Source organism: Eretmochelys imbricata, chromosome 5 (assembly GCF_965152235.1).
Source record: "Eretmochelys imbricata isolate rEreImb1 chromosome 5, rEreImb1.hap1, whole genome shotgun sequence".
Taxonomy (NCBI): domain Eukaryota; kingdom Metazoa; phylum Chordata; order Testudines; family Cheloniidae; genus Eretmochelys; species Eretmochelys imbricata.
The window spans coordinates 62474635-62546723 of NC_135576.1; positions in this window are offsets into that span (position 1 = coordinate 62474635).

Here is a 72089-nt window from a genome sequence, read left to right on the forward strand (position 1 = left end):
GCTATCTTCTGCAGGATGCAGTCTAGTGCTTAGAGGCCTTAGTGTGTCTCTTCTTGTATCTTTAAAATAAGTGTAGACAAACTTAGGGACATAAGTTTTATGTGTTGGAAATGTTTCTACACTTGAACAAAATTCAGTGTTCTTTTCTTTTTTAAGCACTCGAGAGAATATAATACTATATCAAATTAACTGATTTACATAAAGTAAATGCCCTTATGTTACTGATGTGAAGTAACAGGTGGTGTTCAGGATAAATATCAGATAATGTCATTAATAGGTAATTGTTAGTGGCAAGGTAAATGTTTTATTTCCTATTTGTCGCCTTCTCCATAGGCCGTGCTAGTTTTAGTTGGTCCCACACGGGACTCAGCCTAGGGTCGGGGCATGCCCCGGCCCCCATGCTTTAAGCCCTGCGATGATTGTAAGTGGCCTATGCCCATCAGCAACCTGCACAGTAGCTGCTTGAGGTGTCTCAGCGAAGGACACATAAGTGACAAGTGCAGAATCTGTAAATCCTTCAAACCCTGAACAAAAAGGAGAGAGACCTCCATCTCAGGGTGCTCCTAATGAAATTGGCGCTGGGACTGAAGAAGAGGTCTGACCTGGCCCCGAGCACCGTAGCATCGGTGCGGAGCGCCCTGCCGGTGCCATCTTCAAGCCAGCACTGATTCCCCTTCCCCAGCTCTGGACAAGAAGCCTAAGAGGACTGCAAGTGGAAGATCTCCCACTTCCCATAAGGGAAAGGAGAGGACCAGAGGAGAGCAAAGACCAGTGCTGGGCGGCTTATCACCTCAGTCATGGAGTAGGGCCCCAGCTCAAGTCGAGCGGTCTAGCCCATCCCGTAATATGCCTGCTACGCTGGACAGTGAAGAGGGCCTAGGTCAACTGGAGGTCCCTTCGACACCTGAGGCCCTGCAGGTAGTGCAGGAGATCCTGACGCTATCAGTGCCACCCACACCAGCTATGGTGGTACCAGGGCCCGGGGTAAACCTGCCTGGGGGACTGTTCCACGTGTCCCCGCCTCAGCGGCACTGCTCCCCATTGCAGGGGACGTCCCACCAGCACTCGCCCGCACAGAACCGTCATGCCTCTGAAGTTGGGAGGCAGGCTCAGTGAAGCCCTCTTTGGTTTCTGGACCCTGGGCACTGACAGCAGGGCTCGAGGCGCAGCTCACCAGTAACATGGCATAGACCTGCAGAAGCACACACCCTGCGTCAAGAGCATCGAAACCGACCCTTCATGTCTCCAAGGCCTTGGCACCAATCACATGACTCATTGTTGGGGTGGAGACACTGGTCATCGACCCGCTGTTACCTGTTGCCAAGACACGGATCCTAGTGGTCGGGGAGATCCTCCTGGTGTCCGGCCCGCTCCAGCTCCCGGTCATGCTCTGGATCCCAGTACCAGTTGAGCAATGTGAGGCATAGATCGCTGGATTACCAATGGCAATCCGTTGAACGCCGACAGTCCCCGAGGTCCTGTGCAAGAGATTTGTCTTGATCGGACAGGCCTATTTCGAGACATAGCGATCAGCACTGCACAGAGAGGAGCCACTGGTCCACCTGATCAAGGTTTCCTAACAGCGGCCACTCCGCTTCCGGGTCAGGCACTGAGCAAGAGTCCTTGACAGCGGGTCAAGCCCTGGCACCAGTGGTACCATCTACATCATCGGCATCGCAAACACCCCCCTCCCACCCCCATGGCCCCAAGGCCAGTGGCCGGTGGCGTGGTCCCCTTGGAACCCTTGGTGGTTTACCTATCCTTCACAGGCTGCCTGGTCGGTAGTGGGGGCCTCGGATAGGCCATTGACTTCAGCATCCTGACAGCCTGCAGAGGTGGAGTCTCCAGTTGGGAAGACCCGCCTCCCCCACAGGCCCATGAGGAGACGGGAGAAGCCTGCTGGACCACTAGGGGATGTGGTAGCTCCAATGGCACCGGCTTCATCCTCATCATCGCCAGACAAAGCCATCACGGGTCCCCCTCACCCAGTTCCACAAGATGATGCTAAGGCTCATCAGGAACTATTGAAGAGGGTGACCTCCAACCTGGGGCTCCAGGCAGAGGAGCTAGAGGAGGCATCGGACTCCATTTGATGATCTCTGCTCCATGGCACCTGCTAGGGTGGCTTTACCCCTACACGAAGGTGTATCAAAAATTATTAATGCCCTGTGGCAAACCCCCTCCTCCCTGCCCCCCATTTCAAAAAGGGCTGAATGTAAATACTTTGTGCCAGCTAAAGGCCACGAGTATCTTTACACCCACCTGGCCCCAAACTCTCTCGTAGTTGAGGCTGTTAATCAAAGGGAGAGGCAGGGGCAACCCGGGCCTACGCCCAAAAATAAAGACGCAAAGAGACTGGATCTGTTTGGATGGAAAATTTATTTGTCTTCCAGCCTTCAGTTGAGAGTGGCCAACCACCAAGCCCTTCTTAGCCACTACGATTACAACATGTGACGGGCCATGGCCAAGCTCGAGGTTTCGCTTCCCAAAGGGTCCAGGAAGGAATTCCGGGCGATCCTTCAGGCAGCTTCAGACGCAGCTCTGCGGCTCGCACCATGGCCTTGGCCATCTCCATGCAGTGGGCATCCTGGCTGCTCCTCTCTGGCCTGTCGACTGAGGCTCAGCAGTCGATGCAGGACCTACCCTTCGACAGCCAGGCCCTGTCTGTGGAGCAGATGGACAGTAAGCTGCATGGGCTAAAAGACTCCTGCACTACCCTAAAAGCTCTAGGATTGTATGTCCCCAGTCCAGTCTGTAAACAGTGCAAACCGCAGCCATTTCAGGGCCAAGGGAGCCAACCCTAGCAGGAGCCACCCCACAAAAAGAGCAGGGGCTATAAGCGCTGCCCGAACCACCTGCCTCCACCCTCTGCCTAATCGGGCTCGACCCTTACTAAGCAGGGGGAGCAAGTGGGCATTTTGAGGGTGCACCCAAAGGCACTCTACCAGACTATACCGTGGATCCATGTTTCCCGCCTTTCTCCAACTGCCTTTCTTTTTTCCTCCCGGCATGGACCACCATAATTTCAGACCGTTGGGTCCTCAATACAGTGGCACTGGGTTATACCCTCCAGTTTCTTTCTCCCACCCCCCACCGCTTCCCTTCTCCATCCCTCTTCAGGGACCCCTTTCATGAGAGTCTCCTCACACAGGAGGTAGAAGAGTTGCTACAGCTGGGTGCAGTGGAAGAGGTTCCTCATGAGTACAGGAACAAGGAAGTTCTGCAGGGTCTCCCTGGCCTCCATTATCCCCTCCCTGGACTCGGGAGACTGGTATGCCACCCTCAACTTGAAGGACGCATACTTTCATATAGCTATCTTCCAAAGACACAGGCGCTTCCTATGCTTCATGGTGGGATGGGACCACTACCAGTTTGTGGTCTTCCCTTTTGGCCTGGTGACAGCATTAAGGATCTTTATCAAGTGTATGTCAGTAGTAGCAGCTTACTTCAGGTGTTGGGGGTATCCAGATCTACCAGTACCTCAATGTCTGGCTGGTCAAAGGTTGATCCAGGTCCCAGGTCCAAAGGGATGTTGCTGTGCTGCAGGCCACATGCCAATCCCTGGGCTTGCTGGTAAATGACAAAAAGTTGATGTTAGTTCCGGTGCAGAGAATAGAGTTCATCGGAGCGGTGCTTGACCCCATTGGTGGAACTCATCGCTAGAGTGTCCACATTCTCCCGACCACGGCCAGGGTTTGTCTGTGCCTGCTGGGCCACACGGCAGCATGTTTGTATGTTGTCCACCATGCCAGGCTCTGAATCAGCCCTTAGAGCAGTGGTTGCTGACAGTCTATTCCCAGTTTGGAGATCACCTGGAAAAGGTCGTTACTTTCCCGCCAATAGTGGAAGGAGTTCCATTCAACAGCCCTTGTCACTCAATCAATCATATTGCACTGCTTACAACTCAAGTTGTTATCGGATGCTTCGGACCTAGGCTGGGGTGCGCATCTCGGCGACCTCCAGACACAGGACATGTGGTCTCTGGAGGAGATGACATTGCACATAAACGTCAAAGAGCTCAGAGAGGTATGTTTGGCCTGCAGGGTCTTTCTACCGCACCTGGTGGGCAAGGTGGTGAGAGAGTTGACAGACAATGTGGCCTCGATGTTCTACATCAACAGGCAAGGGGGAGCATGTTCGTCAGCTCTCTGTGAAGAGGCTCTCCGATTGTGGGATTTCTGCATCGAGCACACAATCCACCTGGAGGCAGATCACCTCAATAGATCCTTTTTCTCTTGCTTCATCTGGAGGTAGCCCAGACACTCTTCCAGAGGTGAGGAACTCCCCAAGGGGACCTGTTCGCCACCAGGCAGAACAGGAAATGCCATCACTTCTGTTCCCTACAGGGTCTGGGCAAGGACTCCCTCTCTGATGCCTTCCTTCTGTCATGGTCGGGGGGCCTGATGTATGTGTCCCTGCCAATCCCGCTCATCAGCAGAGTCCTGTCAAAGATCAAGAGAGACAAGTCCCAAGTCATCATGATCATCCCAGCATGGCTGCACCAACATTGGTTCGGCACACTGATGGACCTGATGGTGACCACTCCCTGGCCCTTTCTTGACCAACCGGATATGCTCTCGCAGGATCACAGGCGTCTCTTACACCCCAACTTCACCTCCCTCCACCTCACAGCGTTGATGCTGCTTGGCTGAACTCAGAAGAGCGGGCCTGCTCTAACAAAGTCCTGCAAATCCTACTGGAAAGAAGGAAACCTTCCACTAGAGTAACCTACCTGGCCAAGTGGAGGAGGTTCTCCCACTGGGAGTCTGAGCATAGCATCTCTCCAACACGCTCCTCCTTGTAATCTATTTTAGATTACCTGTTCCATTTTAAGAACCAGGGGCTGGCCCACTCTTCTATCAGAGTATACCTTGCTGCTATCTCTGCTTTCCACCCGCCGATCCAAGATCAGATGGTGTTCTTGCACGACATGTCGGTCCACTTCCTAAGAGGCCTCGAGAGACACTTCCCATCGGCCTAAGCCCCTGTCCCACAGTGGGACCTTAACTTGGTTCTTTCTAGGCTTACAGGCCTGCCCTTTGAACCTGCTTTCTCTCCCACCTGTCATGGAAGGTCACTTTCCTTGTGGCCATAACATCTGCGAGACGAGTGTCGGAGCTTAAAGCTCTGACATTGGAACAGGTGTTCTTATATGGTGTTCTACAAGGACAAAGTTCAACTGTGACCACATCTGGCCTTTCTGCTGAAGGTGGTGTCTTCCTTCCATGTTAATCTGGACATCTTCCTCCCGGTGTTTCGTCCTAAGCCGCACACCACTAGTGAGGAAAGGAAGCTGCACGCTCTGGATGTCAGACATGCCCTGGAGTTTTACCTGGAGCGTACCAAGCCCTACCACAAGTTGAACCAGCTCTTAATCATGACAGCGGACAGGATGAAGGGCCTTCTGGGGTCCTCACAGAGGATCATCTCCTGCATCTGGACCTGTTACAAGCTGGCACAAGTCCCACCACCGCCGATTGTGAGGGCCCACTCAACCAGAGATCAGGTGTCCTCGATGGCCTTCCTGGTGCACATCCCCATTCAGGACATTTGCAGAGCCGCGACGTGGTCTTCAGTTCACACGTTCACAGCGCACTACGCCAGCACTCAGCAGGCCAGAGACGACGCTGGGTTCGGCAGAGCTGTGTTGCAATCTACACATCTGTGAACTCCTACCCACCTCTGTTGGCACTATTTGGGAGTCACCTATAATGGAATGGACATCAGCAAGCACTTGAAGAAGAAAAGACAGTTACCTTTTTCCATAACTGGTGTTCTTCAAGATGTGTTGCTCATGTCCATTCCATGACCTGCCCTCCTTCCCCACAGTCTGAGTTTCCAGCAAGAAGGAACTGAGGGTGGGGGGAGCCGGCAGTGCCCCTTATACTGTGGCATGTGCGCGCAGCTCCAGGGGGTGCCAGAGATGGTTCCTTACGAATACCACTGAGGGAAAAGCTTCCAGCACCGGTGCATGTGGTGAGCACACACACACACCTAATATGGAATGGACGTGAGCAACACATCTCAAAGAACACCAGTTACGGAAAAAGGTAATGGTCTTTTCCCAGGCTTGTCTTTTGAAGGTCTTGTGCAGGTTTCTTTTGAGGATGAGGACTGAGGGATCTGATATAGAGTGATATTCAGATAATGTCTGACAACATAACAGCAATGTTCTACATGAACAAGCAAGGGGTGCAAGATATACCCTCCTTCAGACAGAGGTGGTTCATCTATGGACCTGGTACAGTAATCTGGTGATGAATGCATCAGCAGTAGCTCTCCCGGTGTACACAATACTCTAAGTCAACTGCCTCAGCAGACACTTCTCAGTAGAACATGAGTGGGAGATTCATGACTCAGGAGTAACAGACATATTTGGACAATGGGGAATTGCCATCTTTGGACCTCTTTGCATTACTAGACAATAGACAGTGTAAAATGTACTGCTCCTTAGGGGCACATAGTCAGGACTCCCAGAGAGATGCCCTTCTAATCCTGTAGGTGGGGAGCTTGAATATGCCTATCTCCCCCCTCCCCAATCCTGCTTTTACCTCAAGTTCACATGAAAATCCAGCAGAAAGAAGCAGTGATCATCCTCATTGCTCTCAAGTGGCCAAGACAGTTTTGGTGCCCCATCCTTTTCCAACTGTCAGCCTGTCCACCTATCAGCATCCAGTCTTTCCCAGACTTCCTGATGCAAGACAAGAGCAGAATCAGGTGTCCTAATCCAGAGTTACCCTATCTCACAACTTGCTGTTTGGATGGGTATCAAACCTAGAATGAAAACGTTCAGTAGATGTTCAAGCTAATCTTAATAACTGCAGGAAAGAATCCACCAGAAGCTAAGTGGCAGAGGTACTCTATTTGAGCTCAATGTCATTAGATGTCGCCAGATGAATTTGGCATCCCTGCTATCTTAGATTACGTCCTAGCCTTGAAAACCTCTGGTCTGTCCCTTAGCTCTCTGCAGGTACATTTTTAGCAGCAATTCATATCTGCCACCCTCCAATTGACGATTAGTTCCTCTTCACTCATCTAGTGACTATATGATTTCTGGAAAGTCTCATCAGAACCTTCTCTCCAGTGATTAAACCTGCTCTGACATGGGATCACAACCTGGTCCTTTCAGTGTTAACTAACCCACCATTTGAACCATTAGCTACATGTTTGCTGTCCCATTTATTGATGAAGGTCATCTGTCTATTGGCCATTACATCAGCCAGAAGGATAGGTGAACTGGGAGCCCTTATGGTCAGTCCATCTTATCTCATATTGATAAGGGTTGTTTGAGACTACACCCTAAATTCATTCTCAGAGTAATGTGGACTGTCACCAAAATCAGACAGTACACATACTTCTATTTTTCCAAAGCCTCATACCATTGATGAGGATAAAAGACTTCATTTCCTGGACGATTGCTGGATGTTAGCATTTACCTTCAGAGAACGAAACTGTTTAGGAAGTCACTGTGGCTATTCAATTCTCTGGCTGACTGGATGAAAGGGCAAGTGATCTATTCTCAGACACCGTCAAAGTGGATTTCAGGCTGTGTCTTGCTATGTTATCAGTTATCTGATACACCTATGCCACAAAGGGCAAGGGCCACTCCACCAGAGCACAGGCAGCCTCGGTAGCCTTGCTTCAGGAGGTACCACTTGTTGACATATGTAAAGCAGCCACATGGAGCTCTATTCATACCTTTTCGAGATGCTGCGCCCTGGTGCAAGCCTCTACAATTAATGCATCATTGGAGTCAGCAGTCCTGCAGCCATCAATACTACAGAGATCCTCGAATCCCCTCCTGCTTATCAGTCAACCACAGTGGAATACACCTAGGTATGACTACTCTGCAGCTGAGAGTGAGCCTCCTAGCCCTAGTTAGACAGACTTGTGCAAGCAGGCTTCAGTTTGTGCTCCGCAAATAGCGGTCTGGATGTTCTGGCACCGGTGGAGGCTCAGTCTATGATCTGAACTTGGGTAGTTAGTTTGAGCCTCCACCAGCGCTGTGGTGTGCACACTGCTATTGCTAGTAAGCTAGTTTGTAATCTGCTAGTGCAAGTCTGTCTAACCCAGGCTTATAGGTTCACTCCCAGCTGGAGTGTAGGCAAACCCAGAGGCCAACACTTAAAGAAGAAAGAAATGTTACTTACCTGTACAGTGACTGGAGTTCTTTGAGATGTGTGGTTTCTATCTGTATTCCACTACTCACCCTCCTTCCCCTCTGCTTTGGATTGTAACATCCAATTTGCAGTAGAGAAGGAACTGGAGAGGTGACCAGTCCATCCCACCCCTTACAGCCTTCGTTCAGAGTCTGAGGCGAAGAAGAGTGCAGGCATGGGCCAATGGACGCTGCTAGAAAGAATCATCCAGTCTCAGGTGTGTGGAATATATGAGCACTCACTGTGGAATACAGATAGGGACCACACATCTCAGAGAACTCCAGTCACTATACAGGTAAATAACATTTCTTTACACAGTTTTTATCTGTTTAATATATGCCATATGAATTTTGTATTGTTCTAGATTTTTAATCAACATGTCATGCAGTACCTAATCAAATGCCTTTTAGAAGTCCACGTATATTACATCAACACAATTACTTGTATCAACCAAATTTATAATCTCCTTTTAAAAAATCAAGTTAGTTTAATAGGATCTCTTTTGCATAAACCGTTGTTGATTAGCATTAATTTATCGAGTCCTGTGTCAGCTGCTTCATTACCTTGCCTGGGATCAGTGTCAGATTGACAGCCCTATAATTATGTTAGTCATCCTGTTTATCCTTTTTAAATATTGGCACAACATTAGTTTTCTTTCAGTCTTCTTGACAAAGCCCTGGCTGGGATGATTTAATTGGGGATGGGTCCTGCTTTTGAGCAGGGGGTTGGACTAGATGACCTCCTGAGGTCCCTTCCAACCCTGATATTCTATGATTCTATGATTCTGGAACTTCCCCAGTGTTCCAGGGTTTATTGAAAATCAACAAGGTCCTTAGCCTGCTCCTTTAAAACTTCTGGATGCCAATTATATAGCCCTGCTGATTTTAAAAATGTCCTAGTTTAGTAGCTGCTGTTTAGCTGAGTTGATATTGGAATGGAAAGAGTAGTGCTGTCATCATCGTCATATGATATGACTACATTATCTGTTTCCCCCCCAAATACAGAACAGAAATATTAATTCAACACTTCTGCATTTTGTACATTATTGCTGATAATTCTACCATTTCAAGCTAGTAATGAACCAATACCATTGTTGGATTCTTTTTGTTCCTAGTATACTTAAAAACAGTCCTTATTGTCCTTAACTTTGCTAGCCATAGACTTTTTCTTGTGTTCCTAGCATTAGCGTATAGGCAATTAAAGAATTTTCCTTCGTTCGTGAACCGTGGCCACTGGGAGCTGCGGGAGGCCATGCCTGAGGACAGTCAATGTCAGCAAAATGTCTCATGGCCTGCAGTCAAATTACCCTGATGGGCCTCATGTGGCCCGCAGACTGTAGGTTGCCCACCATTGATATAGTACTTTTGTTACAATGCAGTAAAATAGCTAAATGTATAGTCAATTGCTTGATTACACTTACAGTTCATTATTGAGAATATTTAAGAGACCAACTATCAAGGCTGATTTCCCCACTCTGGCACTTTGAGTGCAGAAGGTAGGAGCCCGCAAGGATTACAAAAAATAATACTTGCCACTCCAGGCTTGTATTAAACTCCCAGCTTCTCTCTGACCTTGGATGGGTAGATGCTGCCACCACCCAAATGCAAACCCCTTGGGACCCACGAAGGTGCACTTGGGAATCCCTCCAGTGGGGTACCCTCAAGCCCTTTCACCCCCTGCCCTTCCCCAGGGGAAGAGCTGAGAAAGAAAACAAAGGAAATTAGTTTTTGCCCTGAGCTAATTAAACAACATATGCCCAAACCCTCTTAGGACACCAAAAATCCAATCTTGTTCTTAAAAAAGGTAAATTTTATTAAAAACAAAAAGAAAGAAAATACAACTGGAACTTAGGTTTTTGCTAGATTTTAAAAGAACAATTCCAAAAATTAAGTACCCAAAATAGCTTTCTTAGGGGTTTAGCTTAAAGGTTACGAGCAAGCAAACAAAAGCATCTGGGGTTAGCACAAAGGAATCCACAAGCCAATAAGAAATAACCTAATTGTGTCTTTCTAAACATTCCTAATCTATTTACACATCTGGGAGTTCCAAATAAGTAGTTCTAGGTATGATGTGATGATCTATGATCATACCTGGTTAAAGCTTCTCACAGCATAACTGCTCCCTGTTCCCCTCTTTCCCAGAGAAAAACACCAGAGAGAAAGGGGAAGTTTTTTTCCCCATTTTAAAAAGTTCTAGCCTTCCCATTGGCTCTTTTGGTCAGGTGTCCACTCCCTTTCCTTTACCGGGGAGATTTTTTAACCCTTTACAGGTAAAGCAAGAAGAGAACAGCCACCAAGAGGGACTTTATTGCTAACTGGCTAGCTGGCTGTCTATAAAAAGGAGTTAGCCCCCATCCCTTCATTTATTGCACCAACTAACCAAGCTTAGCCAAATTTAGTGTCTGAAAACAAAGCAGTACAATACAGAAGAGAAAGAGTTAATATGTTACAATTCCGCAATGCAGTTCTTACAGCATTCGGTTCACTTTACACAGAAGGTGTGCTCCTGAGATATGCATCTGAGACTACATATATGAGAATATATACATATAGACTTATTTTCAGGTTAGAGAGCACTGTCTAATCACTCAAGACTAAAATTTACCAAATAGCTTTTTATTTTATTTTTCTGGTCTAATGGCGTACCTTTCTTTATCTCTGTTTTGGATATTACATTCCAAACCAGTTGCCCATTCCAAACCAATTACCCAACTTGTATCAGGACAGAGAATGAACATATCTTGCTTTTGACAGGTTTCCTATTTTCCAGTTCTGTATCTGACTTCAACTTTGCAGTGTTGTGGAATACTTGGCATGAGTGAATAGTTATGGGAAGCACATGATACCAGCCAGTTAATATAACTACCTAGCATTCACATTTAATATAATGTATACAATATCATTTCCATGCACATAATACCAATTAATATGGTGTGTATGTTTATATAACATATACATGTTGGCTAAGAGTAGTAATTTTGAAATTTCACTGGGACAGAAAAATGCAAGAAAAAGATTAGGAAGTTTATATTACAAATTCAAACTCATATACATGTTTTCTGCTATAACATAATTTTAAAATAAAATCTAAGCTTAGTTTGAATGCCTATGGGTTTTGTTTTGTTTTTTAAAGTTTTCACATCTTTATTATTGATATGTAGGTTACTTTTTTAATATTTAGCAAAGTTAAAAGGACACTGCTAAGTAATATTTTATTCTTTTAAATTTTTTCCTGTTATGTTTGTATATTCTTCCTAGGTACTGGAAAATAATTATTTCCTTTTCATATTTTGTATGATTTTTATTATTATATTGAACATATATGTTTTCCCTAAATCCTGCATTGTTATCTTAGGCAAATCTCCCATGGAAGGCCATAGGAATATAGAATTAGGCCAGTAACACTTTGGTTTGGGCATAAACCAACTTAATGTTTGGCTTCTGTTCTTCCTTGTTGTCAGCATAGCTCTGTGAATAGGGGTTATTAGTTTTTTATCTCAGAACAGAAACAATGGCGGTACCCCGGTAGCAACTCCATAGTTGGGGGTTGTCTTCCAAATTGGGGTTAAAATGGTGTGTAGAAAGGCTTTCAGTATGAAATTTCAGATTTCGTATTTTTTATATAAATTATATATCAATGTTAAGGTAAAGCCACGCAACAATACATACCCTTTTCTCCCTCACACTCAGGCCTTACTGTTACAATAGCTATCATGTACAGCAGAACACACATTATAACCTTAACCCTTCCTCCCTGGGGTTGCCAGTCTTCCAGCACCCCCTGGGCCAAACTGTCTCCTCTCAGTATACACATTACTTCACCAAAAATTCATAACTAATTGTATTAGGAGAGGTAGTTTGTTAAAGGGATGTAAAGAGGGGAAGGCTGGGGGAGGCAAAGTTAATGTTGCTGTATGATGTCTGTGGTGTATGGTAGTTATTGTAATGGGACAGTGTCGGCCTGTGGGTGGCTTAACTTTTCCTTTTTTGTGTGTGTGTGAATTTGAATCCATTATGTTTGTGTGTGTGGGGGTGTGTGCGCGCGTGCAGTAATAGAGGCAGCGGGGTGATGGGTCATTTGTGGTGCCACCTTCAGTTATATCTCTTGGCTTGAAAAGATGCCACATGTACACCTAGACGCTCGCACCCCTAGCCAGAGCCCTCTCACAACCCAACTCCCAATTTCATGAGCATTCATGGCCCGTCATACAATTTCCATACCCCTATGTGGCCCTCAGGCCAAAAAGTTTGCCCACCCCTGCTCTAGAAGTTCAAAGTATTATCTATTATATTTCAAATCCAGAGGATATTTCTCACTAGATTTTACTGTCTTTAAGGTGAGCCAAAAATAGGCTCAAATTAATAGAAATTGTTTTTTAAAGGGTTATACTGCAGTACAATAACAAGTAGTTGCTTCTGCTCCTCAGTGACTGAATGTAAAGACTAAGGTTTCACATTAATATCAACTAATTATTCAATAGAAAATAATATAATTCCATCAGATGAACAGGTTCTAATATTCTTTTAGGTACACAGAGATAGGATTATCTGACAAGACTCAAAATTGCGATACTATTTCAAATTAATAATTTACAACTGTAAACAACCAGCACCTATTTGACATTAAATCTTCACTGATGGGCAGGGGTGAAAGTAAGTCGAGTGACTTACCGGTACGCTGGGGCCAGCTCTGGCCCCTGAAAGGGCGGGGGGGGGGGCTAAGGCGGAAGGGGTGGGCTTGAGGGGGTCAGAGCCAGCCCCCACCCACCCTGTAAGGTAAGTGCTTTGCCCCTCCTTCTCCTCCTCCTTCCCCTCTCCCCCACTGGAGTAGCAGCAGCAATCGGGGCTCTGGGGTCTATTTAAAGGGCCCGGGACTCCCCTGCTTCTACTGCCCCAGTCCTTTAATTAGCCGCCGGAGCCCTGGGGAAGCGGCGGGGTTCCAGCGGCTATTTAAAGGACTGGGGTGGTAGAAGCAGGGGAGCTGCAGGCCCTTTAAGTAGCTCCCAGGGCCCTGGGGTAGCGGGGGCTCCAGGTGCCTTGCTGCCCTGGGCCTTTAAATAGCTTCCGGAGCCCTGCAATAGCGGTGGTGGGGCCCCGGCAGCTATTTAAAGGGCTGGGGTGGTACAAGCAGGGGAGCCCTGGGCCCTTTAAATAGCTGCTGGAGCCCCGCTGCCGCTACCCCAGGGCTCCAGCAGCGGAGGCTCTGGAGCCACTGCTGGGAGCCCCAGACCCTTTAAATTGCCCCCTGGGGAAGCCAGGCTGCCCCAATACGGTGCACTGGCTCTTGCAGGTATGCCGTACCGGGGCGTACCGGCTTACTTTCACCGCTGGTGATGGGAAACCAATTTTCCATCTTGTCTAGATTATTTGGATATATTTCTTCTAAAACATCTCACGAGACTTGCCATCACTGTCTTTCTATGAAAATGTACTTTTGTTTCTGCAGAAACATTATATTAATATAAAATAACATGCTGGAAATTTGAAAGTATGATTTTTGTAAAATAACCATTCTTTAATATAACCTAATATAATTTGACTTAATTCTTTCCTCTAAAATAAAACACATTGAGGTAAATTTTTGTGGTTGTAGCTGGAACTCTTGTTCAGCTTTTGTTTATTGCTAATGTAAGCTGTTCACTTCAAGACTGATTCATGCAATGTGCTCATGTCCCTCAGCGGTTTTAAATCCCACTGAATTCAATGCGAGTTGAGAACCCTACACATAACAGGGAGTGGGTTTTTAATTAAACTCATGATCGAGTCTGAATATTTAACTTTTAATGACAGGTTTCAGAGTAACAGCCGTGTTAGTCTGTATTCGCAAAAAGAAAAGGAGTCCTTGTGGCACCTTAGAGACTAACCAATTTATTTGAGCATGAGCTTTCGTGAGCTACAGCTCACTTCATCAGATACATACCGTGGAAACTGCAGCAGACTTTATATATACACAGAGAATATGAAACAATACCTCCTCCCACCCCACTGTCCTGCTGGTAATAGCTTATCTAAAGTAATCGTCAGGTTAGGCCATTTCCAGCACAAATCCAGGTTTTCTCACCCTCCACCCCCCCACACAAATTCACCCTCCTGCTGGTGATAGCCCATCCAAAGTGACAACTCTTTACACAATGTGCATGATAATGAAGTTAGGCCATTTCCTGCACAAATCCAGGTTCTCTCACTCCCTCACCCCCCTCCAAAAACCCACCCCCATACATAAAGTCTGCTGCAGTTTCCACGGTATGTATCTGATGAAGTGAGCTGTAGCTCACGAAAGCTCATGCTCAAATAAATTGGTTAGTCTCTAAGGTGCCACAAGGACTCCTTTTCTTTTAACTTTTAATTTAATCAACAACAGTCCTAAATAGCAAACACATCCTTAAAGGGAAACAAATAAAAAATCTCCCAAATGGACTGAGTTTTAGTCTCACTGTGTTTGTCTGTTGTATCCACATGTTGTGTCTTGTCTTTATATTTTAAGCTCTTTGAGCAGGGAGTGTCTCTCTGTTACATGTTTGTACAGTGAGTAGCACAATGGGGCCCTTGGCTTCTATGCACTACTGCAATACAAATAATAATAATAATAATAACAGAGTATTGAAAGAATTTCAAACAACCTGATAAGCAAGATTATTATTTTATTCTAAACTGTATGTTATTAATAAATAACAATCCCTATTCAATGCTAGAGGCTCGTGACTTAAAACAGTACAGCAACAAGTTGCTAACCATCCTTTGAGTTTGCAGTAATTAACATCAGATCCCAGACCTATTAAAACTTGAATGCTATCTAAGTGTATATTCTAGTAGACCAAAACTCTAAAGGGCTTTCCTGTTTTGTGCATGCCACCTGCACCACTTAGGTAGATGGTTACTAATTCCCCCTTGAGTTAAATGAGTTCTATTTCCATGCACAAAAAGAGACCCTTTAAAAAAAATTGGTCTCTTATGTGTCTGCGGCAATACAATTCTGTCAGATTGGTAGGAGGTTTTTTTGCTGTTATTATACCTTCCTGAATTCTGCCCATGCTACTCATAGAATTCAGTTCCTTACATTACTGTATAAGATTTATAAGTTAACTGTATGGTTCTTGGTTTAGTACTTGGTTTGCCTAAAGCAATCTTTTTTGGAAAATCAAATAAATATAAACAATCTGAAAAAATTCCTGGCAAAGAACTGGAGGTATCTCAACTAGTAAAAATAAAGATTACATGTCAAAATCTGATCTTAATTTAACTGGTGTAAATCCCCAAAACTTCATGGAAGAAAAGTAATAGGAGAAGTTGAGACGGAAATCGAATGGAATATTGTAAATTTTTGTAGAGGATTTATAGCACAACTTTTTTTACTGATCAATTAAAGCATTGAAAGAACTGTAAGCATTCCTTTTTGCTTATGCTGCTGACAAATCATAATGTTTAGAACAGCAAGAAAAATTTCTTAGACTTTATAAAACAAATTAAGTTTCTGGAGTAAACGTGTAATTTCCACTGAAGTCAAAGAGAATATGTAGAGGGCTGTAGCATTTATATTATTGATGGATTGATATTACCAATGGTATCTTAAACCATAGTAACCTGTGCCAAAGGTTTGCACTCCCTAAGGACTATAGTATTAGAATTAGCAGGGCAAGAACCACCATTAGAAATGTCATTAGGTCTGGAGACTCTAGGAACACACAAGAAATGATAGCAGTGACCTCAACGGCATTCACAAGTTATCAGTCTTCTCTTTATTAAAAACCTTACTACATAGATATTCAATGCCAGAGTTATAGATACATAGACAAGGTGGAGCAACGCCATAAGATGTCCAGCGTCAGTGTTTTCATACTGACATCCACAAAGGTACCATAAAGATGGGTGGCTTTCTCAATAGGTGGTCATCTGTGGAATATTTCCTGATGTATTCTTTTTCCCTATTCATGCTGGGGAACCCCTTTTATGCTGTGTTACACTCATGCCTGTAACCTGTATGCATATGTATGACGGTTCCAACCCCTTTTCCCTTATTGGGACTTCTACACCCCATGAAATCTGGAGTGACCCACTTCTTATACACTATCCTCTTAGTTCCTCTTATTTTCATTAGCATTTACATCATCAAGTCGCCATGCTGATCTGTGGTTGTTGCAGAATTTTACAATCAGGTATCTTGTGATATTGACAGGTGCATTATGGCATATTTTCCCAAACATCATCTATTAGCATGTTTTACACTAATCTTGTATGTCTAGTGGTACAGGGTTACTCCTGGGTAAGCTCCTCATGTCAAGCCTTCTTAAGGCCTAAGACCTAATGTGGCTAAGCTAAACTCTTACAAGTCTCAGTCTGCAGGTCTTGCATTACATCGTTACTTTGCTTATATACCTAATATACATTCATCACTCATAAATACTTAGGCAACCTTATACCCCTACAATACTATCCTACTTATACCTATACCTACAACTTAAATCTATTAATCACATATTAATTACATATGAATTAACCACAACAATAGATAACACAATTACATGATTTTTATAAGGTGATTAGCTATTGGGCTAAGTTTAGCTCAGTATATGCTGATGGCTGAAATGTGGATGTATGCAGAATAGAATATGGCATATTCTTTTTCAAGAGGCCTGTAAAGAAAATCAGTTAAATATGATGGATGTGGCTTTAACATGCACTGGCATTATAGATGGATATTTTCCAGACTTCTTCTGTAGCTGTAAATATGTAACTGACTGTAACTCTCCTAGAAAATGTAAACGAATGCTATCAGATTAGATGTGAAAGTTTATTATTTCTTGATGTCCACTGTTGGAATAGGCACACTCTCCCTTATATTTTTAATATGTTCTGCTCAGCTAATTAAAGTTAAAATGTGGAGTTGGATACATTCATATCAAGTTATCTGCACTATTAGTTACATGTTGGTTGGTTGATTTAACCACATTAAATAGTCATCATTTTTTAGTTTTGTCAGCTTAGCTGCTGCCAACAAAGATTTGTCAGAAGTTGGCAGGTTTTTCTTCTGTCTGTGTTTAAAATTCTTGTTTTTACAGTTGTGGCTGTGTTTTTGTTTTAAAGGTTGGAAGGCACTTACCCAAGCACCCTGCAGTCAGCCACCTCTCCATGAGTCCGGAATGTCAAGATAATTCACTGCTAAAAAGGGATGAACAAAACCATGAACTTCATACTCCTCCTCTGAATAGTAACTTCTCGGGATATAACCAAAAGGTAGACAAGAATGGCTGCAATTTCTTAAAATTTTAAGTTCTAAAAATGTGTGCTCTCACTTATTAGACAAGTATGGTGATGATCTTTCTGAAATAATCTCTTTGGCATACTGTCTAGACACAGGAGTTTATTAAAAAAATGTCTAGTATGAGTGTTTTTTAAATAGTTTACTTTCACATCAAGGCATCAGATACGGAGGTCATTAATTAATCTATTTATCTCTGTGATGAAGAATCACATACTATTATTAGGTTTCAGAGTAACAGCCGTGTTAGTCTGTATTTGCAAAAAGAAAAGGAATACTTGTGGCACCTTAGAGACTAACCAATTTATTTGAGCATGAGCTTTCGTGAGCCACAGCTCACTTCATTATTAATGCATCAAAATTTGGACTTAAATTTTATACTTTTTAGAAGTAATTTCTTCAGTCTCTGGTCTCAGTTTTGCCCCTCCAGTTCACAGAAACCTGTTTTTTGGGTGGCGAGGCTGAAATTCTCCTTGGCCTGAGCATATGACTGGAAGAATTGCAATTTTTCTCCAGCTGACCATCTAACAAAAGAGGAACAGAGACTATTTTAAAAGGGGTTCATTCCCACTGCCAGAACGAGAAGGCTTAATGAGAGGAGAGGAGGAAGGAGGGATTCTGCCTTCCCTGAGAACTTAGACCAAACCTGGAGACTCACAAAAGGAAGTGAGACCAGAGTAAGGGAGATTGCATTCGGGAGTATGTTTTCCATAGATTTGTAACACTCCTGTGCTTTTTAAGAGTAAAGTAAGTGTGTGTGTGTGTGTGTGTGTATGTATGAGAGAGAGAGAGAATATGTGAAATTCTTTTGCAAAGCCTTTTTCCCTTACTTTATCTGCCACGTGTCCCCAAACAGTTAAATTATTAACCAACGCGCCCATGAAGTTGCAGTTCTGTGGGTGTGTGCATAAGCAGCTGGGAAATCTTGAGAGGTTCAGCAATGGTTTCAGGGCCAAGGGTGACCACCTGCAAGAGGGACTTAGCAGGGTCTGTAATAATGATCATCTGATCTGACCCCCTGCATAACACAGGCCACAGAACTTCACCTAGTAATTTCCTTATCAGTCCCATAGCTGCTATAGAGTATCTTTTAGAAAGATGTCTAGTCTCAACTTAAAGACTTACTGTGATGGAGAATCCCGATAGGATTACCATATTTCAAGTTCTCAAATAGAAGACACTGCTAGGGCAAATGGGAGCTAGAGGAAAAGGAAGGTTAGACTTTCTATTGCGATACAATACTATGCCACCCTTACTTCTGTGCTACTGCTGGCAGCAGCCACCACTGTCCAGCCGCCCAGCTCTGAAGGCAGCGCCACTGCCAGCAACAGCGCAGAAGTAAGGGTGGCAACACCATACCGTGCCACCCTTAGGTGCTGCCTTCAGAGCTGGGTGGCTGGAGCCAACTCTGAAGGCAGTGCTGCCGCCAGCAAAGAGGACCAAAAAAGAGTCATGTCCAGGAAAACTTGGACGTATGGTAACCCTAATCCTCCATATCCCTAGGTAAGTGATGCCAATGTTTAGTTGCCCTCGCTGTTAAGGATTTGTGCTTTATTTCTAGTCTGAATTTGTCTAGCTTCAGCTCTCAAATCTTATTCTGCCTTTATCTGCTAAATTAGAGAGTCCTACTATCAGGTATTTCTTCCCCATGTAGGTACATGCAGACTATGATCAAGTCACCTTGTAATGTTTTCTTGGATAAACTAAATAGCTTGAACTGCTTAAGTATCTGACCATTAGACATATTTTCCAGACCACAGATCGTTCTTGTAGCACTTTTCTGAACCCTTTGCAGTTTTTCAACATCCTAATTGCAGTATGTACACCAGAACTGGACACAGTATTCCAGTAATGGTCTTGCTAAGGCCATAGATAGAGGTAATACAACATCCCTTTTTCTGCTTGATATTCACCTGCTTATACATTCAAGAATTACATTAGCTCTCTTAGCTACTGGGAACTCATGATCAAGTGGTTTCCTTCGATGACGTTTAAGTCTTTCTCATTGTCACTGCATTGCAGGGCACATCTTGTGTGACCCACATTCTTTGTTTTTAGATATATGACTTTCCATTTGGCTGTGTTAAAATGAATGTTTTTTTAAAAAGAGCCCACTTTCTTAAGTGATGCAGGTCATTCTATATAATTGACCTGTACCCATCATTCTTTACCATTCCACCAATTTTTCTTAGCTTAGTTGCTTCTCCCTTCTTCTCATCACAAATAATCCCCACACCCTTCCTCCTCAGAGCTATTGCCCTTTGTCTTGCCTTATGTTTGCGTTAATTAGAGTATAATTTCTTTGGGGTATGAATGTTTGCTCTGTTTTGTAAAAACTATGTACATTAATGATATACATGGTTTTTTAAATTAGAATAGTAATAAACAAGCTTTCTCAGTTAGCCCCTCTGACCTTTGCAGTTCTCTCTCCTTGGAAAGCCTAGGTCTAGCAATCTTCAGGGCATAATGCAATATGCATTTATCTTGTTTCTCTTGTGTTTTTATTTTTGTTTTAATCTCTACACTGGAAACGTCTAGTTACCCTGGCAACAAGTGCTGTAGAAATGAGCACAATTTCTAGTTTATTATATGTATCAATATTAATATTATCATTTTAAGCATAAAAGCTAAGATATTTAGGATTTTATTTCACATGTCCTACCTGGCACCTAAGTTTTCAAAAAAATGTTTGTCTCTCATTGGGTCAAGATTTAAAGGAAGCATACAAAGTACCTGCAAAATCCCATGCTTGTATATGCAGACTAGTTAACTGTTTGAATAGTCATGCACTTTACTATCCTTCTGCCTGTTTGCATGCATATATGCAGGTTTTTGTGAGTAATGCATATTATGAAAATTTAGCCCCATTTGTCTTCAAATAATTTTTTGAAATGATTGGTTCTTAGGGGAAATGCAGATTTGAAAACAACAAATAAATAATATGTTTGGATGAAAATAATTTTAAATGCAAATATTATTTTTATAATCCTCCCCCACCCTGGTTTTAAAGCAAAGAGTGTAGGATTTCAAATAATCTAAAATGGTCTTTTGTTAGTTACAATTATTTAATCTAAAATACTGCATCAATTGAATGTTTATATTTCTTATATGGTGGATATTACTTGTAAAACTTATAGTTAGTTATTAAATAATATTGAAATGTTTCTGTATATTTTAAAGACCAAATTTTATATCTGATGTATTATTTGTATTTATAAACTCTTTTTGTTTTGGTTCCAGAAACTTCAGGAGGAAAATACTAAATTAAAGCATGAACTAGAAGATTTAAGGTATTAATATTCAGTAGTTTATGGCTGGTAGTAAACGGCTACAAGAAGGAGCTCACATTGCTATGGGGCGGGGGAAGAGAGAGCAAGAAAGAAATTTACAACTGAAACTCCCCTCCCCCTGCTTTTCTGTCTCTAAAGAAAGCAGCAGTACCATTTACATGTTAACTGATAACTTCTATAAGGTAAAGTTTTTATATATATGTATTTCAGAGTCAGTTATGTTATTGATTCTGATTTAATCTCTCTTCCAAGTGATTTAAGATTCTAGCAGGGGACATTAACACTGATCTAAATGCAGAATTAAAGACTAGCGTATAGTCACTGTGCATGCTCATTTCAGAGGAAAACAGAGTTGTAACTTGAAAATCACATGTGCTATTGCAGATAAAATGAGGGTATGTGTCTGAAGAACTACTTGTGCTTGCTTCCCAGTTAAAGGGACAGGAGGAAGCCTCGTAAGAGCTGTTTCTTAATTAGAACTGGTTGGAAAATTTTCTCAAGTGTTTTACTAGAAAATTCCATTTCAATTAAACTGATTTTTTTTTGCAAAATCTTATTGATTTTGATGAAATTTCCCATGAAAACAAATATTTCCACAATGAAAAATTTTTCATTTTAGAAAATTTTGTTTAAAAAAAATTCAAATTTGTTTCAAAACGAAATGTTTCTTTAGAAATGTGTTTTTTCACTTTTATATTTTTATGTATTTACATTTTTATATTATTTCATAACATGTCAATACATAAAAGGGCCTTGTATGTCCAGCTAGATTTCATTCAGGTCTCTATCTTGGTCTATTTGATCCTTTTTGCAGAGGTTGGGATGGGCAAGGGCTCCATCTCAAAGAAAGAAACATGGTCAGCCCTCAACAGAAGGGGGGCCACACAATCTCTCTCTCACCTAAACAATGGGACAAATAATGAAAAAAAACAATAACAGGAGGGGATCACAGGTTCAAAAAAGGGATGCAGAAGGGAAAACACTGAGTAGATAACTCTTAACAGTGCCCACTGCTACAAAAAAGAATCAAGAGAATCAGGAAACACTGCCCAGGGAATTCAGTCCAGACCTCTGTCTCAGTTTGATTCATGGATAGGTGCATAATATGGGCCATACAGTTTCATGTCAGGGGCACAGCAGTCCAAACAATGAACATTCACCCTTTACCTTACATTTCCTGACTGTATGTGCAGTTTTGCAAATTGAGGCTGCAAGTGTGATCTGTGCTTCAGAATAATTTCTAGCATTGCATCAAAATGTTTTAGGTAAATGTCATCTTGTGGGATTTTTTATTATACTTGGCTTCATAATATGTAGTGTAATATTTTGTTTCCTAGAAGTCAGTATGCCCAGCTTATAGAAGAAAGGAAGAGTGAATGTTTTGATGAAAGACGTGTCCGTCTTTTGAAGGCACAAGTAATGCAGCTGGAGAGGCAGGTAATAATGTGACACTAGGAAATAAGAACTAGTTTGTATTTCAGATAATCTTTTTTTCTTCTGAAACTGCTTGCTCTAATGTGGAAATAGAATTTTTGTTCACAGGTAGGTGTACAATAGTAGATCCCCAGCATTGTGGTCCATGCTTCTAGCACAAGGCTGGAAAGAACTCCATGAGTATAGACTTACGGTATGCAGTGTAGTTGTAGCCGTGTTGGTCCCAGGATATTAGAGACAAAGTGAGTGAGGCAATATCTTCTATTGGACCAACTTCTGTTAGTTAGAGAGACAAGCTTTCATATAAAAGGAGTACTTGTGGCACCTTAGAAACTAACAAATTTATTTGAGCATAAGCTTTCGTGAGCTGCAGCTCACTTCATCGGATGCTTATGCTCAAATAAATTTGTTAGTCTCTAAGGTGCCACAAGTACTCCTTTTCTTTTTGCGGATACAGACTAACACGGCTGCTACTCTAAAAGCTTTCAAATGTGGCTTGAAATCTTGTCTCTCACCAATAGAAGTTGGTTCTCACCCACCTTGACTCTCTCTAGATTTATAGGACAGGACAGTTCTTCCTTCACACCCAGCAGCAATCCATTAACACTAAGGAGATATAGTGTTGCCTGTCTATTATCTGGCTGTTCTTTTTTCATTTGTAATAGCAGAGCTCACACTGCTGCTCTATCATTCAGAAAAAGCTGTCTGAAGCTGATACATTTGGAATTTTCCTGAGATTTTCCTTAGGATTTCAATTAATCTGCAAACCCCACAAGAAAATGTAGTTCTGTAGACCTCCAAAATATTGAACAAATGAACAAATTTTTATAATTAAAGTAGTCCCAATTTCTAATTAGATATACATATATCGTTTGCAGTGTTGTAGCCATGTTGGTTTCAGGATATTAGTAAGACAAGTTGTGAGAGGTCAGCTCTTTTATCAGACCAACTTCTGTTGGCGAACGAGACAAGCTCTCGAGCTACACAGAGCTGAAGAATAAAAACTTTAATTTTGTCACTAAAAAAAGCCTGATATACTAAACATGTCCTTTTTGAACAAGAAGATGCCATTTTTACGTAATACTTTAGAGTGGAACACGCTTTAAGAGGTTGAAGGTTGAGCTCAAGCTATCTGACAGCTACTTTCTACACCTTATATAAATGTGAAAAGTTTGAAAGCCCTTTCAATATGTCTTCACCAAGAGAAAAGAAATTGAGAGCTTAAGGCTATGAAACTGTATTTGTAACCTACATAAAAGGGCCTTGTAAGTGGATAAGAAGGATAATTGAACAGTGAGATGGAAATTTTTAGCATGATGCTCAGGGATTTAGATGCATTAACATTAATGGCACCTAATGTCTAAATCCTATCACTGAAAATTTACTCCTTGGCATTTCAGTTACCTACCAAGTCCTAGTTGAGTATATGAGAACCAAGAATAGCCACAAACAGTGATATTTATTTTGAATTTTTGTTCATGGTAGTTTGTGTCTGTCCTGTATAGGTTCTTACACCATGTTCATCACTGTAGCATCTGAGAGCCTTCCAGTAGTGCATTGAGCACCATGACTAACATTTTTCTGTGTGTGTCCCACACTTAGCAGAATGGAGTCCTGGTCCCCCTCTTAGGCAGTGCTGCCATACAAATAGTGAATAATAATATCTGTCACAAACTTGTGCTCTTACCTGATTCCCAAGGGAAGAAGTTTATGCAGTGGAGTGTTTTGTTTTGAAATTCACACACGCGCACACACACACACACATTGGCTATATGTCTATCTTACAGATTGCAAGGGCCTGGACGTGGACCTTACACTTAGAGCAGAAAGTGGTGAGGTTTTGGTTCCTGGGGGAATTCATTCCGCTGTTTTGGGCTGACTCCCAGAAAATCTCTGTCTCATGCACAGATGATTCTGGTCTGTATTGTAGGAAGTTCTATTCTGCATCACTTTCCTAGCATTTTGATATAATCACATTTTGTAATGTTATTAAAATTCATTACGTTGTGGAGGGCTTGCACCTGGAACCCACACAGTAACACTGAACATGAAAAGTGCAGCATAGGAGTGTCTGCCCTGTATATTGCAGTGGTAGATTCTGCCACAACTTCAGAAAAGTCTACTTGAAAGGGAGTGTTGGGAGAACAGCCACTGAACCTGCAGTCCCCTCTAGGTGGTACTGCTGGGGAAGCTGTAATTCACAGTCATTCATAATGACAAAGAATAGTCCTGGCATGAGGAGAAGACAGAGAAACCTGGTGGTTAGGGAACTTACCTAGAATGTAGGAGACCAAAGTTCAAGTACCTGCTCGAAGTGATTATCAGTTTTTTTTTTTTAATAAAAAATGGTTACAGTTTCAGCTGGAGAAATTGAAAGAAACCTACTCCAGAATATCCCATAGGCTAAGGCACTCTCCTAAAATGTGGGAGACCCCAGTTCAAACCTTTTTTCCATATCAAGGGGGAAGTTGAACCTGGATCTCCCTCATTCCTGGTGATTGCTCCAATCACTGGGTTAAAGATTATAAGGGGGGCCACACATACCAACACTGCTCGGTATCTTAGTCCCACTCCCTGAAAAATTTGGGGTCTGAAACAAGTCAGCAAATTCATGTCAAAATCATGAATTGTTTTGGGTTGCCCAAAACTCCATTTTTTTGAAAATAAAGTATTAGGCCAAAATATTTTTGGCCAGTTCTGGTTGTAGGTGGGATGAAGATGCCAATTGTTTGAAACTGAATTAAAACAAAAATTTGACTTAGAGAATTTGATGCCCACTCACTGGTGGAATGGATAGGTGAGAGGGGTACAGGGATTTTCTCTAAAATACACTGATTGGTTCTGTAATTTTTAGGAAGACTCACATAGACAGACTTATAAAGCCAAAGATCCATTTGCCTTTTTGAAGGTTATTTGCAATAAACAGAACTAACCACTTAAAAATAAAAAGCTGCTTCAGGCAGTCATTGTATTACTTTTTCTGTACTTTGGTATACTTGTTCATGTACTATTTTCCCATGATAACTGAGCTCTCTATTTTATTAGATGAGATAAAGCTACTCAATGAATGAATGAATGAATTAAAAGCATAAAAAAAGTTCTTGAGGGGGGGAAATGACAAATTATAAGGATAATAAGCAGTAAGATAATAAATAATATCTGAGCAGAATGCTTCATAAAATGTATTTGCAGAAGAAAAATAAACACTCTGAATATGCATTTAGACATAATTTTATTAATAATTTTCCAATAGGGGGTCCTACTTACAGAAGGATTAAGTTCTCGAGCAGTCCTTATGCTGGAATTAAAGAATTCCCTAGAGTCTCTTAGTGAGAAACTCAGGTAAGGAAATAGAGGGAACATTTGTATGTTTTGCCATTTTATTTGACGAAATTTGCCCTAATGCTGATGTCCTACACCAGGGCCTCGGTGGACACTGTAAATCCAATGTTAAGGGCTTTAAATATGATATAGGGGCTTGTGCGGGCCCTCTACATAGGTATAAATGTCACCTTTTACTCTTACTAATATGTGCATCATGGCCTTATTCAGAGTGGGATTTATGCCCTAGGTAAATTAGAATAGTAGAAATTGTCTGTCTGAACTTTGAAGATTAAACTGTCTTTTAAACCTTATTTCCCATAGCATTTGCTCTCCCCATTTACTTTTTATCCTACAAGAATTTGTTACAGAAAAAATAGAATGATATTGGGCCCAAAACAGAGTCCTTTGGGATCTCACTTGATTCTTCTTCTGAACTTGACAACTAATCAGTAGTTGCTCTTATTTTTTAAAAAAATATATTTTCTGTGTAGTCAGTTGCGTATTCATCTTATGCTCAATCTGCATTTCACTAACTATGGGGAGGGGCTGTGGAACAATATTCAATGCCTTACTCAAGCTGAAGTGTGTACTGAGTCAGATTTTTAGTGTGGTCTCTCCTTTTCTACATGTAGCTTTTTGTAGATGGTCTCTTTCACATATGTGTTTGCATGGTATAATTTTTGTGCAGAAATTATAGAATTGACGTATACAGATTTCATTTGCATTTGAAGGCTACAGTACACAAAAGAGAGTGCACACAATAGCTGCACAAATAGAGGGCAAATTTAGCCCCCTTTGGAATCTGGTCTGTCAGGTATGTATTTGTTCCTATAACTCTTCTCGTGTACCATTTGAAACCTCAGGGTGCACTTACATAACTATTTTAAAAAATACATATAAAAATATACCTGACTTGACAAATATGGATATTAACCCTTACACAAATTTCTCTCTCTCATTCCCCACCGCAAGAAAAACCCTCTCCATTTGGCCATATCCTCAAAAAAATTAAGAAATCCTGAATAAATAGGCTGAGCTTCACAGCATGGCAACAAAAATGATTAGGGGACTGGAACATATGATTTATGAGGAGAGGCTGAAGAAACTGGGATTGTTTAGTCTGCGGAAGAGAAGAATGAGGGGGGATTTGATAGCTGTTTTCAACTACCTGAAAGGGGGTTCCAAAGAGGATGGCTCTAGACTGTTCTCAGTGGTAGCAGATGACAGAACAAGGAGTAATGGTCTCAAGTTGCAGTGGGGAGGTTTAGGTTGGATATAAGGAAAAACTTTTTCACTAGGAGGGTGGTGAAGCACTGGAATGTGTTACCTAGGGAGGTGGTGGAATCTCCTTCCTTTGAGGTTTTTTTTTGAGATCAGGCTTGACAAAGCCCTGGCGGGGATGATTTAGTTGGGGATTGGTCCTGCTTTGAGCAGAGGGTTGGACTAGATGACCTCCTGAGGTCCCTTCCAACCCTGATATTCTATGATTCCATGATTCTATGACCTAAATGTAATCTAAATGTGGTACTGCTGGACAAGAGGGAATGTGTTCCAGAGCAGAGGTAATTCATCAGAAAATATTAAAGACTTTCCTACCGTTTTGAAATCCATCTCTTCCTTCTACTTTATAGAAATAAGAACAGCCATACTGGGTCAGACCAATGGTCCATCTAGTCCGGTATCCTCCCTTCTGACAGTGGCCAGTGCCAGATAATTCCAAGGGGATGAACAGAACAGGGCAAATACCAGTGATCCATCCCCAGCTTGTGGCAGAAGGAGGTTTAGGGACACCATGAACATGGGGTTGCATCCCTCATTATTAGCCATTGATGGACCAATCCTCTGTGAATTTATCTAATTTTATTTTGAATCCAGTTATACTTTTGGCCTTCACAACATCCCTTGACAATGAATTCCACAGGATGACTGTGTGTTATGGGAGAAGTACTTTCTTCTGTTTGTTTAAATCCTGCTGGCTATTAATTTAATTGGATTTAGTTCTTGTTTTATGTGAAGGGGTAAATAGCACTTCCCTATTCGCTTTCTCCACACTATTCATGATTTTATAGACCTCTATCATATCCTTAGTCATTTCTTTTCTAAGATGAACAGTCCCATTCTTTTTAATCTCTCCTATATGGAAGCTGTTCTATATGCCTAATAATTTTCATTGCCTTTCGCTGCACCATTTCCAGTTCTAATACATCCGTTTTGAGATGGGGTGACCAGAACTGCAGTATTCAAGGTGTGGGCATATAATATTTTCTGTTTTGTTGCCTATCCCTTTCATAATGGTTCCTAATGTTCTGTTAACTTTTTTGATTGCTGCTGCACAACGAGCAGATATTTTCAGAAAACTGTCCACAATGAGTCCAAGATCTCTTTCTTGAGTGGTAACAGCTAATTTAGACCCCATCATTTTGTATGTATAGTTGGGACTATGTTTTCCAATATGCATTACTTTGCACTTACCGACACTGAATTTCATCTGCCGCTGTTTTGTCCAGTTACTCAGTTTTGTGAGATCCCTTTGTAACTCTTTGCAGTCAATTTTGGATTTAATATCTTGAATAATTTCATATAATCTGCAGATTTTGCCATCTCACTGTTCACCTCCTTTCCAGATCATTTATGAATATGTTGAACACAACTGGTCTCATTACAGATCCAGAGAACCCCACTAATTTCCTCACTCTATTGTGAAAACTGACCATTTTTGCTATACTTTGTTTCCTATCTTTTAAGCAGTTGCTGATCCATGAGGACCTTCCCTCTTATCCCAGGACTGCCTAATTTGCTTAAGAGCCTTTGGTGAGGGCCCTTGTCAAAGGCTTTATGAAAGTCCAAATACGTTGTATCAACTGGATCTCCTTGTCCTCATGCTTGTTGACTCCCTCAAAGAATTCTAATAGATTGTAAGACATGGTTTCCCTTTCCAAAAGCCATTTTGACTCTTCCCCAATATACCATGTTTATCTGTGTGTCTGATAATTCTGTTTTTTACTATAATTTCAAACAATTTGCCTGGTACTGAGGTTAGGCTTACCGGCCTGTAATTGCCAGGGTTGCCTATGGAGCCTTTTTAAAAAATCGAGATGATGTTAGCTACCCCACAGGCTGATTTCAGTGATGATATTCCTTCCATAGTTAGTAATTCTGCAATTTCATATTTGAGTTCCCTCAGTTCTCTTGGGTGAGTACCATCTGATCCTGGTGACTTATTACTGTTTAAATTATCAGTTTGTTCCAAAAAACTTCTCCATTGACACTCCAATCTGGGACAGTTCCTCAGATTTGTCACCTAAAAAGAATGGCTTTGGTGTGGCGATCTTCCCCACATCCTCTACAGTGAAGACCAATGCAAAGAATTCACTTAGCTTCTCAGCAACAACCTTGTCTTCTCTGAGTGCTCCTTTAGCACTTCAATTGTCCAGATGCCCCAGTGAGTGCTTTGCAGGCTTCTTGCTTCTGGTCTATTTAAAAAAAATGCTGTTAGGTTCTTGAAATTCTGTTTCGCTCTGCCATATCGTATTTTTGCACTTAACTTGCCAGAGTTTATGCTCCTTTCTATTTTCCGCATTAGGATTTGATTTCCGATTTCTAAAGGATGCCGTTTTGCCTCTAACTGCCTCTTTTGCTATGTTGGTGGCATTTTTTGGTTCTCTCTTCTTTTTTTTATTTGGGGCATATGTTTAGTTTGAGCTCCTATTACAGTGTTTTTAAATAGTTTCCATGCCATTTTCAGGCATTTCACCCTTGTGACTGTTTCTTTTAATTGCCATTTATCTAGCTTTCTCATTTTTGTGTAGTTCCCTTTATGAAGTTAAATGCTGCTGTGGTGGGTTTCTTTAGCATTTTCCACCCTGCAAGGATGTTAAATTTAATTACATTATGGTCGCTATTACTGAGCAATTCAGCTATATTCACCTCTTAAACCAGATCCTGTGCTCCACTTCAGATTACATCTAGAATTACTTCTCGCCTTGTGGGTTCCAGTACAAGCTGCTTCAAGAAGCAGTCATTTATGGTGTCTAGAAATTTTTTCTCTGCATCCCTTCCTAACATGACACATACCTACTCAATAAGAGGATATTTGAAATCTCCCATTATTATTATGCCTTTGTAGCATGTCTCATCTAACTGAGCATTTCACAATCACCATTGCTATCCTAGTCAGGGTTTCCTGCTGCTGTACTCTTATTGTTTGTTTAGGAGTATAGCAGTATAGTCAGGGGTGAAAGTAACAAGACTTACCAGTACGGGGGCCTGGCTCTGGGCCCCCAGAAGGGGTGGGGCCAAGGGTGGAAGGGGCGGGGCTGGGGTCAGCCTTCCCCAGCCAACTCATCTGTGCTGCCTGGCCCATGTTGCCCGGGGCTCTGGTGGAGATTTAAAAGGGCCTGGGGCTCCAGCTGTTGCTGTGGTAGCAGTGGCGATGGCAGCTGGGAGCCCTGGGCCCTTTTAAATCACCAGGCCCTGGGGCACCTGCCGTCAGTGGCCCTGCTAGCAGGGTCCCTACTGGCAGGGCTGCTGACGGGGTGGGGTGTGTTTAAAAGGGGCAGCGATGAATGTCGGCTGCATAGGGGCTGGTACTGGTGGCCACTTCTTACCAGTATGCCGTACCGGACCGTATCGGCATACTTTCACCCCTGAGTATAGTATTATTGTTCAGTAAAATTCATTAATGAAAGTATATTACATTTTAGAGATGTTATATCATATGCAAATGAAAAAAATTGAAAGTTTTTTTTTTTTAATTATGTGCTTAGAATTTTCATTAGTATAAACTATTAAAACAGGTTAAATATTATAATAATAGGCCCTGGTACTCTCTATAAGGTTTGCTCAGATGGAGGTCTACACTCACGCATATCTAATAGCAGAACTGGGGCCATAGAATAGATTTTAATGAAGGGACAGGCTGTTAGCTGAGAGGACAAAGACGGATGCTCTGAGGAAGTTGCAATGATGTCTTCACAATCTGTCACTGATGAGACAGGGTATTTATTTAGAGTAAAAATCTGTAAAAATCTTTCTGTTCAGATTTGCTGAGGTCCTCTATTTACAGCTGAAATTAAAGAATTACAAAAATGTTTCATTTTTTGGTTTTCTTTCAACCATCTCTTAGTGCCTAAAATGCTGTTATAAACCTCTTATGGAACTAAGTTACATGCAGCAGGACAGCATGGTGTTTGGTCTATATTGAGTATGTTGATTATTTCAATTTAAACCTTATAAGGCACCCATACACCAAACAAATACTTGCTGAAAACTATAATAAAAATAATAAAATGGTATGAGTGAAACTACCTAGTCAAAGAATTCCAGTGTCCCTAATGCAAATTTAGTACTTGATTGCAACCTAAGAGATACCTCAACAGTAATGTATTATAAAGCATTCTGTTATATGTTGTAATGTAAGCAGTCTTTGGATTTTCAAGTGTTAAAATAAATGTAAATGTGAGATGTCTTACTTCTGCTGCAGTATTCCACCCCTCGTAGCCAATCAGGATTCTGAAATATTCTAAGAGATTAATAAGATTGGTGCTATTTTACTAAGGGTATGGCTACACTACGATAATTATACTGGCATAACTATGTCAGTGTAGTTATGCTGGCATAAACCTGTAGTATAGGCGCAGCCTACACCAATGGAAGGGGTGTTTCTGACCGAGGAGGAACACAACTTCCCTGAAGTTAGCTATATGGATGGAAACATTCTTCCATCGACATAGCTGCATTGACACTGGGGTTTAGATCAGCACTGTTTTATATCCATACCCCTGACTGACCTAGCTATGTCAATCCAACTTTAAAGTGTAGGCAAAGTCTTATATTTCTTAGGAACAGTCGGGGATCCTGGATGCCTGTTAGTAAACATGTGATAATTAAAAATAAGATCTAGCAGACAATTAGATTGGGGAACACTAGGGTTTCTTAAATATTTCAAAGGATCAAAGAACTTATATAGCACATTGTTATCTAGCCTAAACTGTGCTTTCCAAACATACTTTTAAAATCTGTATTCAGTTTATCTGTCTAGTATGTCTAAATATAAATGCACCTCTGATTTATAAAGAGGCTTGCTTTAGTCTCTACAAAATCTGCATTGACATAACACAACTGGAAAAAAAAACTTGATTTCTTTAAAACTTCAAAATAGATTTTGCTTCAGATGCTTAGCTTTTGAATCTATTCTAAATGAGTTGTGGTTGCAAATATTGTTTTGTGCACAAATATGAAACTGTACATAATATAGCTTTACTATATATATGAACATATATGTATACATATTTTTTTAAAACACAGGTCTTTACTTGACTTTGAAAACCATTCCTCTGAAGTACCAGTTGCCCGAGCTGAACTTACACAAATGATTGAAATATGTCAGGCCCTGAGAAACAGGCTGCAAAGAAGCCATCAAGTAAGTTGTTACTATATCAGGATTTTATGTTAACTTCTCTTGTTTTGTTCACTTATTGTTTTAAAGTTTAGGTTGTGGGTTGTTTGTAGTTATCATAATTTGGATTGTGCTTTTAAATACTTATTGCCATAATAAAAAGTTTAACACAAAATTTCCTTGCCTTCTGAGTTGATTTCTAGTTTCAGCAACATTTTGATGATGTATAAGGAAACAGTTCTCTTTTTTCCCCACAGAAAGTTAATTTCCCCTTCCAGAAATCAAACGGAGGTTTTCATTTTGTATCTTTACATCACCAAGTAATAATGGTACTTTTGTTAAGACGCTTGGCTTTCAAAAAGGTAGGCATGTAATATGAACATAAGAACATGAGAATGGCAATACTAGGTCAGACCAAAGGTCCATCTAGCCCACAGTGGCCAATGCCAAGTGCCCTAGAGGTAATGAACAGAACATGTAATCATCAAGTGATCCACCCCTGTTACCCATTCCCAGCTTCTGGCAAACAAAAGCTAGGGACACCGTCCCGGCCCATCCAGGCTAATAGCCATTGATGGACCTATCCTTCATGAACTTATCTAGTTATTTTGTGTATCTTTGCATAATCATTATAGAGATTGCCAAAGATATTGACTATGGTGGACAACCCAAGAGCAATGGCATGTGTAAATTGTTAATGGAAACACAATCTTCCTTGTAGTCTATCTTACCCAACAGTTAGGGAGAACAAAACATAAAGTATTCATATCAAGACAGATATAAGCATCGCAGCACATTGCATACGAGAAATCACCTTTCATTTGTGGATTGAGAAATATCCAAACATTGCAAACATTTATGCACATGCTTAATTTTAAGCATGTGAGTATTTTCACTTTTTTCAGTGGAACTGCCCACGTGTTTTAAATTAAGTACGTGGTTCTCTTTACATAATTTCATTGGATAGCTGGATATCTAAGTATAAGCATGACTTCCTGAGCCTGGAGGATGTTATAATAAGTCTGAATCTATTAAGTCTAAACCTGCACATTTGTATATAGTCCATAAATTAAACATATCTCTCCCTAATTGATTAATTACATCTGGTAAAATACCAGACTGATGACTGTTGAATGTAAATAAGATGAAGAAAGGAAACATTTGTTCCCACAGAGCTGGAAAAGATATTTATGATTATTTGTGCAAAATCACTTTAGCATTTGTGATCCCTTTAACACCTCCTCTCCATGAATATTAGTATGAGGGCTTTGTTTTGTTTGTTTGCAAAAATGTTCACTGGAAGAAAAGGTGGCTGGAATACTCATATATGTGTTAGCATAAACCTTCATGCCACAAATGACCAATTCAAGCCCTCTGCCTTTAACAGAAGTTGTAGTCATCTAATTATGGAGTAGGAACCATAGCATACAACTTAGGTTAATGATCACACAAGGCAAATACAGTAGATTCAGCTTATTAGCAGCCCCTTAATTGCCAGCAAAAAGTTGTCTTTATCCGGCAGTTGCAAATGAACGGAAGGTAGGTTTGTGGGGCTATAGCCAGGAAGGAAGTGCTGAGATGTGCCTTCCCTGGTTGCAGTCCTGCAAACTTTCCTGTGGGCAGGGCAACTGTAGGGAGGAGGGCTGCTGCCTGGATGCTGGGGCTTTCTATGGGGAGCCAGGATGCTGAGTGCCCACAGAAGTATACAGTACTTCTCCCTGTGCTCTCCAGGTGTCAGAGCTCAGCATGTCCCAGTGCTTTCTTCCCTGGGTGCAACCCCCTGACAGGGTGCAGCCTGAAGACAGCAGGGAGCCTGCAGCCCCTTACCTCCTGGTCCTTGTGAGCAAGCAGGTTTTCAAGGCTGCAGCCCCACAAGGAAGCACTGGGACGTGCTGAGTACCTGCCACTGGAAGGTTTGTGGTGCTGCAGCCAAGAAGGCATGTCTAAGCTCTTCCTTCTGTGGCTGCAGCCTTGAAAACCTGCCTGTAGCTAGGGCCGTTCTCCAAAAAATGTTCTTAATAAGCAACATGCCATTGCAAATATCCAAATCCCATTAACTTTAAAGTCAATGGGATGGCATTGGTTCTTGGCAATAGGTTGCTATTAACTGGAAGTTGTTAATATGCAGGTTGCTATTAAGCAGAATCTATTGTAGATACAGAAAAGACTAAAAAAAAAAAAGTTTGCAAGCAATTTATAGATTGAAATTTGTTCCCATTAAAGGTTTGTCAAATAATTGTGACTGAACAAATTTGTAAAAATGAGTCAACGCATGGATAATTTGCAAACAAAATTGAGAAATGAATTTATTGAATATATTGTTTTTCTATGAATAGTTAGACCACCTCTACTTATCAGTAGACAATTTTTCATTCTTCAGCTTTCCATCTCCAGCTACCTGACCTTTTCCTCTGGAGAAGAAAATGTTCATTGTTACCCAAAAGAAAGCGTTATGCAAAAGATGCAACTCATGTATAATCTACATTTACAGCTTCTGAAGTAATGAAATCTGGGAAGAGTTTTCTTCCAGAATCAATTTTAAATCCCAGCAGATGGTACAAAGATTTGCTCCAAGTCACAATAGAGAGACGGGAAGGAGGAAAAATCCCAGTCTAAGGATTAATTGGATATGGATAGTTGGATGATAAAAAATGAATTTTCTGTTCTTACTGTTACTTTCTAGTGATGATATGAACAGTAGCAAAAGCACTAAAACAATACATGATTGTATTTCAAACAAAATTTTTGTCCGTTTTTTATTCTGTACTCCATTTGGAATGTTATCAATATATTACAAACCCATTATATATGTTGGAGGACCAGGTCAAGGTTATTCAGCTGGAATAGCTTTAGACATGTTATCCTTGATTATGTTTAAAGGATTGGGTTACCTCAGAAGCTTTGATCCCACAATGTGACATATTCCCCATCTACCTTTATATGTAGGTCAGTTTCACTAGTACTAGTAAGATCATTTAGGTCTGTTCCTCTCTCCAGGTTTGCAAAGACATTTTCTTCTATAATGCTAATTTGCTAAGGATTCCTATGTTTTAGATGGCATTTATAACTGAATACTTATATAAAATTTAAATCCTACATTTAAATGTTTTCTATTCATTCTTTTAGTGATTTTTATACAGTACTTTTGTTCGGTGGTTTATTCTGAAAGGTTAGAGAAACTCAAGTTGAGAGCTAGTCTCTCTATTTTCTTTTTAGAAGGCTTCATTTTACAAATTTAGTTTAAAATGTATAGTCTTTTGAATTTCTAGTTCTTGGGTGCAGTATTATTCATTTCAGATAAAGATTATTTTCAAAAAGTAAATGCTAGTGTTTTTAGAGTCTCATTTTCAGTGGTGCTGAGCATTCATTTTCAACTGATATCAGAGGAAACTGTAGGTCCTCTGCACCTCCGAAATCCAAACCCTTAATATACATGAGCATTACAAAAATTTTCCACTGGGTGGCTACTATGATTGAGAATGTAGTAGAGTTCAGGTGATGGCTTTGGAATGACTTTTTGTTTCCAAATAAACAGTACTTCACTGGGTGAAGAAGAAATACACCCCAATTTTCCATTGCTAATAATGTATAGTAACAGTTTATGACCTAAATGGAAACAGTGTAAGAAAGCAATGTATTTTATATATTTGAACTATTCCACTCCATCATATATAAATGGTATTTTTTTTCTGAGTTGGGATAAGTGCTTTTGACAAATTTCAGTATGATTGGATCTTGTAATTAAATGTTTGAACAGAGAGACTCATAACATTCATGGCATTTGTTCTATACAAGAATAATATAGAATGTCTGTGAAGATCAATTTGAGTGATTTTAAATTCAGAAAATTATATTATCTTTAATGCTTTGCTAAAAATGATTTGAAAGTAAGACTTTAATGTTTAAAAAAACAAATATAAAGTTATTCTGTTGCAGAGTATTGAATGTAACAGAATCAATGAAAGTCATATTGACCCACCTATGTTCCTTAATTAGAAATAAAGGTAAAGGCTATGCCTATTGAGACCTTTTGTATTAGAATGCTATAGAGCTTAGGATCTCATCTGTTTTTTATCATAGTTTGGTTCTCCTTGCAATAATTGAAACATTTGATGGGGGACCAAAATATTTTTTTTAATAATAGCTATATATGCAAGAAACAAAGCACCAGTGCCCAGAGGGCTTAAAGTCAAAGCTTCTTTAGACCTCACTCTCCCCCCCCCATCCGTCCCCCGTCCCCCACCTCTTCAAATCTGGCTCTAAAAGAGGAAATTAGGGTGGGTAGGGAAATGAATCTTACACTGTTTTCTGTGTCACATTGTAAGCAACACATTACTACTCTTCTGTAAGTATATTTTTCACAGGTGTAAGATGTAAAATCATCCTTCTGACCCCCAGTAGAGCTGTACTGGCAAAAGGCCTACTATAGATGCAATTATGCTGACAAAAATATTGTTTTGCTGGGGTAGCTTATTTTACACAAAAAAATGGTATAAACTATATTGGCAAAACTGGTATAAACTACATTACATTATAAACTACTCTGAAACCTGTCATACATTAGGAGGGTTTGCCTGTGTAGCTGTGCTGGCAAAGCTTTTAACTATAGACAAGGCCTTAGGGATTTAAAAAGGAAAACAAAAGCCTTGCAACCTACTAGATACATTTAAATGAAGAGGGATTTCTAAGGTAAATTACTAGTTTTCCATGAGATGGTTTAAGTCAGAAAAGTGGTAGGGTATCAAACACATTTTTTTCCTGTGGAACTCCCATACAACTTGGATGGAAGGAAAGAAAGAAAAGCAAGTCCTTTGGACTAATGCAGTACCCCGTCTTCTTTGGACACTTTAAATTCAAATCTGGTTTTAGGTGACAAGTGGGTCTGCCTTGTTCCTAATAAATATTGCCCAAGCGTTGGACAATTTATCGTGATTAACCAGTTCCACAACAACATAATCAACTAATCCTTACTCAGCAGCAACTGATTAATAAATGTCTCTGCCATATTTTTCCAAGAAAGCCAGTTAGATGTGTCCCATCCTATCATCTTGATATTAAAAATCAATTTCTAATAGTTAACTTTTGATATCCAATTCTATATATGTTCTCATACCATGCTTATCACCATAGTATCTGAGCACCTTTCTGTACTGCATTAAGAAATGTGACTGTGACACAGTGGACATTTTTGGTAATATTTTTATGAAGCCTATACATGCCTCAGATTCCCCTTTATATTGCATTGCTACCCAGTGAGGGAAACAGGATTAAGTTTGCTCTCAGGACAGGCTAAGAGACAGGGCTTGTATTCACATACAGTGCTACAGCAACACAGCTGCAGCACTTCAATGAAGATGCTCCTTATGCTGATGGAAGAGCTTCTCCTGACAGTATAGTTAATCCAACTCCCTGAGAGGCAGTAGCTATGTCAGTGGGAGAAGCTCTTTCCTTGACATAGTGCTGGCTATCTGCGGGTTAGCTCAGTATAACTTCACTCAGGCGTGTGGATTTTTCACACCCCTGAGTGACGGAGTTATACTGATGTAGGTCTGTAGTGTAGACCTGGGCATAGGCAGGTGTGTGTGTTGCTTAGCTCTCTGAGTGGACTGAATAGGTCATTTAAAAGGACTGGCCTAAGCTGATCCATCTCAGTGAAAAATCCTAGAAGACAATGGAAAACCCGATCACCAGGACATCAACACCTAGCAACCAGTGATCCAGAGGGAGGAAGATTTCCCAGGCTCTTAGCAGGGAATCAGAGCAGACACCTCAGCTTGAGAACAAAGGACTGAGAGGTGTGAGGTAGGGGGGAATAAATTTGAGCTCTGGTAGCTCTCTGACCTGGGAACTGACTAGGGAAGGAAATGAGAAGGAGAGCCAGAGATGGCTGGCTGGCTGGCTCATCATGGCACTGGCTTGGCCAGGATGGACTATGGCTTAACTTCTGCCTCTCTTTGCTAATTTTAAGACTTACTATGTTGTGTTCCAGCTGAATAATAAACGCTACTGTTTTGAAAATGCTGCTTGAGTCACTGTCACTATAAATAATTAAGGGAGGTGCATTAATCCCTTGAGTGTGCACGCCTCTACCCAGAGTGTACTTCAGTTGGACTTGCTGAATAGACCTCACAGTGTGAAGCAGGAGTGCTGAAGCCCCAGAGATTCAGTCTTAGGCGGCGGTGAGGCCGCATGGCCTACCCTGAAGGAAGAGTGAGACCCCTTGCAGTCTGGCACATCAAAGGGGTTTCTCCAAGAGACTGTTTCAAATCTGGGGGCATAGCACCGATCCTGTGGATATATAACAGTGACTAACATCAGTCACATGTTTGTTCTTTGATCCTTTCCCTAGGGGGAGAAGTGTGTGCAGTGGAGTGTCTTGTTTTGGTAGTGTTTTAGGTTTTTAAACATACATGTTGCTATATATTTATGTTGTCCTAGGTTCAAAGTAATCAGCTTTTCCAAGAAGTAACAGAAATGACTTGGGTGCTGTTGAATATGTTAATTTATTGCACACATTGCTCATCACCATAGTAACTAAGTGAAATTTGCATAACTGTTAAGAAAATACATTATTTGTCACATCCATACAAAAAGCTATATTATACTAATATGCAGGTTGCAAAGCGGAGCTCTCACAAGTCATAAAATGCCAACATTAACTCTCTGCTTGTGCCTATGCATTATGTTACATTCTGAAAAAGGGGGTGAGCAGTGAAGTGGCAAAACTTGCAGATGACGCACAATTATGTGCTAATTAAGACTAGCAATGACTCTGAGCAACTTCAGAGGGACTCAGCAAAAGTAGGTGAATGGGTAGCATTGTTGGCAAATGCAAGGTAATGCATCCTGTAAGGAATAATGTAAACCCATTACATATACCATTGCATTCTGAGGCCACTCAGGAAAAAGGCTTGGGATAAAATCCTGGCCCCCTTCAAGTCAATGGGAGTTTTGTCCCTGACTTCAGTGCGGCCAGGATTTCCCCTATAGATTTCATTCTGGAGCGAATGATGCAGTCAAAAAAGCAAAGAAAGCATTAAGATGTATAATGAATATGACAGAAAATAATACTGAAAATAACATAGTGCTGTTATATAAATTAATGGTATTCCTGTACCTGAAGCGCTGTGTTCAAGTCTGGTTGCCCTATCTCAAAAAGGATATAGCAACAATTTATTCCACTGCTTAACTACCCTGACTGTTAGAAAGTTTTTCCTAATGTCCAACTTAAACTGCCCTTGCTGCAATTTAAGCCCATTGCTTCTTGTCCTATCCTCAGAGGTTAAGAAGAACAATTTCTCTTCCTCTTCCTTGTAACAACCTTTTATGTACTTGAAAACTGTTATCATGTACCCCCCAGTCAATTTTTTCAATCTTCCTTCATAGGTCATGTTTTCTAGACCTTTGACCATTTTTGTTGCTCTTCTCTGAATTTTCTCCAATTTATCCGTATCTTTCCTGAAATGTGGACACAGTACTTCAGTTCAGACCTACTAAGCATGGAGTAGAGCGGAAGAATTACTTCTTATGTCTTGCTTATAACATTCTGCTAATGCATCCCAGAATGAGATTTGCTTTTTTGGCAAGTGTTACTCTGTTGACTCACATTTAGCTTGTGATTCACTAGGACTTAGCAGGTCACTTTGCACAGTGCTCCTTCCTAAGCAGTCATTTCCCATTTAGTATGTATGCAATTGATTGTTCCTTCCTAAGTGGAGTACTGTACTACGAATTTGTCCTTTATTGAATTTCATCCTATTTACTTTAGACCATTTCTCCAGTTTGTCCAGATTATTTTGAAGTTCAATCCTATCCTCCAAAGCACTTGCAATCCTGCCAATCTTGCTATCATCCGCAAACTTTATAAGTGTACTTTCTATGCTATTATCTAAATAATTTGTGAAGTTACTGAACAGAACCAGACCCAGAACTGGTCCTTGCAGTCCAGAACCTCACTTGATTGTGAACTACTGATTACTCTGTGAGAACGGTTTTCCAACCGTTATGCAACCACCTTATAGTAGCTCCATCTAGTTGTATTTCCCTAGTTTGTTTATGAAAAGGTCATGCAAGACAGTATCAAAAACCTTATTAAAGTCAAGATACACCAAATCTACTGCTTTCCTCCATCCACAAGGGTTTTACCCTGTCAGAGAAAGCTATTAGATTGGTTTGACACCGTTTTGTTATTGACAAGTCTATGCTGACAGTTATTTATCGCCTTATTATCTTCTAGGTGTTTGCAAATTGATTGCTTATTTGCTCTATTATCTTTCCACATACTGAAGTTAAGCTGACTGGTCTGTAATTCCCTGGGTTGTCCTTATTCCCGTTTTTATAGATTGGCACTATATTTGCCCTTTTCCAGTTGGTCTTTGCCTTAGGCACGTTTCACCTTTCCCATGTAATGTTCAGTAGTGTATACCCCATAGTCATATAGTACAAATTATGTATACGAAGTTTAACAAAATTAGGTCATAATTCTGTTCAAATCCATTAGATTTGATTTCAGAAAGGTCTTTCTGCATGTTCACTGTAGACATCAATGGTAAAGTGGTGGTTGGCCACTACAGTTTCCAAAGCACTAGAGCAACTTCACCATTTATGAATCTTTACCCTAATGAGAAACTGCAAGACACACTCCCTAAACTGCGTATTGCAATATAAAATGAAAACTACCTTGTCAGTGGCAGCTTTGTGGGGTCAGCACTTCTGAAAATTGTGCCCATTAGAAATAGATATGAAAATAAAGCTTTATGTTCAAGATAATAAAAGAAATGTCTTATTTTACTGGACCATTTTTATTTATCTTCTGAATTTAAAAATGGGCAATAATGAAAGAGACTAGCCTAAAATTTAGAACCATTTTAGATACTTTGTATGCTTTTTCAGTTCTCACAGGAATACAGCCTAAAGGAAACAATATAAATTAATGATGAAATTCATTTCAGAGATAGCATTGGTATTGAGCCCGGAAGAATGAAATTAAACCTGTATTGTTCTAAAAACATCCCTTTACGACTTCTAGAGGGTGAAAATTTGTACATATGGCTTCAAGGCTTGTTTTCCCTAAGTATTTGGACATATAGCATGTCACGTGTGCTTAAAGTTAATTCTGTAGCTCAACTGTACATATGAGAGAAAAATTGGTTTCTCATCAAGAGCCACAATTGCACCATGTGTCCTATTTTAAAACTGTCCATTCAGAATCAATTTGATGTATATTCAGAAATGGAGAGGTACACACGGTGCTCATATATCAGTTTTTTTTTTTTAAATGCAGGCAGTAGGCTAATGAGGGGGGTCAGGTGCAAGTATTAGAGTGTTAGAATTGTAGTAATCCCATCATCCTTAATAAGTCTATCTGCTTTGAGAACTTGGCATAATAATAATGTGCATAATGCTTGTAATTGTGACAAAATCATGGGTCATCACCTTTGCTGTAAAAATCTCCTCTGTCAATTGTTTTTCATAAAATGTTTTTTGGGTTCAATTATGAATATTTTGGTGTGGACATTTTTATTTTCATTTATAATAATTATAGTCCATGTACATTTTTCAAAAAAGAAAACAACATAATTTTATGAAAACTGCAGTACTCTACAGCAGCTTTAATGAAAACCTAAATTTTGAGTCATTGCAATGTATTGCCTTGGACTTATTCCAGATTTGCTTTTTTGAACAGACTGCATCCACAAGGCAGGTACAGCTCAAAAGTCTGTCAGCAGAAATATTGCTCCAGTTCCAACAGTTTGCATTGAATTTTTTTCTAGAATTCTTTCTGGCTTTATTCTTTTTTTATTTTCATTTAAATAGAAATAGACTCCATGAGCCCAAGGCTGGAATCTGTTCAACAGCAGTGTCCATTGGTCCATGCCTGCATCCTTCACCTTGTCATGCTCTAAAGCAATGCCATAAGGGACAGTGCAGACTGTCTCTCCAGTTCCTTTCTGCCACTTGTGGTTTGGGATGGAACCTTTCTGTGTCACTGACCTTCTAGTGTTCTGCTTGAATTTCAACTGTAAATAACTTGTAAATAGTTTTTATCTTAGGGATTTAGCTTAGTTAAGGCTGGCCTTTCCTGGGGTCTTCTCTGTGAGTGATCTGCATGAGAGTTGCCTGTGCTGCCTCAGGGAATTACACATTCCCTCAAAGTGTGTTATCTGCCACTCATTCCCCCCTTGTACTAGGCAGTTTTGGGTGTTAAGACTCCACAGACACTTAATGGAACTCTCCATGATATCCCTTTCTGACTGGGACCCAGTTTATTGAGTGAGTCTGAACTCGATTATCATCATGATCATGTTCCCATTACGCCTCTAGTGTTTAGGGCAGTGATGAAGCTCCTCCACTCCTGTCTGTTTCTGGCAAGTCTTTCAATGGTTCCCCAGCTGTGCCCCAGGTTTTTCAGCTTGGCTTCCACCGCTCTTCACCGTGTTATTTTTGGACAGCCTCGTTTTTGCTTGCCTTTAGGTGTCCATCTTATTGCTACTCTGGTGATGGAATCAGTTTCCATCTGAAGAACATGGCCTATCCATCTCCAACGCCTCCTGGCAATGATAATGCTCATTCTTCTTGACTACACTGCGTGAATAGATCTTGGTTTGAGATTGTTCTGGGCCAAAAGATACGGAGGATTTTTCTAAGGCAGGTTGTATGGAAAGAAGACAGTTTGAACATGTCACACTTTCTCATTTCCCAGCATTCTGCACTATAAAGTAATGTTGAAAGTCTACAGCTCTGATAAATTTTGAGTTTGGTTTTGGTGTTATATTTTGATGATTTCCAGACAGTATTTAAGCTCCTGAAGGTGTTCTTGGCTTTACTGATTTTGTTCCAGATGTCCTGGCTTGTTCCACCGTCCTGGCTGATGGTGCTACCTAAATATGTGAATGTTTCTACATTGGTCAGAACATAATCCTCTATCCGTACTGGTGATGGTGAGGTAATATTAAAGGTAATGATATCAGTCTTATTGCACTTGATTTTCAGTCCAATTTGCTGGTTGAATTCATCGAGTCGAGTTGTTTTTTCTTGTATATGGTGTTGGGTATGTGATTGGAGAGCGAGATCATCTGTGAAGTCCAGGTCTTCAAGGGATGAGAAGGGTGTCCATTTAATGCCTCTTGGCATATCTTCTGTTGCATGCTGCATTACCCAGTCAATGGCAATGTTGAAGAGGATTGCAGACATGCCACACCCCTGATGTACTCCTGTTCTGACTTCAAAACTGAGCTCACTGTGATCAACACTACATGTAAAATTGAAATAGACGCTTTTGATGATGTTGATTATATGGAGAGGGATTCCATATGCCTGCAGAATGCACCATAGGCTGGTCCTGTGAACACTATCAAAAGCCTTCTCAAAGTCTATGAAGTTTATGTAGAGTTGCATTCTAAGCATTGTTCTATTATGTTTTGAGGAGTGAAGATCTGGTCTGTGCATCCATGCCCTTTCCAAAAATCAGCTTGCTCTTTTCTGAGAACACCATCAACTGCCTCTGGTATATGCTGGACTATAATCTTACACAATACTTTGCTTGGCACAGATAAAAGTCTGATACCCTGCCAGTTATTACAGTCACTGAGAGTTTCTTTCTTTGGTATCATCACTATAACCCCATTAGTCCACTCATCTGGCAATTTTTCCCTTTCCCAGACTGATGTAAAGAGAAGGGCCGGGATAGATGCTGCTAACTCAGAATTTATCTTGAACAATTCTGCTTTCAAGTTATCCTTGCCAGGAGCTTTGCCATTTTTTAAGGATTTGATGGCTTGAATGATCTCTTCCTTAGTTGGGGTGTCTGTGTCGATATCAAGACCTTCTTCTGCCTCCCGGATGTTTGCTTCCTCTTTAGGTGGTTCCCTGTTCAGCAGTTCTTTGAAATGCTCTGTCCAGTGCATTTCTTGTTCTTTTTTTTGTTGTTAGTAGGTGGCCTTATTTGTCTCTGATAAGAGTTTTTGTTGGTATCTTCTGTTTACCGCTGATAAGCCGTGTCATTTTGTAGACGGTTCCTTATTCTCTACAAGCAGCTGCCTCCTCTGCTTGTGTTGCCAGTGTGACGTTGCACTCCATATGTTTTATGGAAATATGCTAATGAGTGTGAATATAATTTAACTGGAATATGCTTTATTCAAAAGGTCTCTTGGAAGGTATCATTACAAAGCCTGCAATCTACTGAGTGTGTTCCTCCTATTTGTATAAATGTATCATTCTTGTATCCGAAGCTATTGTGAAGTATTACTCTAAAGTCCTATTGTAATTATGCAATGTGTGGGCCATCAATGGTGGTTTAGAATCTTGATGGCTCCCATTGACCAGGCCAATTGGTTGTAAATGGCTCTGTTTACTTGTAAGCCTTCCTGTGTTCCTGTGAGTCAGGGCGGAAAGAATGGAGGCATGGGGTCTCACAGAACATGTGACCATGTCACTTGGTACTGGAATCCATCTTAAACCTGGTGCTTTTCCATTTAGAAGGAAGGGTGGGAACCCAGAGAGAGACAAAGGATTCCCACCTTGGGCCAAAGCTATAAAAGGGGGTGGAGCAGAACAAAGGAGGCTGCCAGTCATGGGAAATCCCCTAGTTGCCACCTGAGCTGGAACTAACAAGAACTGTACCAGGGGAAAGGATTGGGCCCAGACTAAGAAGGAGTCTAATTTGTGAAAGAAGCTTATTGGAACATGTCTGAGGGTGAGATTTACCTTGTCAAGGTTCCTCCCCCACTCTGAACTCTAGGGTACAGATATGGGGACCTGCATGAAAAACCTCCTAAGCTTATCTTTACCAGCTTAGGTCAAAACTTCCCCAAGGTACAAAATATTCCACCCGTTGTCCTTGGATTGGTCGCTACCACCACCAAACTAATACTGGTTACTGGGGAAGAGCTGTTTGGACGCGTCCTTCCCCCCAAAATACTTCCCAAAACCTTGCACCCCACTTCCTGGACAAGGTTTGGTAAAAAGCCTCACCAATTTGCCTAGGTGACTACAGACCCAGACCCTTGGATCTTAAGAACAATGAACAATCCTCCCAACACTTGCACCCCCCCTTTCCTGGGAAAAGTTGGATAAAAAGCCTCACCAATTTGCATAGGTGACCACAGACCCAAACCCTTGGATCTGAGAACAATGAAAAAGCATTCAGTTTTCTTACAAGAAGACTTTTAATAAAAAAATAGAAGTAAATAGAAATAAAGAAATCCCCCCTGTAAAATCAGGATGGTAGATATCTTACAGGGTAATTAGATTCAAAAACATAGAGAACCCCTCTAGGCAAAACCTTAAGTTACAAAAAAGATACACAGACAGAAATAGTTATTCTATTCAGCACAGTTCCTTTCTCAGCCATTTAAAGAAATCATAATCTAACACATACCTAGCTAGATTACTTACTAAAAGTTCTAAGACTCCATTCCTGGTTTATCCCTGACAAAGACAGACTAAAGACAGACACACAGACCCTTTGTTTCTCTCCCTCCTCCCAGCTTTTGAAAGTATCTTGTCTCCTCATTGGTCATTTTGGTCAGGTGCCAGCGAGGTTACCTTTAGCTTCTTAACCCTTTACAGGTGAGAGGAGCTTTCCCCTGGCCAGGAGGGATTTCAAAGGGGTTTACCCTTCCCTTTATATTTATGACATACCTGTATTCAGTTATTGAATGTATTAGGCTTAGACTTGCGTGTTTTGTTTTATTTTGATTGGTAACTTACTTTGTTCTGTCTGTTATTACTTGAAACCACTTAAATCCTACTTTTTATACTTAATAAAATCATTTTGTTTATTAATTAACCCAGAGTAAGGTCTGTTAAAGTTTCATAGTCCTGGCTGATATTCCTGATAGTGAAAAAAGCCCAGACCAACTCTGAGTTTTGGTTGATTCTTCATATTTTTAGCACAGATTTATTTGGGATGCCATGGTTACTAATACTTTTCACTAATTTTCCATCTTCTGAAATGTTCCCTCAAAATAAATGACACAGACTTGAGCATTCAAGTTCACCATTAAAGTGAGGTTTTTTTGTTGTTGTCAGCTGCTTTTGCTTTTTTGTTCTGTGTGTTGAATAACTAATTAAGCAAGAAGTATGGCTTTTCTGGTGGTACAGTATGTAATAATTTTATCCAAATCATCACTCCAATCCTTAATTTTGGGATTACAGACATAATTAGCTTTTAGCTACCTACGCATGATTTTAATTGGTTAAAATAAACAATGACATAGATTATTTTTTTCATTTTCTGTCCTTTTCTTAGGCAACTGGTATGGATAATCTTGCATTATCGTGGATGATATCAAGAAGAAACCTAGAAAAACAATCTATGACCCTCATAGACCTTTGCTATGGGAAGATAGAAAACGTAAACCTACGATATCTGGTAAGAAATTTAAACCAGAAATATTGAGACTGCATTTCTATTGCTCAAGCTTTAATTTTACTACATGAGCTTCTTCACTCATTGTTTCTTAAATTTCTAGCAAATGTTGAATTGTTAAGCATTTGTCTTGATGTTTTATGTCTCATTATGATTGGGACAAAATCTGAGAAATGGAAAAACATGAGTACAAGGGCTTAGAAAGAAGATTCTCAGACCCTAATGGATGAGGTGTGACTGCAGCTGTCCTTTAGTTTCTATTACAGCTATAATCTACTGCTGTTTCTCATATGGAAGTTGTGGCTCCCAGATCAACTCTGTGCAAAAATCTAAGTAACACAGACTAGACCGGCTAGTGAATCTGCATTATTTTCCTACTTCATCCTGCACCTGTTTCCACTCTTTAGGGAGTTGTATTGCTCCACCAGAGAGATTGCTCTTGCTTCCACATTCAGACAACCTGCAGTTTTTAAAGCCACTTTTAGACCTTAAGTGCCTGCCTAGAGGCCCCTGCGATGTTATCTCATTGCTAATTTGTATACTGCAGTGTAGACATGTATGGCACTTTCCAAACAAGCATCGAGACACTGTGATCCAACATGCTTATCATATGAGTTAGACAGATAATGAAAGATCATAACACACAATGGGGGTGGGATGGAAGGAAGAGAGACAAGGGAAATAAGGAGGAAAGGACATTGCTTTTCAAGAGATAGGTGGTTTTATTGTTAAGAAAATGTTGCTTGCAAAGTACTGAAATAATTTAGTTTGTTTCTGTCCCCTATTTTTTAATGAGAGGGAGCACAGAAGGATAAGGGAAAATAGAGGGAGCAGATAACACTGGTGCTGAGATTAGTGACAGAAATGTGGTTGGAAGAGGAGAGTGAGATTGGTTGGCTCACTTGAAGTAGAAGGGTATTCTGGGAATGAAGGGGTGTGGGGGCATGAAGACACAAGTGATAGAAAGAAGCCGAGGGAAAACTAAGGGGAAAACTGAGTAGAGTGCATGACATGAGTGGGAAGTAGTGAAAACTAGAGTTGATCTGTGGGTAGCCTTGAAGGGAGAGGATGAGCTATTTGAACTTGATGCAGAGGCCATTTCCTATTAAGAGTTTTGAGGTGGGCAGTTTGAGGGGGCAGTTACATGACTGGAGCACCAGGGAGAGAAGAACATGGTAGCAGCAGTACTGTGGATAGACTGAACAGAGATGAAGTGGCAAGAATGGAGCCAGAGACGAAGAATTTAGTGATGAGGTGAAAGAGAGCCAAGGCATGAATCAGGCTTTTAACAATGGACACAGAGAGATGGATTTCCTGAGAGCTTGGTATTGTGTGAAAAGAATTTAAAAGCACAGATTGTGGGAAATAGAATAGAAGTGCTAATGTAGGGAAGAGGAGAGAATTTTAGAGAAAAAGAAGTTCAGTGTTTAGCATATTTCCTTGACAAGCAGATGAAAGTCAAGACTAGAGAGACAAAAGATCAAACAGAGGGGTAATAAATCTGTCCCTGAGCTGTTGCCTGATTCTCCATTTCACGCAGCTCTCAGTTGCTTGAATGAAGGACCTCATTGTGTACTGTAGATATTCTTACATCATTTATCATATTATGTACCTACAAGAAAGAACAAAAAAAAGTTCCATTCAGTGCTAATAATAGTGACATATATATGCAACAATAAAGTCTGAACTAATTGTGTTTGTCATTTTACATAAGTCTACATTTTTGTCAAATCTCTGAAGAAATATTCTCGCACATGTGCTAAGGATTGGAGGAAGACACTATAAATTATTTCTACAAGTGCTGTAAAATGCAAATATAACAAGTGTCCTATTTCATTTCTTTATTCTGTGAGAGTACAACCTGTTTTATGGGCATGCTTTAATTACTTCAGGATGTTCACTTTGTTCTTGTAATTTGAAAATCATTAGACTCATGATGTTGAGATATAGATACTTTCTCATGCATTGTACCCAACCGCCCAGAGAGTCTAGTAAGATTAGACTACATCCACAAAGGCAATTCTTCTTAATACAACCTTTTAAATCCTTTTCCCATTGTAGTCCCAGTATTATTCTTCTGTTTGTTGCAGAGGCAGCTCTCTGGCACTGGCTCCTAGAAGGGAAGCTTTCCCTTTACTTCACTTCAGGATTTATAGCCTCAGGAAGGAGGCGAAATCTAGTGTAGTTTTGTAACGGAGACAGTTCCCTAGAGAAACTCTCTCCTGTATCTCTGCTTTTTTCAGTCTCTTTCCATGGGTTTTCCTGCAGAGAGCAATCAAAACTGAAGACTTTCTTTGAACTACTAGCAATGGTGGAAGTGACACTTCCAGCTGTAGTCTAGTCATGAGCCTTCAGCAGTACTGGCCTTGTTTTTAAACAGAAGCAGCCAGACATCTTTGTCTCGCAGGAAACCAGCCATGCTCTTGGAGCATGATGGCTGAGGGGACAGAAAAACATAGGCCTAGCAAGGCATGGAGATGGCTTCCGTCTATTGGCATCATGCATAGTGGTGTTCATCTGTGGCACAGGTATGATCTCCTCCCCCACTGCAGATTCTCAGACAGCTAATCGAACACATCAGTGCTGCTGCCTTTCCCATTTACATAGTTTCCTAACTTTTGGTTCCTCCATTTCACTTCCTCTTTCAACTTTGCTTCTCCCACTTCCTCTACTTTTCAAGAAACATCTATTAAACCAGAGACATACAGGCAGTGTTTTCTTTCATTGTAAAGCTCTTTTCATCAGCAATAGGGGGAACTGATATGGCAAGGAGGAGTATGTCAAAGCCTCTTTCTTAGACCATCTCTTCATCTTGTTTCACTTAAGAAACCATTTTGAGGGAGTGCTTAGACACCACAATGATGGGTGCTGTATGTGACCCTAGACACAGCCTGAGGATACTATTAGGACTATTCTAGCATATCTCCGTCTTCCTTGGTTTCCTCCTCAAGGGAAGAGGAAGACAAAAAGCATTTGAGAATAATGAAAAAATTAGCATTCTTTTAAATCTTATCTCTACTGGGGGGAGGGGAAATTTCGTAATCTGATTCCTTTCTGTATCCTGAGAGAGTCCGTTAACCCAAACAAACTGGACAGACTCATTCTATATAGTGACAGTGATTTCAGAACCCTGAAATCACAATCCTCAGACATGCCCAAATAAGAATCCTCTTAAAATTAAAGCCCCCTACAGTGGTGAGAACTGAGCTGGCTTCCTCCATCCTGGAGCCCTTGGAATTAATTCCTTCAATAGCTATACTACAATTTGCCCAGAATGACTGGCTCAGGAGAAAATAAAATCAGTGAAATTAATATCAGATTAAATTATGAAAATTAAGAAAATAGATCGAATTATGCTTAAAATGATGTAATATTCCAAAAGATAAAAGGCCCAGATTTTCCACCGAGACTACCCCTGTCTACTCTACCAACTCCACACTTCTCAAAACACCAAAAGCAACAAAAAACCCAGCAACAACATTGAACAGAAAGACCACATCAACAAGTTAGCATTTTGTTCCTTCTTTCCTACACTTTTCCAGGTTTTCCTTCTGTGTGCTACCTTTCTTTAGTACCTCTGAACTGAGAGATTAAGAATGGAATCCTGGCCCATGGAAGTCATTGATAAACTTCTATTGATTATCATGGGGCCAGAATTTCACACACAGAATATGAGAGTATTTTATTAGTCTTCACATACTGGAATATCTGTTAGTACAGAGAGCCTTTTCTTTCTCTTCTACTGACTGCTGTGTTTATGCAATTGAGTTGATATTTTAATGTTTGTTATTTTTAAATGTTTCATTTATGGGTTGTGACACTGCAGGCTGTTTTATTAGGAGGTTTTAGCGGTTGGTTTTCACGGCAATGCTTACAAAAATTAGTGTAATTATGTGCCTAATTTACGTATGTAGTTTCTGTGAATGTGTCTGAAAGTCGGGTTTTTCATGAGCAGCAACCACTTAGTTGCACAGCTTGTCATTTATATGTGCAAATACCTAATTTGGATGCATAAAATTATTGCAGTTTTGCCTGACTTTTTGCAACTCTCATTAGTATCGCTGGACAGGTGAATATTTCATTGTAAGAAAACACACAAGTCAGAACACTTTTGACATAAAAGTTTCAGGAAAAAATCATTGCACATTGAAAGTATTTAAACTTTACATCATATCAGCATATAAATATGTGTTAGCAGGATTCTAATAATTAACATACAAAGTACATTATAGTAGAATTCTTGTGCTTTGAAATGTTTAAAACAATATATTTCCAGATGTGTTGGCAACATGAAGTTGAGTATACATATACAAAGTAGCTTAAATAAAGATGTTGAGAAAACATCCCAGCATGTATTTTAAACTCTAGAATTATGGATGAGCAACTCTAGATGAAATGAGACCATGTTGTAGTCTTGTAATGAGTTTTTTCCCCAAGAAACTAAAATGATGTAAGGAACACATAAAAACTTTAAAATTCAAATGGTTCAAATTCATTAAATTGATTTACACATGTAATTTGCAAAATAAATAAATATCTATAATTGATGTGCTGCATTAATATTTACAATCAGCTGAAATGTGAAGAAACAAACCCCATTTTGTATGAGAATTTTAAAATACTGCATAAAGAATCTTTTCTCATCTAATTTGTTGCTTTGTAGAGTTGAGGTGATATAGCTTACCTATTTAAATGTTTTGGAGTGGGATATATAAATATTTATATCCATATAATTATAGCACACTGTTATCTTGCCTGTTGCAGGAAACCTGAGTGATTGACAGATATGGAAAATGTATTTACTGAAATCTGATACAAAAATCTTGTTTCCAAAGTCACTTTTTTATTAAGTCCTGAAATAACTGCCCTCTGAGTGTTGGAATGGAAAGTGTCGAAAAAATACAGATTATATGATGCTGACATGTAAAAGAAGTAAAGGGCATTTCTAACTTCCATTGTGTGTCAAGGGTGTGACCTTTTGAATCTGAACTGAAACAAATTGGCAATGACAGCTTCTGATTTTCACTGATCTCACTTGAAAAACATTATTGCAAATTGTATCTCAGTAGAAGTGCTTTTCCTGATGAATTATTCATGAAAATCACTTCATCACGTAGAGCACCTGTGGAGAAGGTTTTACATTGCATATTAATGTATATGCAACATGTCCTGCAATTAAACCTTCAATATGAAAATGTACTTTGCTTAGATAATCAGTTTATAATGCACCATGCTAAGGGCAATGACAAATATGTATTTGCATTCTTGGAATTTTAAACATTTTTAATTAATGCTTGAAAAGGTCACATCCCAGGATCTTATGGATAGTTACTGTGAGCCATTTGCGAAAGGTCTAAATAATAGTAACTTTTTCCCTTTATTTTGATTAGTTCTTTAATTTATATCTCACCATTGTATTGATTGTTCAGCACATACTTTCGATTTAGAAAACTGTACTTTGAAGTTTATAAAGGAGAGTGACTCTGTTGACTGGTGTTGATACCACTCTGTATCCAGCAGAAATGTGCATCCTCTGCTTTCTGATATACCTGTTGTGTCCTGACAGTTCATTCATTTAAATGCAATGTGAATAAAAAGGATCTCTAATATCATCCATGTGAATTAATGATGTTATCTGTACAAATAGTCTTGAATACTTGCTTGCAGTATTCTCTTAGCTCTAGTCAATGTCAAATAAGTCTTTGATCCGGAGGTTGGTAACTCCATCATTGTTAGATAAATGCTTTTTAATAACTGAGAACTGTTTAGCATCAAAGTGTGTTTTATCGCTCTCCTTTTGTGTTTTTCTCCCACTCTTGTCTTCTTGCTTTCTTCCAAACAATCCCCATCCCTGAACCTTTCTTTGTTTCTTTCTTTCTTTCTTTTGTGCTGAGGAGCCCTAGTCATGGACCAGGACCCCATTGTTATGCCTCAATTTTCTCTTATGTTAAGTCCCACCTGAAAACGCTCTTTCTCCAAAATGCTATAATCATTAGTCCTCTCCACAGAGAAGAATTAACAATTAGATGACTCAAGTTCTTTCCTCCTTCCCTAAAGGGAAAAATATACAGGTAAAGTTGGATCATAGTTTCTCATAATATCTTATTGTTCATCCCTATGCTTCATTCATACATTGTTTATTTAAATTATAAGTTGTTCGGGGCATACTTGCCTGTAAAGCACCTTGCACATTGTTGGTGAATAGTAATTATTTTTCTCTATGTGTTATTAAATATTGCTCGTAATGCTTTCTTTAAGCATAACATCATTAATATGTAAATTGCAAATGCACACTTGCATCTCAGTTGTAAAAGGCCAAGCAGTCTCTGTGCTTAGTTTAAAGATAAGTAGAGAATGTCAAATTAAGTTCAAGGTATATTTATAACAACTGCACAGAATGATTACTTGTCAGAGATGTAAATATTTCATTGATCAGCAATTAACAGCATTTGCAGTAATGTGGTGAAATATACATAAAAAAAATCTCACTAAAGTGTGTGGGGATCAACTGTGCAAACAAATGACTCCCTTGTGGTTCAGCAAGTCTAAGAAGTCGTCTTTAAAAAGTAGGAGCTACTTGGCTCTGATTGTAGTGCTAGCTAGTGGCTTCATTACTTTCTTGCACTTTCTTTTTCATTTCTGATGGTTTCATATTACAGTAGATGTCTGTCTTTTCGTTAGATGAGGCCAAGTATCTGAACTAACACTGACTGATGTCACTTCAAAGGCCTCTTGAAAATTCTTCTGTGACACTAATCAAAGCAGGTTTGAGTTAGCCAACCTTTTCCTGCTGGTTTGGTAATCAGAAGTGAATGCATTGGGTGGATAATACGTTTATGTAGCAATATAGAATCTTTGTTTTTCTTTATTGCATACATTGTTCTTAGTCTTTTAAATGTTAACAGTTATAGTCTTTAATGCTCTTTTGTGTATAAAGGAGCTGCTAACTCAGGAGTAAACAATTATCAAATCTGACATTGTATTAGATGCAAAAATGAACCATGCTAAAAAGAGATCCTTTAATGTGACTTTCTCATAACTGTCCAGAATATACTGACTTCAAAACAAATTTTTTTAAACTAAAATAAAAAAGCCTAGTGTTTACAAAAATGGTCAGCAAATGTGCTACAAACTAACAGTTGGTTAACTTGTATGGCAGAATTTTCAAATACATGGTACAAATGAGACTTAGGCTATACTCCGCAGTTCAGACTATGCCCTGGTCTACACTAGGACTTTAGATCAAATTTAGCAGCGTTAAATCGATGTAAACCTGCACCCGTCCACACGATGAAGCCCTTTTTTTCGACTTAAAGGGCTCTTAAAATCGATTTCCTTACTCCACCCCTGACAAGTGGATTAGTGCTGAAATTGGCCTTGCCGGGTCGAATTTGGGGTACAGTGGACACAATTCGATGGTATTGGCCTCCGGGAGCTATCCCAGAGTGCTCCATTGTGACCGCTCTGGACAGCACTCTCAACTCAGATGCACTGGCCAGCTAGACAGGAAAACAACCGCAAACTTTTGAATCTCATTTCCTGTTTGGCCAGCGTGGCAAGCTGCAGGTGACCATGCAGAGCTCATCAGCAGAGGTGACCATGATGGAGTCCCAGAATCGCAAAAGAGCTCCAGCATGGACTGAACGGGAGGTACGGGATCTGATCGCTGTATGGGGAGAGGAATCTGTGCTATCAGAACTCTGTTCCAGTTTTCAAAATGCCAAAACCTTTGTCAAAATCTCCCAGGGCATGAAGGACAGAGGCCATAACAGGGACCCGAAGCAGTGCCGCATGAAATTTAAGGAGCTGAGGCAAGCCTACCAGAAAACCAGAGAGGCGAACGGCCGCTCCGGGTCAGAGCCCCAAACTTGCTGCTTCTATGATGAGCTGCATGCTATTTTAGGGGGTTCAGCCACCACTACCCCAGCCATGTTGTTTGACTCCTTCAATGGAGATGGACGCAACACGGAAGCAGGTTTTGGGGATGAAGAAGAAGATGATGATGATGAGGAGGAGGTTGTAGATAGCTCACAGCAAGCAAGCGGAGAAACCGCTTTTCCCGACAGCCACGAACTGTTTCTCACCCTGGACCTGGAGCCAATACCCCCCGAAGCCACCCAAGGCTGCCTCCTGGACCTGGCAGGTGGAGAAGGGACCTCCGGTGAGTGTACCTTTTAAAATACTATACATAGTTTAAAAGCAAGCATGTGAAAGGATTAATTTGCCCTGGCATTCGCAGCTCTCCTGGATGTACTCCCAGAGCCTTTGCAAAAGGTTTCTGGGGAGGGCAGCCTTATTGTGTCCTCCATGGCAGGACACTTTACCACTCCAGGCCAGTAGCACGTACTCGGGAATCATTGTAGAACAAAGCATTGCAGTGTATGTTTGCTGGCGTTCAAACAACATCTGTTCTTTATCTCTCTTTGTTATCCTCAGGAGAGTGAGATATCATTCATAGTCACCTGGTTGAAATAGGGTGCTTTCCTTCAGGGGACACTCAGAGGTGCCCGTTCCTGCTGGGCTGTTTGCCTGTGGCTGAACAGAAATGTTCCCCGCTGTTAGCCATGGGGTGGGGGGAGGGTTGAGAGGGTAGCCACGTGGTGGGGGAGGCAAAATGCGACCTTGTAACGAAAGCACATGTGCTATGTATGTAATGTTAACAGCAAGGTTTACCCTGAAAGAGTGTAGCCATTGTTTTATAAAATGTGTCTTTTTAAATACTGCTGTCCCTTTTTTTTTCTCCACCAGCTGCATGTGTTTCAATGATCACAGGATTTTCTCCTTTCCAGAGGCTAGTGAAGATTAGAAAGAAAAAAAAAACGCACTCATGATGAAATGTTCTCTGAGCTCATGCTGTCCTCCCACACTGACAGAGCACAGACGAATGCGTGGAGGCAAATAATGTCAGAGTGCAGGAAAGCACAAAATGACCGGGAGGAGAGGTGGCGGGCTGAAGAGAGTAAGTGGCGGGCTGAAGACAGGGCAGCGTGATGTGGCGGCAGCGTGATGAGAGGAGGCAGGATTCAATGCTGAGGCTGCTGGAGGATCAAACCAATATGCTCCAGTGTATGGTTGAGCTGCAGCAATGGCAGCTGGAGCACAGACTGCCGCTACAGCACCTGTGTAACCAACCGCCCTCCTCCCCAAGTTCCATAGCCTCCTCACCCAGATGCCCAAGGACGCGGTGGGGGGGCCTCCAGCCAACCAGCCACTCCACCGCAGAGGATTGCCCAAAAAACAGAAGGCTGGCATTCAATAAATTTTAAAGTTGTAAACTTTTAAAGTGCTGTGTGGCATTTTCCTTCCCTCCTCCACCACCCCTCCTGGGCTACCTTGGTAGTCATCCCCCTATTTGTGTGATGAATGAATAAAGAATGCGTGAATGTGAAGCAACAATGACTTTATTGCCTCTGCAAGTGGTGATTGAAGGGAGGAGGGGAGGGTGGTTAGCTTTCAGGGAAGTAGAGTGAACCAAGGGGCTGGGGGTTTCATCAAGGAGAAACAAACAGAACTTTCACACCGTAGCCTGTCCAGTCATGAAACTGGTTTTCAAAGCTTCTCTGATGCGTACCGCGCCCTCCTGTGCTCTTCTAACCGCCCTGGTGTCTGGCTGTGCATAACCAGCAGCCAGGCGATTTGCCTCAACCTCCCACACCGCCATAAACATCTCCTCCTTACTCTCACAGATGTTGTGGAGCGCACAGCAAGCAGTAATAACAGTGGGAATATTGGTTTCGCTGAGGTCTAAGGGAGTCAGTAAACTGCGCCAGCGCGCCTTTAAACGTCCAAATGCACATTCTATCACCATTCTGCACTTGCTCAGCCTGTAGTTGAACAGCTCCTGACTACTGTCCAGGCTGCCTGTGTATGGTTTCATGAGCCATGGCATTCAGGGGTAGGCTGGGTCCCCAAGGATAACTATAGGCATTTCAACATCCCCAACAGTTATTTTCTGGTCTGGGAATAAAGTCCCTTCTTGCAGCTTTTGAAACAGACCAGAGTTCCTGAAGATGCGAGCGTCATGTACCTTTCCTGGCCATCCCACGTTGATGTTGGTGAAATGTCCCTTGTGATCCACCAGAGCTTGCAGCACTCTTGAAAAGTACCCGTTGCGGTTTACGTACTCGCTGGCTTGGTGCTCCAGTGCCAAGATAGGGATATGGGTTCCATCTATGGCCCCACCACAGTTAGAGAATCCCATTGCAGCAAAGCCATCCACTATGACCTGCACATTTCCCAGGGTCACTACCCTTGAATCAGCAGATCTTTGATTGCGTTGGCTACTTGCATCACAGCAGCCCCCACAGTAGATTTCCCCACTCCAAATTGATTCCCAACTGACCAGTAGCTGTCTGGAATTGCAAGCTTCCACAGGGCTATCGCCACTCGCTTCCCAACTGTGAGGGCTGCTCTCATCTTGGTATTCATGCGCTTCAGGGCAGGGGAAAGCAAGTCACAAAGTTCCATTAAAGTGTCCTTATGCATGCGAAAGTTTCGCAGCCACTGGGAATCGTCCCAGACCTGCAACACTATGCAGTCCCACCAGTCTGTGCTTCTTTCCCGAGCCCAGAATCAGCGTTCCACTGCATGAACCTGCCCCATTAGCACCATGATGCATGCATTGGCAGGGCCCATGCTTTCAGAGAAATCTGTGTCCATGTCCTGATCACTCACGTGACCACGCTGACGTTGCCTCCTCACCTGGTATCACTCTGCCAGGTTCTGATGCTGCATATACTGCTGGATAATGCGTGTGGTGTTTAATGTGCTCCTAATTGCCAAAGTGAGCTGAGCGGCCTCCATGCTTGCCTTGGTATGGCATCCGCACAGAAAAAAGGCGCGGAACGATTGTCTGCCGTTGCTCTGACAGAGGGAGGGGCGACTGACAACATGGCTTACAGGGTCGCCTTACAGGGAATTAAAATCAACAAAGGGGGTGGCTTTACATCAAGGAGTATTTCAGGCAGGACTTCACGGAGGGTTCCAATAAGAAATGGTGCACCTAAGTAATTGTTCTTATTGGAACAAGCAGGTTGGTCTGGCCTCTGATTGATACATGGCTAGATTTACCTCGCTGCACCTTCTCTGTGAGTGACTGCAGTGTGACCTAGAGGAATGAGTCCCCTAGATGGAGGGGTGGGGAAGCAAATGAGTACAAAACAAATCTGGTCTATTTCTTGTTTTGATCCACTCCATCTATCTTTTACATCTTTGGCTGGCAGCAGACGGTGCAGAAGGACTGCAAGCCAGCCACATCTCATGGCTGCTCGGCAGAAGATGGTACAATAGGCCTGCTAGCCATCCTCATCTCTTGCCTGCCCGGCAGAAGATGGAACAATAGGACTGCTAGCAATCTGTATTGCCTGCCTGATCATCATAAGATGGTTCAATAGGACTGACTGCAGGACTAAAGAGAATGACCTGTCAAGTCACTCCAGATTTAGTCCCTGCACCCATGTCTGCCCAGGCGCTCGTGGCTGACGTGGCCAGGAGCACCTGGGACATGATGATGACAGCTACCAGTCCTATTGTACCGTCTGCTGCCACAAGGCAAGGGGTTGCTGCTGCTGTGTAGCAATGCAGTACCACGTCTGCCAGCACCCAGGAGACATACAGTGACGGTTACCTGAGTGGGCTCCATGCTTGCCGTGGTATGGCGTCTGCACAGGTAACTCAAGTAAAAAGGTGCAAAACGATTGTCTGCTGCTGCTTTCACGGAGAGAGGGAGGGAACGGGGACCTGACGATATGTACCCAGAACCACCCGCGACAATGTTTTAGCCCCATCAGGCATTGGGATCTCAACCCAGAATTCCAATGGGCAGCGGAGACTGTGGGAACTGTGGGATAGCTACCCACAGTGCAACACTCCGGACGTCGACGCTTGCCTCGGTACTGTGGAAGCACTCCGCCAAGTTAATGCACTTAATGCACTTAGAGCATTTTCTGTGGGGACACACACACTTGAATATATAAAAATGATTTCTAAAAATACGACTTCTATAAATTTGACCTAATTTCGTAGTGTAGACATACCCTATGTGAGGTGGAGGTGTGTGAATGTGCACCAAAGTGCTGTGCTCTAACTTTCCCATGGAGGCACTGCGGGCTCAAAGGTTCCTAGTGTGGATTAATATAGTCCTGTTTGAAGAGGACTGTGTTAACAGGAAGTGGAAACCTTCTAGTTTGCACCAGCAGATTCCACACAGGGGAGCTGTGGTGTGCACAGCTAGTCACACCCCTGTAGCCTGAATTAAAGGGCAGTATAGACAAGCCCTTAGGAATGTAACGGCTATCCTGCAATGTGCCAAAATTTACATTTACTGTATAAATGGTAAACTCATCAATATACAATATAGCAGCAAAAATACACACAGTGAAGCTTCTGTTTTTCACCTATTCTGACCTATGTGTGCTGAAAATAAGCCATGATCTCTAATGTTCAATTTTTATGACAGGAGATATACTATATTTTTATGTTCCTGTGAAACACTGTTTCTTCTCATATCGAAGTAGAGCATAGGCTTCCCTCACTCCTTCCTCCCCGTGCCCCGAATTCCCTGCTGCCACCTCGGTGGCCTTTTAATTAAGACTGCAAAGTTGATCTATTTGGTGTGGAACTTTAAGTAGTGGAGTACTGTTGGTTAAGAATATCTAACAGATTTATTGTTAAATCTGATGATTTGTTAAATAGTTACGTGTGTTTCATACAAAATTGTAAAGCTCAATAACTTTTTCTGGAGAGCATGAAGCAAATACCTTTAGACACATGAGATCCAATTCTCATTATTCCAGTGTTTCAGAAGAGATATTTTTTTCATTTTGTTATGATTTTAAGAAGGAAATTTTATGCTGTAAAGTACATAGGAGTGGAGAGTCTTCTGGAGTGGTGGGAAAATTTCTATGCAAACCTGTTGAAAACTTGTTGGGAAGGAAGGAATTAAAATCAGATGTCTAATAAATCCATTGGGCTAGAGAGTCAAAACCAGTTAGAAAACTACCAAAGAGGATCCTCAGAAAGCTCATTTTAAAATCTTGTTTTCAGTAGATAAGATCTTCAGCTTGTATAAATCTGCAACTTTCATGAAGCAATGTTCATTTACACCAGTTGAGGATCTAACCCAATATGTGTAAATAGAATGGCAAAGAATCCCCGCTGTTGCTAAGAAATGATGACTGTAAGCTACTTTTTGTGCACCCCGATCCTGTACTGGTGATGCACTTCCAGTATAAGCTGAAGTGGTTCTAACTAGTGACAGCTGCCAACAGGCTTAAGGAGCTGATATGCAACAGTGGCTCAGCTGGGTATTGGAAGACCTGCCTTTGCCCCCTTCTCCCTGGTCAGGAGTCACTAGACTTGCTTTATGCCACTGGAACATTTCCCTATACTGGAGTGATCTTCAAGTAGGGTGACCAGATAGCAAGTGAGAAACATCAGGACAGGGGGTGGGGAGCTAATAGGCGTTTTTATAAGATAAAGCCCCGAATAGATCAGGACATCTGGTCACTGTATTCTCAGGGTATGTCGACACTGCAGTTAAAAACCTGTGGCTGCCCTGTGCCAGCTGACTTGGGTTCATGGGGCTCGGGCTACAGGGCTGTTTAATTGAGGTGAAGACATTTGGGCTCAGGCTGGAGCCCAGAGTTCTGGGATCCTGCGAGGTGGGAGATCCCAGAATTCAGGCTGAAGCCTGAGCCCAAATGTCTACAATTAAACAGCCCCTTAGCCTGAGCCCCTTAGTCTGAGTCAGTTGGTGTGGGCCAGCTGTGGGTGTCTAATTGCAATGTAGACATACCCTTAGAGGCCTGGTCTATTCCTGAAAGATAAGTTGACCAAGCTACATCGCTCAAGGGTGTGAAAAATTAAGCCACTCTAAGCCCTGGTATAGCACTGCTAGGTCGAGAGAAGAGTTCTGCCATTGACCTACCTTCTGCCTCTTGGCGCAGCGGAAAACCCCTTTCAACTGCTGTAGCAAGTGCCTATACTACCACGCTACAGGGGCATAGCTGCAGTGAGGAAACTGGGCTGCTGTAGTGCGTGTAGTGTAGACATAGCCTCACTCTCGCAATCAGCTACACCAGCATTAGAGCTGTTTTGTGCCAAGCATGGGGGAGTGCAAAGCAGCCACAGCACTGAATATAGCCCCACGTGTATTGTCATCCATGGTGAAATTTAGAATTATATCACTAAATTCATAAGTTTGGTAACGATTTTTCAACCAGTTAACACTTCCCCAGATCCTTCATTTTTCTGTATAATGTAGCTCTAGTGCATTGCTGAAAGCAGGTGGGCTTGACACCTAATGTAGGTTCACTGTGCCACAGACTACACAGGTCCCTTGCTTCTACACTAGGCATGGGACTGTCACTGAGTTCCCTCTGGGGCAGGTGACTAACTGGCGAAGCACCATCAAAAAGTTCGCTAACCCATCTGGGAACTGAGCAATACTTGAGCAACTAGGCAGGATCCAAGTGTGGAGCTTCCTCAGAAAAGTAGTTAACTTTCATTGGGCCTCATGTAACTTTCCTTTCAGTCAGAGCTAACCATTAGTGTTCATGGCAAGTGGTTTTGACCTCATAAGGCACGTAGAAAATGCCAAGCAATCTCTAGCAACATGCTAGAAAATTTTGCACCAAAATAGAATCTGAACAATATGGCTTTGTTTTGATTGTGAATCTAGTTGCACAACTCTCTCTTACAAACTTTTTTGCTTTGTGGAAAAAATCCAAAAGTAAGCTAATTTTCTGTTGGTGATCACTGCTGTCTGTCTGTTAATGAAATGGAAGAGCAGTATCTTAGTAGATTAAAATACTGAATTATATGCAATCATGGGACACAATAAATGAGTACTTACAACCAAGAAATACAGATATGAATAAAATTTTATTAAGGGGATGAAATAAATTTATAAGCAAATGCTCATATTTTAAGATAAAATATACATAAAGTGTTGAATCAGAATGTGTTTGTATTGTGGGTTATTGTAAATGGTTTCTGTTTTAAATTTGGGAAGCATGCTATAGTTGTTTTGGTGTGTCTGGTAGTGATGTTATATGATTGTGTATCTCCTTTCTCATTTACCTCAGTATATATCCATTTAAAGTATGTGTTCCTTTCATGGAGTTTGCTTCAGAATAAGTTCTCGATCTTTAAAATGATCTCTTGTTAGTAAAAGAAAACATGCTGTCAATAAATTGAGTGTCCAGCTGGCTAAAGGTTTAAACAGGAAAAGGACATAAGAAGATTCTGTGGTAGGTATAAGATAAACATGCTCTTGTTTATGCTTTGTTGATATTCTGATTGTTTAGAAGTTTGAATATTTTTTTATACTAGCTTTCGGCTGTTCTTTAGAAAAACCAAACAGTTAGCCCAGTCTATATGATGGCTTTGATCTTTGTTTTCATATTTGTTGTAAGAGGCTAAAAGTCTGGCAATTTATTGTATTTCATGCTTTGTCAGATCTTACCCCCTCAACACATGTTATCCACAGATGGTTTGGAGGGGAGAAAAAGAAAAGGCAGAGTGCCTAGAGTTTGACGTCTCCAATAAATTCCCAGGAGATTGTTTTATAAATGTCAGCATACTTGTGGTTGTTCATGCAGGTGCTTACACAGGACTTGTGGCCTTTCACCTAGCATAATTAACTTCCTTTTATTTAACAATGTTTACAATTTCTTTCCTTAACCTTTTTGTTTTTACAGAGTGCTCTTGAAGGAAAACTCAGCAAGTTGTTCAAACACCTGCTTGCCATGAGGCAAACACTGAGCTTCATACTTGCCCCAGGCCAAGAGTCCTGTGAGAAAGCTCATCGGATACTACCAACTGCTTTTTATGCTAGATTGCTAAATCATGTGACTAGATGTCATCAATCTCTGGAGGAATGCTGCAGTGACTTGCTTGTTTTGACACTTATTGTACCATCTGCACCTTGGGTGAGTTACAAGTCAAGGCTTCATATTTTTAAATTCACTCATTAAAAACTTGCTATTTTAGAAGGTTTCCGCAGCATTTTTCATGGTTCGGTGTTATGTTTATTACTTTCAGGTGTGTATGTCCTGCATGCATCCATGGGGGCAGAGAGTTGTGTTTCTGTGCATTTCAGATAATTAAGTTGAGCAAAGGTTGATTGTAATTTAAGTTCTTTATCGACATAAAATACTGTGCAATTATTTGTCCATACTGAGCTATACCAAAGTAATTTTGCTGATAAACAAGCATGCCTGAATGTGTTTAGTGGAGGAATGTAGAAAAAAAGAAAGATCATTCTTGGAACATTACTGATCCACAAGATTAATAATGGAGTATGGAGTTTATCATCTCTAGGTCACTGATGCAAAGCCAGACCCACTTAGAAATGACCAACCAGGACTATCTCTTGGCTGTTTTGCTATGGTCATCCATATGAAATAAGTTGGTGGTCTCAGGATAATTCCTGGTAGATATCATAAACACTGACATTTGGCATGCTTGTGGGGCATCTTGTAGAGAAGGCAAGGTTTTAATGTGCAATGGATATTGATCTACTCTTATACCCAGAAAAAAGGGTTTTAGGAATACTGGCAGGACATTTTGGGAAAGTTTGCACTTTGTTCGCACCTGCAATATTTAATTTGTGGGTACATATCAATCTCCAAAGCTGTCAATCTGGCATTTTTCATGTGCATGAAAGTTCATTAAAGTGAACTACAGGCCCAGGAACCATCTAAAAATCTATGATTGTTGGACCATATACATGTGCTACTGAAGATCTGAAGATTAGGGTTGACCACAACCAGCAAACACATTTTTCAACATCTCTGTCTTTATCTATGGAACATGCTAAATGGTGAGAATTAACAATTTTAAAATGAATGTTAATTAAAATGTTTTCTAAACCCACTTCATTTTCCTGGCCTAGGCAGGGTGTTGGTGTGAGGTTATAAAAGAGATTATTGGTTCTATCACCACAGTTACTTTCTTACTACTGTAGCAGCCATTCTCATTAGCTGCTTAATAGGACAATTTTGTCCCTCTGCCTTTAAAAATATAGCGTAGAGAAGAATATACATAATGGAGTGATATAAACATGAGATTGGGATTGTTGTATTATTAACAATTTGGTGAAACCACAAATGATTAGTGTACTGTATAACTGGAAAGGCAGAATTCTCCTTTTCCCATAGTATAAAGCTCCAGCTTTTAGCATTGCAGAGCCACCAATAGATTAATCAGATTTTAAAGCTGTGATATTTTGATGTCTAGAAAAGCTGTCACTAGTACACGACTGAATTTTGTCCCTCCTGCGCCTTAGGCAGCAGCAACTTTGTTGGGGAGCTGGAAGAAACTTTTCTCTGGAAGGTTGTTTTTATTTTTAAAATTGTAGCTTTTTGAAGCTGTTGAAGGGTTTGATATGTTCAGACAAATCTTGAGGGAGATGAATTAAAGATAAATTGACGCGCTCATAGGCATTTGACAAATTGCAAAAGCATGTTATAAATTTGTCATTTGCCTTTCCAGTTTATCACATGGATACCACCTCCACATATAGGATTTATAGAATGTTTGTATAAATATATAATTTAGTCATAACATAGTGATCTTGTTAAGATAATTAGTTCCATGTTATTACTGCCCTCGCTGTTATGTAGCACCAAACTATTCTTTGTTTTGCTTGGCCCAGTTCAAATCTGATCTTGATTAAAAAAGAAAAATCTGGTCTCTGATTGTGTGCAACATGTATCTATAAAATCTATGATTGACCCAAATACCAGATGCTTCTAGTTCATAAAGGAATGTGTACACCTCTCTTTCTACTGGAGTAGGGGCTGATGCTAAGTTTGCATTGGCTTTGCACCTTCAGGCTGTTTTAAAGACATGAATATATTTCAACCAAGAATAAATAACGTTTGTTGTTCTGAAGTCTAAAAGGACCATTAAAATCTTGAAATGTACATGAGTTACAGCATATCCACATTCTTGGGGTTCCAACCTTAGGTGTGAGATTCAAGCTTTGGAAAATCACTAGCAAATGAAAATAGTTTAGAATCCAAAAGGGAGAACTGATCATCTGACTGGAAGGGGTACAGTCCAGTGTTGAGTCAGATATGGACAAGCAGGTTACCTTTTCACCTTGCTTACATTCCCTGACAAAAGACATGCTATCAATTCCCCCTTATTGGCATAATTCAATACTAGAGAACCAGATTCTGATTGTGAGTGAGACTGACAGTTTCCTCCTTGGGCTGGATGGTCCTACTGGCCATCTTCTAGATACTATGGCTAAATGTATGCATTCATACAGGGAGTCATCTCCTCAGAGACCTCGGGGAAAGCCCATTCCTCAGATCTGGTGGCCCCAGATCTGTCTACATCACTGAGGAATATAAAGCACTCCCAGCAGTTGTCCCAGATACTTTTCAATAGTAGTACTGATGGGCCATGTAGAGTTTCAGGACACTGAAGGAAAGCTCTCTGAAAGCTTTGTTTCTCTCATCAACAGAAGTTAGCCCATTAAAAGATATTACCTCACCCACCTTGTATCTCTAGTATAAAGAACAAACATTTCTGGACGGTCATGTGGGAACTGCTGCAGCATCTTCACTATCCAAAGATGCCATATAGTTCCATGAACCGTTCTCTAGAATGGCTTCCATTTTGAATATACCATCAGTCCATGTAGAACAGACCTCTAATCCCAACTTTGATATCCTAGGAGCGCCTTCTAATTCTAAGATCACTCTATTGGAAGGGCTTTTGCAACTGGCCAAAACTATTTGATAGAATCCAGTTATGTATCTGGCTATGTTGAAAAAAACACCACAAACTCAAATTTACCAGCTACCCTATGAAGGGTTTGTGTTGTTACACAAGTATGCATCCGATGAAGTGAGCTGTAGCTCATGAAAGCTTATGTTCAAATAAATTGGTTAGTCTCTAAGGTGCCACAAGTACGCCTTTTCTTTTTGCAAATACAGACTAACACAGCTGTTACTCTGAAACCTGTTGTTACACACTCACCCTGTTCCCAACTGCAGCTGTCCAATGAGCAAAAATTGGCCAGGTGCATACTGCACTAATGATCAATTGATGGAGAACGAGATAAACTGCTCTGAAAGCTAAGTAGTAAGGCAACATTTTTTAATAAAGAATGAGATGAGAACGCAGGAGAAATTCAATCCAATCCATACCTAAGTACTGTGTTCACATGGGGTCAAATTTGACTCCCCTTGAAACTGCAGTAAATCTGATGTTACTCCAAAAGAATGACTCCAGTGCAGAACTAATAAATGAGTGATCAGAATCAAGCCCCTGTAGTATACAGTTCAGGAAAGCAATAGCCATAGTATGGCACACAGTACCCTGGAAAACTTATTTGTTTTATGGAATTTTTTAAAACCCAGATAACAACCCTTATAGCCTTATTTTGCCAGTCCATAACATAAAGCGAATAGGGCAATATTTTTAATATTGAATGTGTGTGCATATAATATATGTTCTGTCTATTGTTACTCTTAATTAGCATTTTAATTATAGCTGAATAAATGAATTTGAATATTGTGATTCCTATCCCAAATATTTGTATATATAATTTAAATATTCTGAATATATGTTTTGAATTTGAAATACTATGTCGAGACTCAGTTTTATAGTTGATTAATTCTAATATCCAGCACCAAATTTGAAAAAGAGATTAATTTTCATAGTCTCCTTTGAAATTCAGGTGGCACATGCATTTTGAATTAGCACAGGAACCTCTAGCAATTTTTTTATCTATGAATGTTTGAATAGATTTGAGATATTTATTGCTTTCAAAATCTTCCTGTCTTCCGGTGCAGTATAGCATAAATCCTTCTGAAAAGAAGCAGCAGTAATGAGTTTCTGGTAATATTCTGTTAGTTTTGAAATAAATACGAGTCTATGAAGTGCTGTAGGACAAAACACACACAACCCTTCAAAGAGGAAATAAACGGATGATTGCATCCCACAAAATACCAAATATGTGCCTAATATATCTTCATTGGCCAGTATTGCCACTCATTGGCTACTAAGTCCTATTTATATCAATTACTATTAGTATTTAATATGAGAATTATACCTTGAATGATGACCACAGAAGACAGGATTAAAAGAAAGTGTGTATGGGAGAAGTTGAACATAATATAACTTCTGCTGCTAGGGAGTTACCATGGGGTTACTCTTTACATTGGATCCAGTGATATATTACATTTTTATGAAAATTATACTCTTGTACTGACAGAGTTCAGTGAGATATTTATATGAAGTTGTTAATAAAAATGCAAAATAAGTAAAGCATCATTAAATGTTTGATATAAACTGCTAAAAGGAACTAACTTCAGTCTACAGTTGCCACTTCATAGATGATGGACCACTATATCTGCATCTACCCTAGACTTTTCTTAAATTATTTCACCATTGCACAACCTGGTGGTAAAAAGGGCTAGTTCTCTGTCTATTCTAGCACTCCCATCATTGATCCAACCGGTGAAGTTGCACCAGTGATAGTGTAAGGGTACAAGCATCTAAGACAAAAGCTTTGTGCCTAAATACAGTGTAATAGCCTGTGTACTCTGTAAGATCACCCACTGTTCTGAGATTCATGCAATACTCAGATGGTGTGGATGAGTGAACCTATTTGAATTTTAGTGTTTAGACAGTTACGTGAAACCTCCTAACATTATCAAAATATATACAATATTCAATTTAATTGTTACATTTGAAATGAATAATCCAGGAAACAATATTGAAATTTTTAGACCATTGTGACAGAAAACAGAATTTTTCAGTAATTTGCTGTATAAAAGTTTTTAAAAAGCATCTCAAGCAATTTGTGCTCCTCCTGAAAGGCCACTGAAAGAATGGTGTTGTGTCTATAAAACTTGTATGTATCACTAAATTAAGAGAGCACTTTCAACAGCTGCATCTCTAGAAGTTATGGATTGTCATTGAGAAAAATACTCTTGGCAAAGGCAATCTTCTGCTTTGCTCTTCTCCTTTGAAAAAATATGGGTTTAACATTTGCACCATATCAAATTGTAACTGTTTACATCTGAAAGGGTTATGAAACAATTTATTTTGTTTTACCATTTCATTACTTTTTTCACTTGCATGGTGTTGTCTTCAGATTTGACTCATGTGTACATTGTTATCTGTAGGAGACTAGTGGAAAAATAAGGGGCACAACATTCTGACGGAAAAGAGATCTAAAGTTAGACTATGAATTAAGATTGAGCTTTGGTTTTTTTGCTAATTATTTCTCTATTTTTAACCAGCATTGAAACATGCTAATCATCCTAAACATGAACAGTTAATCGTATAAAGGACATGAACATGATATATGACATCTGAATACAAATTGCCTTTTTGAATTTTGTATATATGATATACAACATCTGAATACAAATTGCCTTTTTAATGACATATTGAAATGACATAATGAAAAATTCCTATATTTTAAATGACAATGAAGAAGGGGATAAATGCTTTTAATCCTCTACTTTGTAACAGGGTTTGCTTGACTGAACAGGGATCTGATGTAAAATAGCTTTGCTGAAAAATAAGTCTAAATTAATTTTCTTACTACTTTATTCTTTCTCTGTTTAGGCAATAGATTATAATAGTTGTGGTCAGACTATTTTTATATGTACAGAATAATTCTCATGAAAACTAATTAACTATGGGACAGATGATGTGCTATAGGTGGTTCATTTTCAAGACAGCTATTTCATATATTCCTGTCTGCAAATTTTTTGTCTTCAGTTTATGTAATCCTTCTGTGAAAAATGAGAACAAAGACAGATCATTTTATTTTCAGCAACAAATAAAACATCTTGGAATTGAACATTTTCCAGTAAACCAAAATAAATATGAACACATTGCCACATTGTCTCCCCATCATATTAATGTTCTCTTTTTAATCTTTGTTTGTTATAGAGGCAAAATTAGCCGCTGCTTAGTTAAAGTTGCACTGAGATGTGCATTTAAAACAGCATTGGAGTCTGTCTTTCACACTTCAGTCACTGAATTTAGTTCCATAATTTAGCACACTGACTCTTCAGAGTGCAATTTAATTTTCAATGTTATTTGTTTTAGTAAAATATTTGCTAACTTTTCCAGCAGAAACATTTTAAAAATGATTCCTCTGTGAACATTTTTCCTGAGAGTCCTCATGGGTTTTTATATACTCACCTTCATAATATCTCAGACATAGGCCACTTTTGAAAATGTTCAGTTAAATGCAAAACCCGTCATTCTCCTGATTCGTCAAAACCATAATGACAAGCAGACTGAAGTGCCATGATTTAACATTTACTTATGTTTTCTGATGCTGCTCAGCTTGCCCCCCTTCTCCAAGTCCCCACTCCCACTCTTACAGCAGCAGCATCTTCCCTTGGACAGTCAAGTTAGACAGAAAGGAGCCCTGGTCCCCAACCCATGTAAGTCATCACTCACTAACCTGCATTTAACCCATCTCAGCTCTAACACTGAACCAGTGTTTGCATCCATTTTGCTGACTAGCTATTCTGAATGCAGAGTGCTCATATAAAACCTGATTCAGCAAGGTGCTTAGGCTCCTGTGTAACTTTAAAAATATGAATAGCCTCACTGAAATTCACTGAGTATCTTGATTATTTAGTTCTTATGAATCAGGGCCATAGCTAGAGTTGCCAACCCTCCAGGATTGCCCTGGCGTCTCCAGGAATTAAAGATTAATATTTAATTAAAGAGTATGTCATGTGATGAAACCTCCAGGAATATATCGGACCAACATTGGCAACCCTAGCCATAGCCAAAGTCACATCATAAGCGCATTGTTCCAAATGCCCATCCCCTCTGTTTAATTTGTACTTCCTCATGGCTCCTCCCAACAGGTAAGGTTTGGCAGTAGGAATCCCAGTCTTTTTCTTTAGAGGAGTGCTCCTTTCTGGAAAACTATAGGGGTATGTCTACACAGCAGCTGTTTGAACTAACATGCTAAAAATATCAGTGTCAGTTTTGTAGCACAGGTGGTGGCTCGGGCTAACCAGTTAAGTGTGGATCCAGGGGCTTGGGTGGGCTTGGACTCTCAAGTGGTTAGGCTAATCCACTGCACCTGTTGCAGTGTCCTCACTGCTATTTATACTGTATTAGCTTGAGCAGAGCTAGCACGAGTCTGTCGACCTGGGCTTCGAGGCACGCTTCCAAAAGCAATTTAGATGTGCTCTAGAAGGCTTGTCAGATACAGAATTTACCTTTGCTTTGGAGTTGCACCCTTTAGCTTTCAGATCAATGGGGCTGCAAGTCTACCTCTCTGGCAGGCCACTTATTGCTTCCTGTGACTGTTCGGGCTGGGACACGCATCAAAGCCGAGGCAAAGGGTCAGTCTAATTAAAATGATAAACACAGCTTCAAGTTCCTCTGACAGATTTGTTAAGGTTCGACAGAGCAGCACTTCTCTCTAGAGAGTTACAAAATTTTTCTCAGATGTGGATATACCTCTGTGCATGTCCAAGCTGTGCTTGCCAGCTATATTCCCCCCCAAGTCTCCATTTCAGCCTGCCCCATCAGTGCCCTGTTGCTATAAGGAGCCTCAAGATGGTGGGAAGGGCAGATAGAGATGTGAAGACTTTTAGGCAACTTTGGCTGACAAACCTAGCTTCCACCTGCACAGTGGAGACGTATGTTGTATTTGGTGAAATTACAGTGCTACAGGTAGCCAGAGAGGTTTGCTTCATAAATCTCATCAGACCAGGCCTCCTGCTGCTGAACCTTATTATTTGGCAGTAGATGTGGGAGGGAATGGAGACCGAGAAAAACAAAGATACAGTCTGGATATGGCCTATGGAGTAGAGTGTTTCCTGTTCTCAAGGCTGCATTTAACAATTTACACTGAAGTGTGCAAAGCAGCAAGAATGAAAAAGAAGAGATGTATTTGGGAGATGTTTTAGGGGGACAAATGAAAAGCTCTAAAAACAGCCTGAAGCTGATCCGGAATATAATTATCAATATCACTAGAATGAGAGATCTTAGAAGCACATAAGACACAATAGCTATTTATCAAAAGTCCCTTTATTAACAAATTCACTAATCAGATAAACAATCTCACACACACTGAAATATAGAAAGAGAGTGCAAAGTGGTTAGCCTTATGTCTAACATCACTCTCATCTATCTTCTCCTGCTGGGGGACCCTGGAGTGTTACCTATTTTCTGCCTCTTCATCATCTTCATCGCCAGGGTTGTCATCCTATCGTTGTCCAGGCATTCTCCCCAGCACGCAGGCTGGGCAACACCTTTTATCATGCGTTATGCTTACGCCTATTAAGGCTCATACATATACATAAGTATTCCAGCTCCTTTTTGCTTATTTATACTTCAGTAACCCACTAATATAAGAGTGCCTCATTTTTCATTAATTCCTTTTTTTATTCATTAACATTTATGTCAAATAGTTATCATAGCAACTTGTGGTCAAGCTAAAATTACCCAAGGTGTTACTATTGATCATCTTTCAATATGAACTGATACATTGCAACGTATTTTCCAAAACATCAGCAATTAACACATCTTTTATTGTAATCTTGCAATTTACAGATATAGGGTCATTGCTCAGGTGAACTCGCTGAATATCTTACAGGCCTGAGGCCTGAAGGCCTTGTGTCACAATATTAATTAATACTTATATTTCATCTCTATATCCTAAATGTACTTTATACTTCACCTCTATATCCTAAATGTACTTTATCTTCAATTCTTGGCTACACAGTACTGCTTGACAGTTGCCTGAGTGGAATACACGTGGTCCACAACCACTTGAAACAAAAACAATTACTTACCTGTTCTGTAACTGGTGTTCTTTGAGATGTGGGTGCAGACATGTATTCCATTACCCTGCCCTCAGTCTCCTCTCGGTCAGAGACTCAAGCCATCTGCTCCAGTGCATAAGAACTGAAGGGGGGCGGTCGAAGTGGTGCCACTCTTATATTGCCTCTGGAGGGTCCAAGAGAAGGAGTAGGGCATGAGCATAGCCCGCAACAGGTACTGCTGAGGAAAAGACGTCTCTGACTCTGGTCGCCATCTGAGTGAAATGCACGTCTGAACCCACATCTGGAAGAACAACAGTTGCAGAGCAGGTAAACAACTTTTTTTTTTTCTTTTTGGGCTTTATCAGGGTCATCCAGCAAATCAATCAACCTAGATATCGAGCCTTTAGGGAATCTCCCATTCATCTCTGCTATATAATTCACAGGCAAGATGTTTTACCACATTTAATGCAGTGGGTGAATTTATTATTTAACATTTATATTGCAGTAGCGCTGATAGGTTAATCAGGCCAGGGCCCCAATGTGCTCGGTGCTGTACAAACATAGTAATTGGGGATTGGTCCTGCTTTGAGCAGGGGGTTGGACTAGATGACCTCCTGAGGTCCCTTCCAACCCTGATATTCTATGATTCTATGATTCTAATTTAGTATCCCTATCTCAGTCTGCTCAGAGAATCTACTCTAAATGAGTCACTCTCAATTGCAACTGTGAATGTGCAAAATATGCATTGTTTACTAATGACCTGACAGAGATGATACTGGGTTAAAAAAACTAGGCGTGCAAACTGTGTACACAATTATGGTTACTACCAGACATATCCTGCATGCTTATTTTATCTGGTAATATTCAAAGATTTCTAGTAATCAGTTTTAGTCACACATCTTCTCAAGTTAGCTGACTGATATTTATATGGAAGTCATTAGACTGTCTAATGCACCCCTTTCAATTTTCCTGATCTAGCCAAAGTCCCAAGAATAACTAGTTTTCTTTATATGTATATGGATAACTGGCCCAGCCTCACACTGCTAAATGTATCAGGATAACAGCATCATTTATTTC